The sequence below is a fragment of the Nannobrachium achirus genome, assembly GCF_963921795.1.
Source record: "Nannobrachium achirus genome assembly, chromosome: 7".
Taxonomy (NCBI): Eukaryota; Metazoa; Chordata; class Actinopteri; order Myctophiformes; family Myctophidae; genus Nannobrachium; species Nannobrachium achirus.
In genome coordinates this window covers 67,829,416-67,901,504 of record NC_137816.1, presented here as the reverse complement: position 1 = coordinate 67,901,504, position 72,089 = coordinate 67,829,416, and the positions used below count along the sequence as shown (strand labels likewise).

The 72,089-nt window shown below is 41.3% G+C and overlaps 2 protein-coding genes across 2 annotated transcripts; both read right to left on the bottom strand.

Annotated features, from left to right (window-relative positions):
- Positions 1-28,746: 28,746 nt before the first annotated feature.
- Positions 28,747-33,517, bottom strand: LOC308288939 (caspase-8-like; the record flags this gene model as incomplete). Its single annotated transcript, XM_080730413.1, has 4 exons — positions 28,747-28,900; positions 29,772-30,315; positions 30,425-30,530; positions 33,497-33,517. 4 exons carry the CDS (start codon positions 33,515-33,517, stop codon positions 28,747-28,749), a joined length of 825 nt encoding a protein of 274 aa, XP_080586539.1.
- Positions 33,518-41,087: 7,570 nt separating this feature from the next.
- On the bottom strand, positions 41,088-71,634 carry LOC308288434 (uncharacterized protein). Its single transcript, XM_080729868.1, has 6 exons — positions 71,497-71,634; positions 45,803-45,879; positions 43,709-43,749; positions 43,296-43,590; positions 42,058-42,129; positions 41,088-41,628 (listed from the first exon to the last, which is right to left on the bottom strand). The coding sequence occupies exons 3-6, from the start codon at positions 43,724-43,726 to the stop codon at positions 41,369-41,371; spliced, it is 645 nt and encodes a 214-aa protein (XP_080585994.1). The 5' UTR covers positions 43,727-43,749; positions 45,803-45,879; positions 71,497-71,634; the 3' UTR covers positions 41,088-41,368.
- Between the last annotated feature and the right edge of the window lie 455 nt (positions 71,635-72,089).

Genomic DNA, 72,089 nt, shown 5'->3' with positions numbered 1-72,089 from the left:
CATTTATGAGGTGTGTCAATCAGTGAATTCAGTGGTGTCAGCAATGTGACGGGGAAAACACAAACACAACACAGGCCCTGACAGGCCAGGCCAAGGTGCTGTGAAAACAAGTTGCCAAGACCGGTGGTGGTCATTGTGAGTCAAACGGGAGCCAAACAGGACAGCTTCAAACTTGCCTTCGTTCCATTATATAAAGTTTTGTACTATGAATCGTTTTATTGCGACCGTCAGGTCGCATTTACTATCAAAACCTCCACCGGCTGTCCGTCCGTCAGTCAGTCAGTCAGTCAGTCAGTCAGTCAGTCACACGTCACACTTTTGCCCTGCTCATATCTTCGCAACCGTTGCCCCGATCCATGCCAATTTTTTCAATTCTCACATGGTCCTCTTCTAGCGCCACCATGAGGCTGATTCTTGCAAAACACATTTTTGGACACTGCTCCTACAACTTTTGCCCTAAAATCACACAAATCGGTACACAGTATGTCTACACTCATCTCATCAACATGGATATGTCCCATTTAGCGCCACCTTCAGGCCCATTTTTTAAAACACATTTTTGGACACTACTCCTACAGATTTGGCCCTAAAATCACGCTAATTGCTACACAGTATGTCTACACTCATGTCATCAACATGGATCTGTCCCATTTAGCGCCACCTTCAGGACGATTTTTTAAAACACATTTTTGCACACTACTCCTACAGATTTTAGCCTAAAATCACGCAAATCGCTACACAGTATGTCTACACTCATGTCATCAACATATCTGTCCCATATAGCGCCACCATCAGGCCGATTTTTTCAAACACATTTTTGGACACTGCTCCTACAGATTTTGCCCTAAAATCACACAAATCGGTACACAGTATGTCTACACTCATCTCATCAACATGGATCTGTCCCATATAGCGCCACCAGGCCTAAAATCACGCTGCGACCTGACGGTCGCTTATCTCCCGATTAGGGAGTCTTACTGGTTTTTATTTTACCACTATATAAATGCACCATTTGCCACACACACAATGTGAAAAGGGCAATAAGGTCTCATATGGGATTGTATTTATATATCTTTAGTTTTGCATCATCAGTTTTGCATCATCAGTGATGCGTTTTGCATCATATGATGCAAAATGCATCACTAGTACATGCTGAAATACTAAAATATCTCAGAACACAGAATGAACACAAAGAATAACTCAGGATTGTGTTGATCGTGTCCCAAACAACAATAAAATAAGATCGGGTTGTCCCAGAGGTGAACTGGGCCTTTAATGAACTAATCAATCATCATGTACACTATCTGTTTCATCTGTCAGGCGTATTCCTGCATCGTTCCTTTAGCACGCACAGCTTACTTCACACATACTTATGTCACAACTTACTTAATCACAGCAACGTTTAAAGACTTTGTTTTTCAAGGAAACCACAACTATTAAAGATGCCTTGCCAGAAAACTAGACCTGTTAGAACTCGATCCCCTCCTGTCCTCAAGTAACTGGCAGTGTATACTTGTAATGACATTGCATCGGGCATTCCATTATTCAATTATCATATTTGAAAACATGAAATCACAACAATGTCCAAAGCTTTCTCATCAGCATAGGACACTTGTTCACCTTAGTTCACCTTGTGATAATTCATTTGTTCTGATGAGGAAGAGATGGTGTAGTTCATACCAACCTTTACTTTACTTTACTTTATTTATTTATTTGGACGGGACAGTGTATATTAATGGACGTTACATAAAGCAATGTAAATATACCGGACTTAGCAAGAATGCTAAATTCAATCCGTAGTCCCCACATGAAACACAAAACAGAACATATACCAACAACAATAAACTTACATCAAGAGAAGACACCTAAAACACATACATACAAGTTATACTACTCCAACAGTAAGAACCGTACGGTAGTTCATGAAAATGTCATATTCTTGGAATATTACTGATGTAACAGTCAGTCTCTAACACATCACATGTCACACTTTTGCTCTTCTCATATCTCTGGCGGACCCACCACTACATTCTGCTAAAAAGGCATGTGACCTGACGGTCGCTTATCTCCCGATTAGGGAGTCTTAAGGCAAAAGGCGAAGTATTCGCGATTCCTTTTTCCATTCACACCAAAAAGCGGCGTGAATATGCGTATAATATTAGCATAATTCGCCTAAAAAAGAGGGGGGATATCTGCGAATACCAGTAGAGTCGCCGAAATGAAGGTCGCCCGGAATGGTCGCCGACAAGTGTCGCCGACGTGTTTGGAATAGTCGGCTGGCGTTATAGAAAACTCATCCAGGCAGTGAGAAATCTCATCGAGAATGGTCGCCGACGAGTTTGGAATTGTCGCCTATATTTATGTGCACCAAACCATTATAGACAACAAAGGTATAAAGGGAGTGAGTGAGTGAGTGAGTGAGTGGGGTATTTATAAACCATTATAGCCTACTTAGCATTTAAAACTCTGATGCCCAAAATAGACAACAAAGGGAGCGAGTGAGTGGGGTATTCAAGTGAGTGTTCATATGTCATATGGGTAGGCTACCCTACCCATATGTCACCCATTCACACGTTACAGTAGTCGGCTATACTACTACATGTTTTGTACCTGTGCTATTTAGAGAAACTATAAGCTTATATAACTGTATAAGCTTATATAACTGTAGCTGTACCTGTCTTCTGTTAAACATCCAACTGCCCCTCAACGTGTTGCTTTAAACACATGAGCTAAATTGCAGTTACGACGCAGCAGCCAGCCAGCTTTGTACTATGACTTCTGTTAAACTACTCTGCGTTCTGCCCTCAGTTAATCATCCAGACAACGTTGCAAAAGTTGTCTTGGTCCCATCACAGAAGCGAAGCCTACTCTGATTTCAGCCTTCCGTTGATTCCACACAACGTCGCGGTAGTTCTCCTCACAGAAACGAACACAGACGAAGCATCAGTGGCTTTACCGTCTCAGCATCCCATCACAGCTGCGGAAAGCGAGCCAGCCAGTGGTGTTGCCAGATTGTCATTTGCGAGAGAAACAAGCAACCATGTCTATAACAATAAGCCAAAAATAAGCAACGAGGGCATGTCAGTCAAACTTTATTGTCTGTTATTGTTTTAGAACAATGGTTCTCAATCCTTTTCATGCCAAGAACAAGGACCCCCAATGTTTACAGTGTACTTTACAGAAAGAAGATGTACTTATAATAAACAGATTTGGCAACACAGTATAGCCACAAATCCTCACTCTCTTCTCCTTCTAAATGTATTAGATAGTAACTAGGTATAATGTTTGAAAAATAGCAGATCTTCAAGCTCGAGCTTGTAGATTGGCTATTTTCAAATAAACTAGGGCTTATTAAGTGGATTGATTGATTATGTATGTTTGTTAATGTCATCTATTAGTGATCTAAAAGCACAGTATTTTTTATTTGTGCCCACTCTCTCTCTAGTGACCCCACTGCACAGACCTGGGTGAAAGGTCCACCACTTTTAGTGGTGTCTTACTCTTACTTTGCTTGCGCAAATGGACAAAGCAGCAAAGTGGCATTTGACATATTGAAATGTCTATAGTCAAGTATCTGTTTCACCAAACAGAAAGATTAATAGCCCACTTTGAAATTCAAAGTAGGCCTAAATACAAAGTGCATTTTGTATGGACATTCAACAATCATAGGCCTATTAAGAAAACAATCTGAGGCCTGCAGTATGAACATTAAATGAGAATAGGCGCAGTTTTTTTTTTCTTGATTTTTTTTAAGATTCGATTAAATCAATGCATTCTGATAGAGTCTCAGAATGCATGTCACTGGTATCAAATAGAAATAATTTACTAAATGCCACAACTTAGACCTGACATTATAGAGTAGGCTATCACATGAATATTATAGCTTTGCGTCAAGTAGGGATTAGGGGAACGTTTAGAGTTCACATCACACTTGTAGACCTAATATTAGGCCTACATCCCAGCCAATTATTGTAGGCTATTACAATAGGCTTATAGACAATTTGTGTCGGAGATAAATCGCCGTCTGATATGACGGTAAAAAAAAACGATTCAAACTCAGCCTGCACAGGACCTGCCAAACTAAACGGACGTGGGTACCCTTTTAATTGATTGACTGATCATTTACAGCTGATGGCTTTGATTACTTCTACATGGCCCCGTATAGAGAAATCTCTCTGTCCATATGGCAATGGCAAAACGCAATTAAATGGGCTGGCATTACGCACGACGCGTAATGCGTGCCATGTCTCCATTAGTGTTCCATACATCATTGTTGCATCAATTGCTATAATATAACATTCCAATTCATAAGTAAAATGTATAAGCTAGTCATATCTGTCAAATATTGTTTTAGTTCACTAATAAAAAGCTAGTATGAAAGCAACTTTGTTATATAAGGTTATGCACACCCGTCTTAAAATCTTTTGCAAGAAATATAGCCTAACCCCGACTGCAATAACTGTTGTCTGTCAAATTATCTTTTATTTCAAGACAAAAGCTAGGCTATAGCTAGGCCTATATATAGTAGTCTACAACGGGTCCAGTGTGTAGGCTATATGATGCCTCCTCTGTGCATCAGTTCACCGATCGACCGCATGATTATGTAGGCCTATTATTATTTTCAATCAAGACACATCTAAGAAATTCCATAAATAAAAAAATTGAATTATGAAGTAGTGAAAATAGCCGATCTACAAGCTCACAGTCACAGCATCGTGAAGCGAAGCAATGTGTTTTGAGCATTCCATTTTAATTAAAAAGATCTTCTGTGAAATGTAATTTACTTATGTTGTATCAGCTATCATGAGTGTTTTATATGGATATGGGGGAATCACAAATAAAATAAACTCGTCCCTTGGTTGAAACATCAACAGAAATGTAGGCTAGGCCTAATTATATCAAACTATATCCACAAAGTTTTATTTTACTGTCTGACAGCATCATGTTGCGAGCCGCGACTCAGCACATATAGTGGCGCGTGCACACATTAGACATCAAAGGGGGCTTGAGCCCCTGCCCTTTTATCCACCTGTAAAAAGTGCCCTCTCCAGTCTAGACCATGAATGCATTTTTTTATGGTGAAAGAAATGCAAGCGCCCTTTTCCGTGCCATACATGAATGCAGCTCCTGAACTTGAATGCAACATCTTATGTTGAAAGAATTGACCTATTTGTACCCTGTATATATTATAAAATGTCACAATGCGACATAGCTCTGTTTACACAATGCTGTACCCCCTCCAACTGTATGTTCTCCATTTTCAACTGTTTTTATTTTATTTTATTGTATTTGTGATACTTGCTTTGGCAATGTAAATGTATGTTTTCTCATGCCAATAAAGCTCCTTTGAATTGAATTGAATTGACCTCCTTTAGAAGTGTCAGCCCCTGCCTCTCTAACATTCTCTGCACGTCCCTGGCACACACTGACAGCTGCACGCACAGTTTACCTTGTGTCGTCTTGGTCGGAGGCGCGAGCATAGGCTTGGTTAAAGTAGTTTGTGTCATGGAGGATGAAATGGATTGATTGAAGACTTTATTAGAAGTTTGCATAGAAAAAGGTAAAGTTTCATGACGTTTATTTCCAAAGCCACGTACCACCGCACCACTGTGGGAGTCGGACTACGAGCGGTTTTAATCCCAACGAAGCGATCTGTGCAGTCAGACATGCTGCTATTAAATCTACAGATCCAATACGTTGTAGTCGTTGCAGAGACAAAGTTGCCAGCAGCCAGCTTGTACAGTTATAAAGCTTATAGTTTCTCTAAATAGCACAGATACATGTTGTAGCATACTGTAACTATTATTTAGGGTAATTGATCTGCAAGTCGTGGACACTTGTGCAAACGTTATGTGTGAATGGGTGACATTGATATGGGTAGGGTAGCCTACACTCACTTGAATACCCCACTCACTCACTCACTCACTCACTCACTCCCTTTATAGTCTACCTTTGTTGTCTATATAATGGTATAAATATAGGCGACTATTCACTCACTCCCTTTATAGTCTACCTTTGTTGTCTATATAATGGTATAAATATAGGCGACTATTCCAAAAACGTCGGCGACACTGTCGGCGACATGTAAAAGCTGTCGGCGACAATTCCAAATCCGGCAGGCGAAAATTCCACCGAAATTGGTGAGCCTTCCTCGGCGACTCTTCCACGTTTTCCGGCGACCTTCATTTCGGCGAGTCTACCTGTTACCATATCTGCCTGTGGTGCCACAGGAGAAGGAGAAGAAAGGAGAGAGAGGGGAGAGGAGAACGGAGACGGGGAAACAAATTAAACAATGGAAACTACATCCTCAAGTGATGATGACCTGGCCGTGGTTGTTAGCCTATTAAATAAGAAAAAAAGAAGAAAAGAACAGAAGAGAATAGGTCTTCACCGGCGCACACAAACCATCACATCACAGCAGAGATGACAACACGTGTTCACCGTTCCCCCTCCGCTCAGCTCCGGGGGGAATAGCACACTCGTCCATTCCCCGCAGACAGGAAGCTCGCAGCAGCAGCAGTAGTGGTGTAAAGTAACTAAAAGTACATTTACTTGAGTAGCCTGTACTTGTAGGTATTTGTACTTGAGTCCAATTTCCAGTGCTTTCCTTCTACTCCAGTGCATTTCAGATCCTATTGTATTTAATACCCAGCGATTTATTTTAAAACATTAGTCTTTTTGCAGATATAAATTAGCCTACAATAAAACATACATAAACCATGCTTTTACCGGTAAAGTAGTACTTTTTCCAAGCAGCCACACAGACAAGAGACACAAAAAAAAAAGAAAAAAAAAAGAAAACACTCTTCCCTCGGCCTCAATGCAAAGGGAAGGTCCCTCGACCATGCGCTCTCTCTCTTTTTAAATAGGATGAGCTTGCTTTGATACAGAGAGAGAGGAGTTCACCAGCGAATGTTCGCTAAATTCGACACAAGGGTGAATAAAAAACAGAGGCCTTTTTACTTTTTATTTTTTTAAGCGAATCATACGGTAATCGCTATTTGCCAAAATGGCATTGAACTTTTATATATGACACCGAACTTGAATTGCTTCACCTCATAAATCAACTCAGCACCCCAGAAAACATTATACTTTGATAGCAGAATCATCCAAATCGACTCGTTAGTTGCTGAGTCATTCACTATATACCACTTCAGATATAAGTGCCGAAAACAAGTAATCAGCTACTATTTTTACATTGCTATCATACCATTTAATAAACTGCTGACATGTAGCAATACAAAATCATATGCAACCTTTGCCACCTCTAATAGTACCGATATCCAAAAATTAGGGGTAACTAAAATGTATGTGAGTAGTTATTATCACTTAAAAACCACAAATAAATCATAATGATACTGCATTAAAGAGGCTGCAGCAGATGGGTAGGATCTGCTATTTACTTAGTAATATGAATACTTTGGTGTCAACCTTTATGTTTTAATATAAAAGTTGGCTAAAATATATTTTATTCTGTTACATCAACAGGGACAGGGACAGCCCTAGTTTTTACACAGAAACGCATGCACGCACGCATGTGTGCGTGTGCGTGTTCCCTCTCCCCAATAAATAGTAGGATTAATATTTACAGTAACACTCGTCCCCATAAGTCACATCTGCCCATGAGAGATTGTTGGGAATGGGCTTATTGCGTCTATAAAATACATATTTATCCACTTTACGCAAGCCCCCAACCACTGAAATTAAAATGGTTAAAATCGCTAAAACGACAGAAAGCAGTAAATGAAAACATTTTAACACTCATCTTTTCTGTTCTCTAATTACAATCTAAAATATGAACCCTTGTTGTAAAAAAACAAAGTTGTCCTTAAGTTTACAAAGTTACAAAGTTAAGTAAGTACTATTGAAAAAACTAAGTAAGCAACAAGAGAAGAGAAGTGTGTTAAGTTATACTTAAGTCTTTCTTTTTTGTATCTATACATTTTGTATTAATTTCTTTGATATATTGTACCTTTGCCTCCACTACATTAATAGGAAGGGGACAAACACAAAGTATAATTTTTTTTTTACATTTATTCTTTTTCTTTTTCTTTTTTTTTTCATAATTTTTATCCCACGATTTTGTAATCCATTTTTTCTCCCAGTGCCAATTGCCTATGCTGTAATCCTGGGCTCTGCTCTCCCTCTGCCAACCTGGGGAGAGCCCTGCACTGAGCTCATGCTTCCTTCTATGCATGAGGAGTCCAAGTTGCTTCTTTTCACCTGACAGGGGGGATTTCCCCGGTTTGGACGTAGCGCGTGGAAGGAACACGTTATTCCAACCAGTTCCTTTCCCCTCCATCAGGCGCCCCGGCTGGCCAGGGGGAGGCAGTATAGAGACCAGGATTACTGCATGTTTTTGTGAGCGTATCAACCCTAGGAGAACATGCAAACTCCAGTTTTTTGTACATTTCTGTAACATACTTGTTTGTTGTTGTTGTTGTTATTACACAATACTTATTCTGACTCTTTTGAGTCCTGCACCTGACTAGGCCTATAATGAAATAGGAAAAAGAAAAAAACTAAAAACTAACAAAAAAAAAGAAGATAAATAATGAAAACTAACTGAATTAGAAAACAATTGTCAAAACGAACTAAAACTAATAATTGAACAAATCCCAAACTCTTAAGGTCTTTGCACTGCTGCGTTTTTCAGGGCAAGGAGAGAGAGAGAGAGATAGAGAGAGCAAGGGACCGAGTGGTGCGCGAAGCGGGCGGCAGTGTGCAAGTGTGGAGTTCACCAGCAAATGTTCGCTAAATTCGTCACAAGGGCGAATAAAAAACAGGCCTTTTTACTTTTTATTTTTTTAAGCGAATCATACGCTAATCGCTATTTGCCAAAATGGCATTGAACTTTAATATATGACACTGAACTTGAATTGATTCACCTCATAAATCAACTCAGCTTTGATAGCAGAATCATCCAAATCGACTCGTTAGTTGCTGAGTCATTCACTATATACCACTTCAGATATAAGGGCCGAAAACAAGTAATCAGCTACTATTTTTACATTGCTATCATACCATTTAATAAACTGCAGACTGACATAACGCGAGGTTGATTTTTTATTTGCACGCTCCGAAATTCACTCCAATATTGGCCCGAAAAACGCTCCCATGTGGTTTTAAACAACACATTGTCTTTATACTCACGTCTTGGTCTTCTCAGGAGTCTCCAACTGGTCTTTCTCTCTGCTTCTGTTCTTCTTCAGGGTGTGAGCTGTGTGTTGTGTCTTCTGTTCTCTGGGAGCCTGTTTATGTAGAAGAACACACACACACACACACACACACACACACACACACACACACACACACACACACACACACACACACACACACACACACACACACACACACACACACACACACACACCTGTGCAGACTTGTTGGATTATAGTAGCATATAGGCAGTGGTGTAAAGTAACCAAGTATATTTACTTAACCACTTTAGCCCTATTTTATACCTAGGCTGTTTGAAAATAGCAGATATACAGGCTCACAACGCATCGCTACGTGACATGTTGTGAGCTTGTAGATCTGCTATTTTTAAACATGTTGTACTTTTACTTCTGGTACTTTAAGTGCATTTTGATACTATACTTTTGTACCTATTTCAAATCTTCACACGTCCTGCCATTGGCAAGACAGTAGATTTTCAGTGGATTTGCAGAACACTGAGCTTGTAGATCTGCTAGTATTTATGCTATTTTTATGACTTTCTCTTACTTCTAAGTTTAAATCTAACTATGAAGGTGGATTCTGCTTTTCAATGGGAATGGAGTGGTTTCTTGCAATTTGTGAGTTTCTGCAAAAAATCGCTCTATTCGCCCAAAGAATTAGAAAGGCAAAAACAGGGAAAGAAACCTGTGGAAAAAAATGCATTTTCAGGAAAAAAAAAAACAGCAGTAATTACTGGAGAGTTGAAATGGCATATCTGTATGAGAGTGGAATCCCCATTCCTCCAGTGACTGGAGCGTTTTGTGCAGAAATCCTCTACTGGCATGGAACCGCTCCATTCTCATTGAAATGCATTGCTGGAATGGAGAATCCACTGTCATGGGCAGGGGCGTCACACCAAATTCTGGGCCCTGGGTACAAGGATTCACTGCGGGCCCCACATGAATGTTAACTATTGAAAAATAGCAGATATACAAGCTCACAGCGCGGCACCGAGTGCCGCGCTGCGAGCTTGTAGATCTGCTATTTTTGAAAAATCGTGAAAATGTGTGCAAGAAACCTATGTTTCCATGTCAGTGATGCTCAAACTTTTTCATGTGAAGGACCCCCCATCTCAAAATATTTAGTTCCAGGGACCCCCCAGAAGCAAATTTTGAGTTACAAATGTTCACTTAAAAAATACATATATTCAAAGATTTGCGTACATTTTCACGACTTTTCAAAAATAGTAGATCTACAAGCTCGCAGCGCGGCACTCGGTGCCGCGCTGTGAGCTTGTATATCTGCTATTTTTCAATAGCTAAAGTTATTAGGGCCCCTCCACCTTGGGCCCTGGTAACTCAGTCCCACTTTCCTACCCCTGGTGACGCCCCTGGTCATAGGTACTTTGCTGTGGGTGCAGCCTAACAGGGTATTTCTACATTGCAGTATTGATACTTTTACTTGAGTAAAACATTTGTGTACTTTTTCCATTATGTACTTTTCCACCTCGTAAACCGCCTCCTCCTGCAGCCACATTTATTCGCTCATCGAATCAGAATTGTTGGAAGAGGAAGGTTCACGATTACGAGGCTAGATATGCCTCCTGTCTAAGGTCTGTCAGAACATGCCCTCTTTAACGCTCGTATGCCCGAGTCTGATTTAGAGATTAAGAGGTGGAATGTGTTTGCTCAGGAAACTCTCAGAAATGTGCCCTTTCATAACTTTTCTAAAAACATTTTAGTAGTTTTTGTTTTACCATCTGAGACATTTTGTAAATATTAAATACATTTCTAATGTCAATCCCGCATGGCCCTGTACACGTAACCATACGTCCTCTTCACCCCGGACATGTCCTCTTTTTGGGGGAGGTCCGGCCTGTCTGGAGGGAGTTTATAAAATCCTTCAAATGTCCGGGGTTTTGAGTTTGTGTAGGGTCTACTTAATCAGCGCATCACTGACCATTGTATTTACCATACACGTTCAATGGTTCATTTTGAAACACACTCTGAGAGGCGGAGGTAAAGTGTCCTTTTTTGGGGGAATTCAGAATATGTGTTCAACAGAGTTAGAAGCGAGTAAAAGCACCCGACCCAACCCGAAAACCCAGAAAAAAACAACAAATTTTGCACAAGCGCACAGCTCCCCCTCGCCCCACGCGTGTCCTATTTTTGGGGATTCAGAATATGGTCACCCTAAACCAAAAAGAAGGTCGCCTTCCGCAGTGATTTCACCACGCTGCTCCGAAATCCTGCCCTTGGCTGTATTTCACTAGGGCCCTCCGTAGAGCATGGACATTCCAGCCGTCGTCTTTGTTACCATTCCTTGACAAAAACTCAGGAAGGGAGATTTCAGAGGTGCCACTTATACGCTGCGACCTGTGAACGTTTGCAGGCAAACTCCTCTCTCTCTCTGTATCAAAGCAAGCTCATCCTTTTTAAAGAGAGAAAGAGAGAGAGAGAGAGAGAGAGAGAGAGAGAGAGAGAGAGAGAGAGAGAGAGAGAGAGAGAGAGAGCATGGCCGAGGGACCTTCCCTTTGCATTGAGCCCTTCTCTGGGTCGTCTCGTCTGTGTGTGGCTGCTTGCCAGTACTGTCGTCAGTGGTGGAAAACGTACTCGAATTTCACTGGTAAAAGTATTGTATTATAGGCTAATTTATATCTGCAAAAAGAAAAAAAAACGTTTTAAAATAAATAGTTGGGTATTAAATACAACAGGATCCAAATTGTAATAACTGTTTACAACCAAGGCTGCTTTACATAACCAAGAGTGTACATTCAAAACCAAATCAAACATATAATTTTCCGAATGTCTGTCTGTCTGTCTGTCTGAGTGAGTGTCTGTCTGTCTGTCTGTCACAGCTTTTCTCCTCAGTGGCTGGAGCAATTGATCTGAAATCGCATCACCATTAGCATATGAACACACATGACATAACTGTGAAGCCCGTTTGTCACTTTCACAAATCATATGCTGTTTTTATGGCATTTTTATGGTGTATCTATATCTATTCTGCATCTAGCATGAGGCATATCTATTCTGCATCTAGCATGAGGCAACATGTTTAACCAGCTCTGTGTGTGTGTGTGTGTGTGTGTGTGTGTGTGTGTGTGTGTGTGTGTGTGTGTGTGTGTGTGTGTGCGGGGGGGGGGGGGGGGGGGGGGGGGGGGGGGGGGTTGTCTGGTACACAGTATCTCTATAGCCATTAAACGAAACGGGTATTTCTTACATTGATGCTCCTACATATTATCATGCAAGCACCAGTTAAAGTTACTTTCCATCCCTCATATACTGTGTGCACATCCCATAACCCACACACTGCACATCATTTCAGAGCTCATATCTTTGAACGGGTAAGGGCTAGTAAAGTAAAATCAACAAACTCCCTCCCATGAAGGGCTGCCCCCAGTTACACATTGTAGAACCTATCCACAAGTTTCCAACATCCCATCGTGCTTCCGGCGCCGCAGGCAGGCGCGTCACGCCCATTCATTGTGAGTACGACGGGACACCCCCACTTTCATAAAACCGTGATCTCATCCCCCCCACCTTTTTGGCCGGCCGGGGTGCTTTTTTTTTTTTTTTCCTCCCCTGCGCTGCAAACGCGTAGTAGGGGCTATGGCTACTTATATTTCCAGGACAATTTCAAAATAAACATGTTGAATGATCGATTGTATATGAAAAAAATAAAATAAAGACTCTTGTTTTGAAATACGCTTCTGTGCAGAGAGGAAATGGCTTTCATAGGAAGTCCCTTTACCTCTCTGTCTTCCGTGCGTATTATGGACTCATGGTGAAATGAACAACACACTACAGGCATAAAGGAATAACATCAAGACAAGACCATGTAGGCTATAAAGGCATTAAACATCGTCCTCTGCTCCTCTCATCCTAACAACACTTGGTGAGTCGTGACTCGTGGCTATATATTAGAGTTAGAGTAATGATGATGGAATGGATGCTAATGCTATGCTGCCTGCTGGCTAATGTACACTGTTGCAGTGTTGTGGGCTAGTGGCTACGTGAACCAGAACCACTGTTTCCTAACACTGGGGTCTGGATCGATGCGTGCAAGTTGCTGTAGTAGTAGACAGTGGTGTAAAATTATGTAGATTAACTGAAAAGCTTTTGGAACTGAATGATTATATGATACTGGTGTTGTCTGTCTGTTGGAGTGTTGGTACCAAGAAGTCCATCTACTATAACTATATAGACTATCTTGCTGGCTGGTGCTTGTGGAGAGAGGCAAAGGGAAAGTGTAGTGTGCCGTTCCCGATTGTTTAGCAAAAAAATAAACCGCGGAAACCTTTATTGTTTATGTCGGACTTCTGCGTTGTTTGCGGCGTGAGTTTCGGTGCTATAATCAAATGGTTTGCGGATTCGGAATCACAAGAATCTTAGCTTTGAAATGGTATACAGCTTGCAAAGAAATAAACCGCGGAAACCCGAATAAAACGCGATCAAATCCGCGAAAAACCGCCAAAACAGCGAGACGTGCACGCGCACATGACCCCCCCCCCCCATGTCAACCCCCCCACTCTCTAAGAGGCTCTGACGCCTCTGGCCGCAGGCGAGTGTGATCTACAAGCTCACAACGGCTGCATCTGCGACGCGACGTGAGCTTGTATGTCTGCTGTTAACCGGAAGTGTGGTGCAAAACATTCTCCAGTAAATTCCCGCGGAAAGAGGTGGATAGCACAAAAGAAATAAAATGGAGATATCCTGTTGAGAAACGTACTTTATAGAAAAGACTAGAGGATCACCACACATCCCCTTTCCCCAGGACAACCCGCTCTGGCTAGATAAGGAACACAATGTAAAGCCAGGTTTGAAAAGGAATGTCAATAAATGTCGTGTGTGTGTGTGTGTGTGTGTGTGTGTGTGTGTGTGTGTGTGTGCGTGTGTGCGTGTGCGTGTGCGTGTGCGTGTGCGCGTGTGCGTGTGCGTGTGCGTGTGTGTGTGTGTGTGTGTGTGCGTGTGCACGTGCACGTCTCCATCTAGTTGCAGGCAGTCATGCTCCTCACTGTATTCATCACGGTCATGAGCAAATAGCTGAAACTAAATAATGTCCCACATCATCCATGCCCGAGCGGCCCAGGCTCCAGAAACAGTCAAGATGTCTTTCAGGGTTTTTATTTCGCCAAAACTCACTGTGTAGGTTTACAGGGATTTTAAGGAGCAGAGCTAATACTGGTCAACATAACAAAAATGAAGCAATGAGGAACAAATAAATAAATACTTGGGCGAACACTAACAGAACAACCCCACAGGCTAGCTCTCTTCAGGTAATACCTGGATCACTGCCAGGTCCTGAAGCTCTCCCTCTGTGTGTTCACAGTGCATTTGCCCACATCACCCTCCCCTCACTGACTCTGCAGCATCTAAAATAGGGAGTGGACCATACCACAGGACAGTGCCAATAGACCTTTTGTCAGCCTTCTGATTGGTCCCTGAGACTCCCTGACTGGCCAACCAGAAAAAACATTCACTTTTTGCTATCGGGGGTGGAGTTTGTGCAGTGGAGAATGTTGCTTCAGCCTTTCAAAAACTGTCCGCAGTGCGGAGCACGGCAATCGCCTGGTACGGCCGCGGCAGTAGGGGGCGATCTCGCTCATCATAATGAATAAGCTTCAACAAACTAGTTCACATGGACCTTATCAATGGTCTAACTAGTTACGATTGGGTACATATATTTTAAATGGGCAGAATTACGTGTATGTGAGGAGAACAGATTATAGTTCTCCTCTTCCTACCCAAGATTCAATGCGCTTTCTATTGCTATTTCTATTCTCTCTCTGATCCAGAGGATTAAACTAATTAAAACATATATTTTCGGGGGGAAACTACTGTTTTGCTATGTAATTACTGTACCCTTTTCTTCCCTTTTTATTAATATCACGTAGATGTGTTTTTTTGGTACTTTATATAGCTGTAATGAGGCTATGAACAAAAAAGAAATCCCATCCACTTCCACTATAAAAGAATCTGCAATAGTGATTCTGTCCCACTGGGATTAAACACATTAAAACATATATTTTCGGGGAAACCCCCTGTTTTGCAATGTAACTACTGTACCTTTGTCTTCCCTTTTTATTAATATCACCTAGATGTTTTTCCTTTGGTACTTTATATAGCTGTAATGAGGCTATGAAAACATAAAAAAATCCCATTCACTGCCACTATAAAAACAATCTGCCCAGGGAAAATGTCCCATCATAGTAACAGGGCAGAATGGGGCGGGATTTGCAAACTAGTCTATTAGTAAACATACTTCCATCAAAATACTTCCATATATACGTTCCTAAATAACCCCCAGCTAGTAAGAGTAATCTAAACATTCTACATGATGCGTTACACTTAAACTTTATCTCTCTCTCTCAACTAAGGGGTCCCTGGCCTGAAAGAGGTGGTGCCATAGTTTTGTACTTTTTCTGTTTTGTATGTGTCTATGGAGTTGACATTACTCTAATAGACCCACAGGCGTGGTTATAATGTGAAGATTTGTCTTCCCTGTGTATTTTTGGTTTCTTCCTGAAATCTGAAAGACTGGGCCTCAAAAGGCCCAGTCGGAAAACACAGATTAAATGACATCATATAATCAACCCCTCCCCTTTTACCATTCACCCAACACTGTGGGGTGTGGCTAACTCAGCTGGGTCACCACCCACCATGACATACATACTTAATGAACTGGGGGTGTGGCCACATAAAATCCAAATTTTAACTCTTTCTGTATACTTTTTTGGAAAAAATCTTCCTCTTAGTATAATCATAATACCTGATAATCATGTTTTAGAGGGGGGAAAAATCATGGCACCACCTACGTTGAAGAACCCCTGGCCAAGGGCGTTGTGAGGGAGAGGGGGGCGCCTGCCAATGCTACAAATACAAAAAAAAGAAAGAAAACAAAAAAAAAAACATTAAAAGAAAAAAACGCTTTTGGGCTCCCAGGCACCAAGGCGCCTCTCCCAATTGAACAAATAAACAAGAATAAATATGCTTTGCACTCTGTTCTGTTCCTCATCTGCTGAACTTAAATGCACCTAAATGGGAGATACAAGTGCAGTAGAGGCAACTCCGAAAGCCGTCAAACATGCTGCATGCTCTCTCACTCACACAGAGGCAGCCTGCTGCCTGTGGAGCAGGGGAGGGGAGTTTCGGTCATCGCGCTGCATTGTGAGCTTACTAGATCTGCTAGGCTATGTCTATCATACACACACATACTCATACATTGGTCATGTTTTCAAACTCTCCATACACACACACACGTGGGTGAAAGGACTGGACCGTCTGGGTGAAAGGGCGGGCGAACGGACCCTGTGAAAAAGCAAAAATCTGCAGCAGCACTGGGTGAACGGATTTGGTGAAACATCCGGGGCGAACGGCCAAGCAGGCGAAACGATTAGTATTCATGGGAGGCGGCTTTTGCGTTTCTTTTCTTCACCATATTAAAAGGGCACTTTTTCTCTGACGGCCAAAAGGGCAGGTGCTCAAGCACCCTTTGATGTCTATGTCTGGAAGGAACTGCCCACAGCCATGCAGGAGAGACACCGGAGAAGTGACCACACCCTTTAATACCACAACTCATCATTCAATAAACTGGCAAACATTGAAATGCATTGGACTGTAGTTAGGTGTGTGTCCATTGTCCACACTCATTGTGTGTATAGGGCACGGGCCCTGTGACAGTCCCACATCATCCATGGGCAACTGGCGGCTCGGGGGCCAAATGCAGCCCCCGTCTTCACTTAATGAGGCCAGCAGGCTGTATGTATTAAATCGGAATACTGATATCGTGACTACTAATTGAAGCCGAGGCCGAATTGCACGAAAGAGCCCTGACAGCACAAATTTCGCACGCAGATAGCTCAGACCTTTGCCTACGTTCTTAGTTATGCCTCGACCCGACCCAATATGCGGTTTTCCGGAACCAACGCGAAAGGTTCGGAATCTCCATATGCGGAGTCCTGACTACTAATTGAAGTCAATGGACACGAATCCGAATTGGCCCGAATCGCATGAAAGAGCCCTGACAGCACATGGTTGGTGCTACAGACTCCAAATTTCGCATGCAGATAGCTCAGACCTTTGCCTACGTTCTTAGCTAGGCCTCGACCCGACCCGATACACAGTTTTTCGGATCCGGCACGAAAGGTTTGGAATCTCCGTATGCGGAGATGACTGACATCAGGCCGTTCCGAAGCAAGCACTGACTCATTGTGACATCACTTCATAAAAGGCTCTGACATCACATACGCCACATGAGTCAACAAAAAATCTCTGTGAGTGTGTATGTATGTATGTATATATATGTATGTATGTATGTAATCCGCGTATCTTGAGAACCGTTCGTCCCACCAGCTTCAAATTCAGCGCGCGTGTTCCCTGCCGCAGCAGGTAGTGCAGTGCCCGGCCTCGACCCGACCCGAGACGCGACTTTTCGTAACCCAGCGCAAAAAGTTTGGATTCTCCGTATGCAGAGCTGTTGTCTGACATCAGGGTCTTCCGGAATCGGCACTGTGTCTGCAGAGATCTCCATATATGGCCATAAAATGGACGCAGACAGACAGAAACAGATATATCCATATATGGGCATAAATGGACTCAGGCAAACAGATGGTCAAAATGGATCCTATGACAACAGGTATAATGGGGTTTGCATTACACAGAATTCGGCACACGCGTTCCCCGCCGCAGCAGGGAGTGCAGTGCCCGGCCTCGACCTGACCTGATATGCGGTTATCCGGAACCAGCGCGAAAGGTCCGGAATCTTCATATGCGGAGCTAATGTCTGACATTAGTGTTTTCCAGAACCGGCACTGTGTCTGCAGAGATCGCCATATGGGCATAAATGGACGCAGGCAGACAGATACAGATATCTACATATATGGGCATAATTGGACACAGGCAAACAGATGGTCAAAATGGAGTTTGCATTAAAGGGTGGGGCATTCATTCCGTATTTACATCGTTCCCGAGTAGGCCGGTCCTCGACTAGACGCTCGGCCGACTGTCAGGCAGATACAGAGATCTCCATATATGGGCATAACTTGGACGCAGTCAGACAGATATCTACATATATGGGCATAAATGGACACAGTCAAACAGATGGTCAACACAGGTCCTATGACAACAGGTATAATGGGGATTGCATTAAAGGGCGGGGCATTCAATCTCTATTTACATCGTTCCCGAGTTGGCCAGGTCGCCGACTAGACGCTCGGCCGCGGCCGAGCTTCTAGTGTAGTTAATTTCAGCATTTACAATTCCAAACATGTAAACATGACCCGCTTTAATTACTTCAGTCTATATTAGTATTTGAATGACTATAGTATTAACATGCATATTTTTTTTATGTCCAATTTAAACAAAAAAAAATCTAAATGTTACATTTCAGGATTCCCATTAAAAAATAACAAAAGATAATTCAGGATTCCAATTCAACTGAGCAGCAAAACTGGCAGATCTACAAGCTACAATGGCAGATCTTGAGCTTGTAGATCTGCCATTTTTGCTGCTCTTACTGGAGTTCTGCTGGACAGTAACAACATGCGGTTACATGTCTCCATTCCGACACTAACCCTATACCTAACCCTTACCCTAACCTCTATGGAAGTGCTGCCACTCAGACAATAAGAAGTCAATGTCTGAATGGAGAGCAGTCACCACAACATGCAAGGTGGAGTGACCTGGAGTGAGCGCTCGCTATAGGGTAGGATTTTACATCAGTTTGATCCTTATTTTCCAGGTTTTCCGGAGCTGTGGGCGCTGGATTCCCCGAGCACACGGCTCATAGTAGCTGTTAGTCTGGCCTGATGACAGCTCCAAAAACCTGTCTGGACAGGATGGTGCCAACCTCTGCCAAGGATCACAACAAGATCAGATCGCAACAGATAACACGTGCTCTGACACAACTCCACAACGGTACAGGACAGTCTTCGGAGCGCACGCGCGCACACGCACACGCACACGACACGCACACACACACACACACACACACACACACACACACACACACACACACACACACACACACACACACACACACAATGTGCCCCACAAGCGCACACACATACATACACGCATGGGAGCGAGCAGACCCCGAGGTCCTAGCGCCCTTCATATACAGAACACAAACAAACAGGCAGGCAGATGCATGCATGTACAGAAAAAATATATATATTTTATGTGCATCGTCCCTGTACCGGGACAAGTGACGTGCTGTACGGGATGTGCCTCTTATGGTTGGGAAAAAAGGTGTCCTCGACCGTGCACACAAGCCCAATGAAGGTCCTTCCAGACCAACTCCGTGGACATGCAGTCTAAGGCATACATGGGCAACTGGCGGCCCGGGGGCCATATGCGGCCCCCACCGTCACTTAAAGGACAACTTTGTTTTTTTACAACAAGGGTTCATATTTTAGATTGTAATTAGAGAAAAGAAAAAGTGAGTGTGAAAATGTTTTCATTTGCTTCGTTCTATTGTTTTATCGTGTTTGCCGTGCTAAAATGTGGGGCATGTGTACGCATGGGGGCATGCATACAAGTGGCTAAATATGTCTTTTTAGACACAATAAGCCAGAAGTTTCTTTATTGCTATTTACAGTAACACTTCTAGCCCCCATAAGTCACATCCAACCATGAAAGGTTGCATTGTATCTTCGGAATGGGCTTATTCTGTGTAAAATGACATATTTATCCACTTGTGCGCATGCCCCCAACCACTGAAATAAGAATCTCTAAAACAATAGAAATAAGTAAATGAAATCAATTTAACACTCATCTTTTATATTCTTTAATTACAATCTAAAATAATGAACCCTTGTTGTAAAAAAATAAAGTTGTCCTTTAATGCGGCCCGCAGGTTGATATTGGAGTACTGATATATTATTGATTTCAGCTGCTATAATTCCAAACATGACCTGCTTTACTACCGTCAGTCTATATTAGTAGCTTAATGACTACATTACATTTTTTTTTATGTCCAATGTATTCGTATTTAGGTTCATAAAGTTAACATGAGTATATCACTAAATGCGTTTGAAATTAAATCAAAATGTTACATTTCAGGATTCCAATTAAGAAATAACAAAGAATTATTCAGGATTCCAATTCAAAAGAAGCAAAAATAGACGATCTACAAGCTCAAAACGCATCGCAGCGCGATGCGTTTTGAGCTTGTAGATCTGCTATTCTTGCTTCTATTGTATGCAATACTAGAATGACAAATGTGGCCCACTGGAGGGAAGGTGGAAATATAGTGGCCCTCACGATCATCAAAGTTGCCCAGCCCTGGTCTAAGCTCATAGAACACAATTCTGTCCGCCTCCAGTCTGCTGTTGTTGATTGACGGTCACTCTGTTGGATCATTTCCCTGTCATTTCCCACATGCAGCCACACCTACAGGGCATCGCAGCGGAAGTGGTTTACTGGTCCCACTAAAACAGCTCCCATTCATTTTCCCCATAGACTTTTACAAACATATTCATAAAGCCTAGAACCAAGCCATCCAGGATTGCAGTGAATCATGACCATACAACCTTTGTTTCTATGAAAAGAACATTTTGAAAGGGTAGTTATTAAAGGAGCTATAGTCAACTTTTTCTTGAAAAACGGATGCTAAAATAAAAATAATGTTTCGAAAATGTTTTATAAAAAAATAAGCTTCATACATGTGTTTCTACTCAAAAATTACCACAAAAAGCGTAAAATAATGATAAAATAATTTTGTCCATGTCAGACTGACTTTGTTTACATTCCTCTTCTATGGATTGATAAGGGATGTAAACAAAGTCGGCCCTACAATGAAAAAGTTGACTATAGCTCCTTTAAATGTAGTATATCAAATAATTTAATATTAAAATATGTTTTCACATATATGATCAAAGGTTGTATGGTTATGATTCACTGTAATCCTGGAATACCCATGTATCTTTTATTTTATCCTTGATTACTGTAATATATATCAACTTGTGTTGCATATATCGGACCAGTTACCCATATATGGAGATCCCTGATACCCATATATGCATATTGGTTAGACTGACATGTACTGTATATATTTGGCATTCACAGATATGAGAGTCATCCTGGTGATGTCAGAATGAGTCAGCCTAAAGGCCCTTTTCCACCGGCAGCGATAACGATGACGATAGCCATAAAATATCACAGCGATAATTATGCCTTCACATTGATGTCCGATAAAGTTATCGGACATCAATGTGAAGAGGCGCCAATTAACAGCCGCTCGTGCAGAGCGCACCTCGAGCTGTTTGTCAGAGACCCAGTTCCATATCACTGTGATCTTAACCACATCGTTGTTGATCCTAACGATGTAGTTGTCGACCGGATATCGTTGTCTGTATCGGTGTTGAGTGGATGCTGCCGATCCACTTCAATTGAAAACCCACTTTTTTAAATCGTTATCGTCATCGTTATCGCTGCCAGTGGAAAAGGGCCTATAGCCATGGAGATCCGGGTGATGTAGGGTTGATGAAGTCAGTGTTGGTCAGCTCCATATATGGAGGTCCATGACACAGGGATCTCCATATTGGCAGGTCAGCCTCCAAATATGGGCAGGATGACATCAGGGATCTCTATATATGGGCAGGTCAGCCATAGGCATTGAGATGGCCATTAATGTCCTTCTCAATAGAAACATCATTCTGTTAAAGTTAAAGTTAACATTCATACCATGTCCCTGAACCGCTGTGCTACACCAACACAACAGCACCACCAACTGGAGCAGCAGAGTAACAGCATGCATGCATCCTGTAATCTCACACAAATAGGCTTGAGTAAGCATGTTTAAACCTCAGCAAGCATGTTTAAACCTCCATAGGCTTCAGTAAGCATGTTTAAACCTCCAATAGACTTCAGTAAACATGTTTAATCGTCCAATAGATTTCAGTAAGCATGTTTAAACCTCCAATAGACTTCAGTAAGCATGTTTAATCCTCTAATAGACTTCAGTAAACATGTTTAATCCTCCAATAGACTTCAGTAAGCATGTTTAATCCTCCAATAGGCTCAAGTAAACATGTTTAAACCTCCAATAGGCTTCATAGTCCGGGCGTTTCGGGCAGTATTTTGATGGAATCGTACACTTTATGAAAGAAGCATGAAATTTGGCACACAGTTAGAACATGCCATATGGAACATTTTTGGCTATAGGGGCATCGCAGATTTGTCTTGGGAAACTTGTGGGAGCCAATCAAAGTTGGGCTCTCATAGACTTTACTATAGAGTAAAATAATACAACAAATACATATGCTATAAGTAGCATAATTATGAAGGGTCAAACTAGGTGTTTTTCGGGATTCTGAATCCAATGCAAGCATTTGTTTTGCAGGAAAAACATTCCTTGGGCTAAAAACTGACCCCATAATTTGGCAATAAAACTATGGTTTAGTGATGAGTCATCACTTTTCACAGTTTTGTGGTGGCCGTTTCTTGGAAAGGAATGTTTTTCCTGCAAAACAAATGCTTGCATTGGATTCAGAATCCCGAAAAACACCTAGTTTGACCCCTCATATGCTACTTAAAGCATATTTCTTTTTTGTATTATTTGACTCTATAGTAAAGTCTATGAGAGCCCAACTTTGATTGGCTCCCACAAGTTTCCCAAGACAAATCTGCGATGCCCCTATAGCCAAAGATGTCCCATATGGCATGTTCTAACTGTGTGCCAAATTTCATGCTTCTTTCATAAAGTGTACGATTTTTGCCTGAAACGCTCAGACTATCAGTAAGCATGTTTAAAATGTGAATATGTGGCACTGAAAAGGTGCCACACATTCCATGGAGCTTTACAACGGTTCACACAATTCCATCACACTTGTTTCTTGTGATAGAATTGAACTTTTCTCTCAAATAGTGTAAATGTTTGCAAGTAAATCGACAGACAACAAGCACAACAAGATAAGTAAGATAAACCCAAAATAGAACAAAATGTGTTTTCAGGAGTGATTTAAAAGATGAAACCATGACCAGGACCGTGAGTGTGATGTTTCATATCACCATGGTTACACAGTGATATGCCTCTGGTGTTCTAATTGTGAACATCTTTGACATTTTGGAAGTATTTTGTCAGGTACATGGACAGTGGTGTAGCCTTTTATATACCACCTGTATTAGCCGCAAATTGCAACTCTAGATTTTATTTTACTCGGATGAATCTAGGGTTGCAATACCTCCCATAGGGATCCAATGCATCAAAACGTTTTTTTTTTTTTTGTTTTTTTTTGCTATCTGAATGTATTAAACGACTTCAAACTCAGCAATATTGTGGCTCTATGGAAAGCTTGGAATTTACTCTTGCTATCTGCAAAGTGTTTGTTTCTGAAAAATCCACTGTAGAATTGATATGATTTATTTTCTGTCAAGAAATCCGAGAAGACATGGTTTATTTTCTAAGTGTTGAACTTCGGAAGCGCTCGTCTTCCATTACGCAGCGTCCCGCTGCCTCCTGCATTATCTGACATTCAGAACCAGGTGGTACACAGGACCGCTGAGTGACTTCCCACAAGCGCTTCCAAACTCCAGCACTTAGAAAAAAATAATCACCTGAAGCCAATTTCTTGATAGAAAGTAGCTCCTAACATGTCTACGGTGGATTTTTCAGAAACAAACACTTTGCAGATAGCAAGAGTAAATTCCAAGCTTTCCATAGAGCCACAATATTGGTGAGTTTGACGTAGTTTAATACAATCAGATAGCAAAAAAAAACCCAAAAAAAAAACGTTTTGATGCATTGGCTGCCTATGGGAGGTATTGCAACCCTAGATTCATCCGATTAAAATAAAATCTAGTGTTGCAATTTGCGGCTACACCTGTATTACATATTAACTCATTGTTAGAACTATACTTTTAAGATTTCTTCAGAGAAAGCTTACAACTCTTCCACACAGCTCAACATGTGTCTGTTCATAATGCAGGCAGCTGCAGAAACACGTGCCCTGCTTTTTTAACCAAGCCTTTAGTGCCCTCTACAGGGCATCACATGTTATAACATGCATTTGCTCCACTCCACATACATTAGAATAGTTTTAGTTTAGTTTAGTTTATTAGCACATTGTTATAAAAATAGAACAATACATCAAGGGAACACAATACTGTTCAAGGAGAGGAAGAACCAACCAGGGTTATTTGGAATCCTTTCCTTAGTGGAAGAGGACATCAATTAAACAGATTAAAAGTTCAATATGAACAATAGAAAATAATACAAGTTATCTAGGAGAGCAGCTGTGCAAATAAAGACATACAAACACAAACTGCACAAAATAGAGAACAAACTAAAAAGACATCAACAAAACAACACATTAGTTAAGTAGTGGATGAAATCATGTGGACTACAGCAAGGAAGAAATAAGATATTGTTTTAGATGTTTCTTAAATATTGGCAAGGATAGTGATGACTTAAGTGATGCATCTAGAGAGCTCCACAAATGAAATGAGGGCATCTACATTTAACAGATGATTGATGTTTTGAAGTACGACAAGAAGGTAAATCAAGACCATCTCTTTACCTTGTGGGGTAGGAGTGAATATCAGAAGTATTCTTTATTTTAGGATTTAGAAGACATTTTGCAGAATGGACCTCAGGTCTTAATAATGGGTTAAACAAGCCCAAGACATGCCAAGCAGTGTTATTCTTTTACAGCATTACATCTTTTTTAGTTTTAGTCATAGTTTGAGTCCAATTTCATTTGGGTTTTAGTCATATTTCAGTCATCTGAAATGTTTTAGTTTAAGTCTCGTTTTAGTAGACTAATATATAAGATTAGTCGACTAACTCTAGATTTTATTTAGTAGACAAAAATGTATTTCGGCATTGCCTTGATGCTGTAATAATGGCTGATTTTACACTTGGATGCATTCTGAAAATAGCCGATCTACAAGCATCTACTTCCTTCACTGGTCAGTTCTAGCATATTTTGCACCCGAGTTTAAACCTTATATTGCTGCTGACGTTATGATTCAGGCGGGGAGAACATGGACAAGGAATACACAAACGGTTTGAACGTTAATTTGTATAATTGGAAACAAGCCTAATTGAGACACAAAATAATGTGTTACATTTATCAACAATGTATCAGTTACTGTACATCACATTTACATCATGGGTGTATTGTTGTATTGTACCGTATTTGTGTTATTCATCAAATGGGTGAGAGGAAATGCTATGTGAAATAATTATGATTAGATGGAAATCTATGTCTGCTGACAACAAATAAAGGGGTAAAATAAACATTTTATGTTGACTAAAATGGTGTTGTCTTGGACTAAGATAAAGACTGACAAAATGTGATAAAAACGAACAAGGGGCGATTGAAACTGGACTGAAGACTGAGACTAAATAAAATAATGGAATATACAATTAACACTAATTCATGAATGCTTGGGTTTAAATCCTATTAGTATTGTATCTGTACTTTTCCTATGCAAATTGCTAATAAAGTATTCAATTAATCAATCAATGATGTGCAGACTTAACCTTTTAAGCTAAATTAATTATGACCATGGACTTAAAATCCTTGTTTTAATTGATGGCCTTCAAGCCCTGGCACTTGGCCTTTGTGCCCTAAAACATTTGACAACACAAGCCCAAGTGGCCTTGACCCTAAAATGTATTATTATTATTATTGTTATTATTTGCTTAGTCTGGTGAAACTGAGTGAAATAAATTGAAAAAATAATGAAAAAATATAGCTGCAAGCAACGATAAAGTGGCCAAGCCAGAAAAAGTAGGAAAGGAAAAGAGCTGCCGAAAAAGCAGTAAAAGCAAGAAAAGTGGGAAAAAAATATCAAAGAAAAACTAGAAGCAGTGTTCTTCAAAGAACAGGTTTCCGGCAGGTCAGGTAGGTTACTTTGGCCTCCTGGTGGCTCTTTAATAGGCCAAAGTGAAAAGGGTGCCACATGTTCTTGGGCCTTTCACGGCAATCGACGCTGCATGCAGGATTTGAGGCATTTTGTTCCAAAAATTTGTTTTGCAAAAGTTGATCCGCTGCTGGCGCTATAACAGGCCAATGTGAGAAGGGTGGCATATGTTCCTTGGCCTAGTGGGAATGTGTGTGCAAGAAATCACACACACAGCAGGCTGCGTTCATGATTTGCACCTAAACTAGGATTGCCCACATGTTCTTAGTCCCACCATTTCCTGCATTTAAGTTGGGAACATATACCTTTTTTTTTTTTTTTTTTGGTGGGGAGCATACAGTAGATCCTTTTGTTTTCGGTTGAGAGGGGAACATAGAACCTTTTTGTGGGGAGGGTGGGTGGGGAACATAGAACCTGGGGAACATAGAACCTTTTTGTGGGGAGGGTGGGTGGGGAACATAGAACCTGGGGAACATAGAACCTTTTTGTGGGGAGGGTGGGTGGGAAACATAGAACCTGGGGAACATAGAACCTTTTTGGGGGAGAAGTGGGGAACATAGAACCTGAGGAACATAGGGTGGACCCAATTTTTTGACACACAAAATGTAATGCAAAAGCTCTTGAAACAAAAAGCATTGAATGCCGACCTGCACAGCATAACAGTTCATGATATCAACACGGAACCGTTTGCTTCCCAACTCCTTGCACCCACCTGGCCGCAATCAAGGCCAGGTACTGTATATCAGTTACCATGGCAACAAAGAGTGATTGACAGCTGGCAGCAGCGCCATGGCAACCACCTGAAGTTTACATTGACAGATGGCAAGGCCAGACCATTCATTTCAATAACCAAATAAAAATAAACAATAATGTAATTTTGGCTCCAACAACCAACATCATAATGTAACAGACAGGCTGAGTTATAACCCAGGAAAACATGTAATAATATGGAAATGAATAACTATATATTATTTGGGTAAATGAATAACTATATTAGTTGGGTAAATGAATAACTATATATTATTTGGGTAAATTAATAACTATATTAGTTGGGTAAATTAATAACTATTAGTTGGGTAAACTTCATATTAGTTGGGTAAAGGGCCATTCACACTGAGCTCTATAACTATTAAGGTAAAAAAAAAAGGCATATAGTTTTAAAATTGTTCTAAGTCAAGTGAATGGCAGTGTTCACACCAACTATGAAAACACAACAGTGAATATATGTAGTATCTTTATAGTTACTGATATAATTATAGTTACACTCACAGCTACTGCCTTTAATGTGTTTGAAATGTAAGCACACATCTTGGGATATTTCATTATAGGGTAAATGTTTACCAATTATCATGTATTGCATAGAAACAACAGCTATGATTAATTGTGTAAATTATGAAAACATCTGAATTGTACAAGTTAAGACCATCACCAGGAGAGATAATAAACAATGGAGAAATGAGTGACCAACATCAAAATGTTTGTTTTAAACATGAAGAAAAGAGAAAATGCCCCTGTGCGTCGTTCAGTTTATGAGACGGTAGACAGTGATCCAAGTCAGCTTAAACTCAGCATATTTATTTCTTACATCTTATCAGAATACAAAGGGAAAATTCCACACATCATGAATATATGAACAGCACATGAATGATAGTAATACAAAATACAAGCCTGATATTTCACAATGTTTAAGTCGTTCCACAACAGACAGGAGACCATGTCCAGCCAACTGGGTTGTTGTTACACATTGGAGAATCCTAACCATCCTGTTATCTAGGAAGTCTAAATATCAAACTGTCTTGGACTGCGGCTCTCATTTCTGATTGGCCAGCAGTACTCAGTGAACACTCTTTAAACTAATGGTTGAGGCTTAAAGGAATAGTTCACACATTTTCCCATCAGCCCCATTCTTATTTTTCAGGTATAACCATTTGTTTGGCATACAATGTTAAGTCGATCTGAAGACACTCATGACTTTAGAGAAATGGCAACAAATCAACATTGTCATTTAGACCAAGTGGCTTTCAAATTAATGTTCACTCAATCAAAAAAATAACATTGTATTGTTTTAGATCGCCCTGATTCTTCCAGTTTGTGTTGACATTGAAGCAGTTTCAGTCCAGTGAATAACCTGAGATCATATAAAGGTAGGCCATACATTGCCAGAGTAAAAACAATTATAGAAAGAAAGGTTTAGGTTATCAAAAACTGAAAATTATATAATTTCAGAGTTACGTAAAAATGCCCTTTACAGTACAGTGTACACATTGCGTGTGTGTGTGTGTGTGTGTGTGTGCGTGTGTGCGTGCGTGCGTGCGTGCGTGTGTCTGTGTGTGTCTGTATGTGCGTGTGCGTGCGTGTGTGTGTTGCTCTCAGGGTACTGATTTTGCAGGTCCAGACATTGGGAAGTAAAGATAGAAATAAAAACATGAACATAAAAACCAGGAAAACTAATCAGCCATTTGGAAAAAAAACAAACTAATATCAAGTTACAAAATCTTTAAAATGACAATGAAAATGGAACTGGTTGGAATAACGTGTTCCTTCCACGCGCTACGTCCAAGAGAGAGGGTAGCGCCCAGGATTACATTAGATAACAGAGTGAAAAATGGGTTACAAAATCATGGGATGAAAAAAATGACAATGAAAACGAACAACGAACGCCAACATTACAAACGCGGTTGGTCATGTGTCAGACATCACTGCCGTTACGTTGTGTCTACTTGCGGTGGAAGATGAGCTTCTTTGTCAGATAGCTCTCGAACCCTGGAGACTGTTTGACATCTTTTCGGACTTCTTTCACTTTCACCTGGAAATCCGCTTTGCACACGGCTGCATTGACACGGACGAGGATAGTATGGATGTCATCTCCTCTGGAAGCAAAACACACAAACAGTGAATGAATGTCAGTGAGATCTGTGACATGTGTGTGTGTGTGTGTGTGTGTGTGTGTGTGTGTGTGTGTGTGTGTGTGTGTGTGTGTGTGTGTGTGTGTGTGTGTGTGCATGCGAGTGTGCGTGTGTGTGTGTGCGTGAGTGTGAGTGGCAGGGGGGCTTTTTCTCTTCCACAGAATCAGAAAAAGGTTTTATGCTGATGAATCACCATTGATTTAAAATAAATATTTTTTGTAAATCTCTATGGGAAAACAATGTATGGCAGATTGTTTTATTGGCACCAGAGAACCATGCCCACTGCGATGCCCTATAATAGTACTGCAGTAAAATGATATTGAATAGTGAAACCATCTCTATGTACAGTATGTCTATGTCACATTATCTTTGCCCCATGCATGTGTGACGGAGAGAGTCGCAGCCCCAGCCTTGAAGCCTCAAAAGTCTAGTATCTCCCCCAGACCAAGGAGATGTCTCTTTGGTCTAGTGGTTAAGATATTGGACTTTCGCGTGGGAGACCCGGGTACGAACCCGGGTGGGGAGGTTCGGATCACCTCCGTTACATTGGTGCCGTGACCCGGATTCGGGCTTCCCCGTAGGAGGAGGTCAAAGGGGGGTGAGTGTGACGGAGAGAGTCGCAGCCCCAGCCTTGAAGCCTCAAAAGTCTAGTATCTCCCCCAGACCAAAGAGATGTCTCTTTGGTCTAGCGGTTAAGATATTGGACTTTCGCGTGGGAGACCCGGGTACGAACCCGGGTGGGGAGGTTCGGATCACCTCCGTTACACATGCATCATGTATTTAAATGAGATGGTTAAGAGAACATTTAGGAAGAAAGCATTGTATCATGTCTTACCTTTTGGACCCTTTTTCCAGTTGTTTGCAGAGTTCCTGGATGTACAACGAGCCGTTGTTTCGATCCCTATATGCGCTATGGTCATCGATGTTGGCAAAGCCACGCAGGAAATCTGCGTATTCTGGAAGGTATTCAGGTTTGACTGAGGTTCCTGTAGCTCCATCTTTCACCAGCACTGGTTTCTGGTCCTCCACTCCGCGACAGGCTTGCATGAAGAACAGTTTGGGATTCCCGACGAGAGCACTGCATTTTATGCCACTGAATGGAGAACTGATCTCCATGACGGTTATCTGCTTTCCATCTCTTCCATTAATCCCTTTTTTATCTCCATGAGACAGAATGCAGCACACAAAGCAATCACCATGCTTAGGTCGGTCTACCTGCTGTTTAGTGAAAGACTTATCAGACCATTGCTCAGCTTTAATGCATTCCTTATCTCCTTTCAAAGCAAAGAACTCCAGCACTTCTTCCATTTGGGCCTTGGTCTGATCCCTGCGCCTGATCACTGTGAAACCCAGCAGGCTGAACACTCGCCCCAACGCCACTGCAAGGAGGAGAGAACATTCACATTTCATTACATTGCAATGTGCAGTAACATTACTAAATATCACACTAGGGGAATGTGTTCATGTATTGTTTGTGTAAATACTCACTGGAATCTTTGTCTGAACCCTGCCGGCACTTTTCTGGATCATCAAATATCTCATTGTCGATGATGAGACAGTAGCCTGGATCTTTTGTCATTGCATAAGATGCATCCTGTAATGGTAGAAACATCAGTTAATTTGCATTACTTGTCATACAATGCTGTCTGTCTGCATTGTATGACTATGGTTAAGGCTGACAAAGGGCCAGGGTGATTTTACTGTTGACAACGCTGATGAAGAGGTGAGGTTAAAACACGTCCAAAGTTACGTCCGTGGAGAGATAAATAGATTATGTGAAAACTACTCTTATAGTGTGCTGGCTGTTTTCTCAGTTTCATGATATTGTTGAGTCGTAGCATCTAGAGATACGGGACGGCGTCTACCCGCGTGGCCGGACAATACAACAGTGAAAGTCACCCTCTTCAGTAATGTGCAGTGGAGAAATCTACAGGTGGAGACAGTGGTCTTATTAGGGGTCCGCTCACTATCCCGACTATCCGCTGTTCCGACATGGTCGGCAGGTTAGTTACTTAGCGTCGGCAGGTTAGTTACTTAGCGTCGGCAGGTTAGTTACTTAGCGTAAGGCAGGTTAGTTACTTAGCGTCGGCAGGTTAGTTACTTAGCGTAAGGCAGGTTAGTTACTTAGCGTCGGCAGGTTAGTTACTTAGCATCGGCAGGTTAGTTACTTAGCGTCGGCAGGTTAGTTACTTAGCGTAAGGCAGGTTAGTTACTTAGCGTCGGCAGGTTAGTTACTTAGCGTCGGCAGGTTAGTTACTTAGCGTAAGGCAGGTTAGTTACTTAGCGTCGGCAGGTTAGTTACTGAGGTAAGGTTTACAGTACTGAGGTTAGGTTTAGGGTTGGGGGTAGAGTTAGGGTTATAGTTTTAGTGTCGGAATAACGGCCCGTCGGCACACTGCTGCGGACCCGTCTTATTAACCATGGAGGAGTCAGCCTGTGTGTGAGGTAAGTAATCATTTGATTGATTGGCCTATAATATGGTTCCATTGTTTAGTTCTATTGTATGTGACGTATTTTGTAGATAGTCTGGTACATTATGATGTATGTTCTGTTATGTGTTAATGGGTGGGCTGTTATTCTTTAATGTTCATACAGTTGGTGAACCATGGGCTTTGTTTTGTAGGTCCATTGGGAACACGCGTTCAATCATTCTCCAAAATTCTACTTGCATCTTAAGTACAATTGTATATGCATTTCTTTTCTTTATTTCTTTTTTTTTTAAATAAAATAATGCATATTTTGCACCCTTTTCTTTGGTCCTGTGTCATTCATTATTGATGTGGTGTAAAAAATACAATTGTATGTAGGCTATATACTGTTTACTTGTGTGTAAACAAACAATGTCTTGTTACCTCTTCATCTTCCGATTCTTGAGTTGTATCAGAGCCTTGAGAGAGAGAGAGAGAGAGAGAGAGAGAGAGAGAGAGAGAGAGAGAGAGATGAGTTAGTTAGCACTACTTTCAGCAAAATGAATGGTGATCCACATTTGACAAGCACAAAGACTTGTGAGAGCATATTACACGTTTACAACTAAGCGATGGATTGCTTGGTCTTACAAGTCTTCACTAAATGTGTTCTCCAACTAGCTTGACCCCAGGGTGGCAAACAACTCACTCCTTCAGTAAGCTGCTACTGCTCGCCCAGCTGCAGTCCATGAAGCCTAATTGCGACCGTAGGTCGCATTTACTACCAAAACCTCCACCGGCTGTCCGTCTGTCCGTCTGTCCGTCAGTCACACGTCACACGTCACACTTTTGCCCTGCTCATATCTCCACAACCGTTGCCATCCATCCATGCCAAATTTTGCACACACACTCCTTACCTGCCAAACTACAACCTCCAAGGAGCCCCAGGGACCCCCAGGTCCCTGGGGGACCCCCAGGTGTAAAAAATGACCAAATGTGCAAAAATGACCAAATGACCACCCCAACGGGGCTGCTCACGGGGAATTCCCGGGGACCACCCACTCCTGGTGCTCCAGAACGGATGCAAAAGTGGTGACGCCCCCAGTGGAGGACCCCTCCACTGCAGCTCACATAAAATGCCGTAACTCGGGCTTGGAGCGTCCGGGAGAGCCGGGGCCGGTACCTATTTGTCCGCCAAGGCAACGTGGAGACCCCACCCCTCATTTCTCACATGGCCCTCTTCTAGCGCCACCATGAGGCCGATTCTTGCAAAACACATTTTTGGACACTGCTCCTACAATGTTTGCCCTAAAATCACGCAAATCGGTACACAGTATGTCTACACTCATTTCATCAACTTGGATCTGTCCCATATTGCGCCACCTTCAGGCCAATTTTTAACACACATTTTTGGCCACTGCTCCTACAGTTTTTGCCCTAAAATCACGCAAATCGCTACACAGTATGTCTACACTCATCCCATCAACATGAATCTGTCCCATATAGCGCCACCTTCAGGCCGATTTTTAAAAACACATTTTTGGACACTGCTCCTACAGATTTTGCCCTAAAATCACGAAAATCACTACACAGTATGTCTACACTCATGTCATCAACATGGATCAGGAAGATTTTAGAAAAACTAATTTTTGCCCTATTTGTGGAGATAAGCGACCCGATTAGGGAGTCTTACTGGTTTAGGCTCTGTACCAGCGACGGTGTCGCATGCACAGAACGGCCGTGAATAGCAGACCTCCAAGCTCACAACAGCCACATTGGCAACGCGATGTGAGCTTGTATATCAGCTACTCTCAACGCGCAATACCGTTGCGCAATGAAGTATATACAGTATATGTCTGTCTCACTAGGGCGCACCTCACTAGCCAACACACAAGAGGAGGTTGAATGAACTGAAAGCAGCGCTCCCCAAAACAACAGGTTTGGGGATCTGTTGGAAATTGATTACATGAAACAGTCACCTGTGCATTCAGTCTCAATGTTTGTAAACAAATAATTGGTCTACACAGCAATCAAACAAGTTGCTAAGTGTTGACTTTGAGTCCAGGATGGATTGATTGATTGATTGATTGATTGATTATCTCTCAGTAACTCTCAACCCTACACATTAGAATAGATCACCAGTATGGATACATACCTGTATCTTCCTCAGGTACATCCGGGGTACGGGTCACGTGTGGTTCCTCCTCCTGTATGGTAGAATGTAGGGTTCATTATGTCATTCAATGTGTCTTCATATCATGTTCTTTTCATTTATGTTTCTTTATTTGTTCTGCAATATAGAGCTTTTCCTGAGCACTCCCCTGTAGAGGGCGCTGTCAGTCAACCATGGCTGTGGTGTTACTCTAGTCTGTTGATACAAAGATGTTTACCAGAAGTGGATAAAAAATATCAACCTAAAGGACTTTGTTCCCTCAAAGAACAGCACAGCAGGTTATAGAAACTTTTAGTTAGCTTCTCCTCCTAATGTTAGCATGCAGTCCGCCTGGGGGCCAGGTGTGTTTTGTATTGATTTCCCTGGTTCTAAGTAAGGTTGAACCCACAGTAATGGCGACACGCTCCACAGGGGAAGTGCTCAGGAAATCAGTCTGAGGGGTTCATTATGTCAATAATAATGATAATATTGTTGGTAACACACACATGCACACGCACACAGCACATACAGGTCCATAAGCATGCTGCTCCAATATGTTTCCAAACAGTGTAACGAGTCAGCACAGACAGGGCCGGTTCTACGAGGGTGCTGAGGCCTGCTTTGCACCCTCATTTTGACCAGGGAGCACCCCCACCTCTCAGTAATTCCCGAAATTTACATTATAATACAGTAGATCAGCATTGGCTGGCCACAACCGGTTTGGCACACACTCCCATTGGTATGCAAATGTAGCCTTTTGTTTTCACCTGGCCGATTTGAGTTGGGTATCCTTCACTTAAAGCATAGCACCCTCAGCCATTGTGGGCTGCCGCCGGCCCTGAGCACAGACACTACATACTGTACACTCTAGATAAATTAAAGCTGCAGGCAGCGATGACCGGGCCCTCGCAGCGCTACCCACGTCACAAGGGGCAGCAGCCAATCAGAAGAGGGGCGGGTCAAACCAATTACGCTGAAGGACTCTTAATCAAGTCATATGACACCACCCACACGTCTTTACGACAAACGGTTCATGAGATATAGAGGCACTTCCTGTTTGGCGAAAGGCATTTTCTATTTGGCGAAGGAAGCACCAATTAAGGTTAAGGACTCTTAATCAAGTCATATGACACCACCCACGCGTCTGTATGACAAACGGTTCATGAGATATAGAGGCACTTCCTGTTTGGCGAAGGGCACTTCCTGTTTTGCAAAGGAAGCACCAATTAAGGTTAAGGACTCTTAATCAGGTCATATGACAAAACCCACGCGTCTGTACGACAAACGGTTCGTGAGATATAGAGGCACTTCCTGTTTGGCAAAGGGCACTTCCTGTTTGGCGAAGGAAGCACTGATTAAGGCTAAGGACTCTTAATCAAGTCATATGACACCACCCACGCGTCTTTATGACAAACGGTTCATGAGATATAGAGGCACTTCCTGTTTGGCGAAAGGCACTTCCTGTTTGGCGAATGAAGTTTGACGCTTCGCCACGGTCACGCCATTTTACGAAAACTCACGATTTTGATAACTTTTCATCGTTAAGGTGTACGCTGAGCGAATTCGAAGTTGATCCGATTAACCCCCTCGGAGTAGTTCGTTAAAGTGTGACACGTGAAAACGGCCAAAAATACGCCAAAACGCCACTAATTAGTTAAAATGGCTGACTTCCTGTTTGGTGTCGGACATGGCGCCAAGAGACTTTTTTGTGAGTCCGGACATGATACAGGTGTGTACCGATTTTCGTACTTGTGGGTGAAACCGTATAGTGGGGCTGTTGCATTGAAATTCTATAGGGGGCGCCGTTTCGCCATTAGGCCACGCCTATTATACGTAATTTTTCGCCACTTGTGATGTGCGTGCAAAGTTGCACAACTTTTGGAGTACGTTTGGCGCCTCAAAAACGCGATTCTTTACGGGGAAGAAGAAGTAGAAGAAGAAGAATCTTTGCAATTACAATAGGGACCTCACACGACCGAGTATTTCCCAGTGAACCTAAGCGCAACGGTGGGGGCTTAGGAGTGTGGGGAACACACCACTGACTATTGCCGATGATGGAGAGGTTCTATAGCTTAGCCTTTATGTATTGAGAATGAGAGGCACTCTTGCCGATTTAATAAGAGACTCGTCGCCAATTGCAAGATATTTAAAAGTTATTTGGGGCCATGATGATATCCTTTTCTTCCCAGAAGAAAGGATTGATATTGTCAAGATCGCGGTTCCACTAGTTTTTAGTAGGCTAATAGACTAGTGTAGGCTTAGAAGCCTTGCCCATCGGCCCCCACCTTTGTGCACAGATTCTCCGGGAAATACACGGTCGTGGACCTCACATAATGCATAACTGAGTAAGCATGTTTGGGGTCTCACAGCATATCTCCATAATATACAGTACATGGATCTCCATATTTTAGTACCAGGGGTAACTGGTCTGATGTACATCACTGGCCAGATGGCCAAGAATTGGTGCGACCTCAAGGTCGCATGTCACCCTGCGGCGTCTTACTAGTATTATGGTTACAGTGTTTAGTTCTATTGCCTGTGACTTATTTTGTAGATAGTATGGTGCATTTTGTATTCTTCTTCTTTTTTTTCGAAATACAATTATTTCTATTTTTTACCCTACTCTTTGGTCCTGTCTCACACATTTATGCAGGGTAACATAAAATACACTTGTGTGTATAATGTTTACTTGTGTTTAAACAAACAATGTCTTATTACCTCTTCATCTTCTGATTCTTGAGTCTTATCACAGCCTTGAGAGAGAGAGAGAGAGAGAGAGAGAGAGAGAGAGAGAGAGACAGACACATACAGACAGACAGACAGACAGACAGACAGACAGACAGACAGACAGACAGACAGACAGACAGACAGACAGACAGACAGACAGACAGACAGACAGTGCATAGATGTTTAAATGTTTTGGACCACAGTAGAAACAAGGCTGCTATACTTTTAAACTGTCTAAAGACAGTTCAATCAAAACACTTATTGGCAAAGTTACAAGTTGTTCAGAAGGTCAGATTGCAGTAAATGTTGTAAATTGCTACAGATGTATTAAGGACCACATAGGAGCTATGTTCAAATCTAGTGGCTTCAAGATAACCAGTTGAGTGAATGACTCTTTTGAAGGTGCAGCGGTACCATGACTCCTCAGCTCAGTATGTGTACAGCTTACATGTACAGCTTGTAGCAGATGCAGGGATGCTACATGTTGTTGTCAGAATGGTATCGTGTGAAGTGGCTGCAGTTAAAACAAATTAAACAAACGCTGGTCTAAACCTAATAATGAATAATGTCTCCATTTAGAGTCAATCAACTTTAAACAGCACTCACTTTTTTTTATTTTTTTATTTTTTAGTTTAATCTGATGTGACACATTTTTATAACTTAGATAAGCCTTTTATTGTGTTCAACCATTCATTTATTAACCACGTTCGACTTGGAATACACATAGGCGAACATTTCCCAACATTTTTCTTTTCGCCCACAAACAAATTGTAAAGGTATTGGATCTACAGTAGCTTGTAGATCCACTATTTTCACTATTTAGAAATGGGGCCTTAAGTGGTTAATTATTTTTTTGGCATGAAATCACATCTCTGAGTTGTAGGAAGTCAGATTATTTATTTATAATATACAGCAATCAACAACATTGCAAAGTGTTGACTTTGAGTCCAGGATTGATTGATTGATTGATTGAATTGATTGATTGATTGATTGATTGATTATCTCTCAGTAACTCTCAACCCTACGAACTAGAATAGATCACCAAAGTATGGATACATACTCATATCTTCCACAGGCCCTACATCCGGGGTAAGGGTCACGTCCTCCTGTATGGTAGAATGTAGGGTTCATTATGTCATTCAGTGTGTCTTCATATCAGGTTCTTTTCATTTCTGTTTCTTTATTTGTAAATTAGTTCATTATGTCAATAAGAGTAAGGGTAATAATAATAAGTGTAATAATAATAATAATAACTAGAAGCTGTGCTCTTCCGAGCACAGGTCTCCACCAGGCCAGGCGGCCTGTTATAGCGCCACCATGAGGCTGATTTGAAAAGTTTGAAGTGGCATTTCTTCCTCTGCCTAGTGGGAATGTGCGTGCACAATTTCACAAAAATTGCACGCTGTGTTCGTGATTTGAGGCATTTTGTTCAAAACTGACCAATCTTACAAACTTTGAAAGCCAATCTCAGCCAATCAGGATGGAATATGGACAATCAGACAGATCCATGTCGATCACATGACTGTAGAGATACTGTCTACCGATTTGTGTGATTTCTGGACAAAATCTGTAAGAGTACTGGCCAAAAGGTAGTTTTGCACAAATTGGCCTCCTGGTGGCGCTAGAACAGGCCCATGTGAAAAATGTGGGGCAGAGGTTCTGAATTGGCATCCAGGGAGTGTGTGTGCTCAGTTTGTCAGCAACCGGGACAACGGCGCCGGAGATTAGCTGGTAACACGCGGACGCACGCACGGACGGACGGACGGACTGGGGCGAAAAGATACTCTCCCCCAAGCCTTCGGCTGGTGGAGACAATAATAAGGGTAATAATAATAATAATATCATCATCATCATCAAAATATGGCATGATGTTTGTTTGACATAAAGTTTAATTCTAAAAAGAGTGTGGTTATGATCTCTAAAACTAAGGATGATCAGAAGCTCACCTTCCCCTCTTTCTCTTTAGCTAGTGAAGTACTGGAGGTGGTTAAAAAGTTTAAATACCTGGGCCATGTTATCAGAGATGATCTATGTGATGATGATGATGATGTTGTGCAGCGACAGTGTTGTAAGTTGTATGGACAAGCCAACATGCTGGCTCGAATGTTTCACATGTGTACACCAGATGTAAAAATAGCACTATTTAAAACATATTGTACTCCATTATATACAGCCCACTTGTGGTGCCGCTACAGCAGTGCTAAAATGAAGAAACTTCAGGTGGCATATAATGATGCTTTTAGAATATTTCTGAAACTCCTCCCAAGATGGACTAGTGCAAGTGAAATGTTTGTGACTAGTAATGTACAAGCCTTTCATGCGGTGCTGAGGAATGTTATGTTTAAATGTATACGTTTAGACTTATGGATTCAAAGAATGAATGAATTGTGGCCTTGACAGAGTTCACACAGAGTGATATAAGATATACATCTTGCTTCTGGAAACACTGGAGGCAATGTTTATATGTTTTTTAAAATGAATGAAAACAGTCTGGAAGTGTATACCTCTGTTGTTTTTCTGTTTTTATGGACCTTGTGTCTGAAATAAAGTTCATCATCATCATCATCATCATATACTGTAAGTATTATCAAGTATCAATATTATATCTTTGCTGATATATCAATAACTGTGTCCTGATCAATATTGTTGGTAACCTCTCATAGAGCTAGGCCTACATTGTAATATGATCTCTTCCAATGTCCAGCTCCAAGTGAGTCATGTACCGTAAATGGTAAATGGTGCATTTATACAGTGCCTTTACATTTCAGAGTGATTACTGTATGTTGGCGCTGGTGTTATACTCACCATGTTCATGTTTGGATGATCAGAGGAAGAGGGTCTAGAAACACACCTACACACATGCACGCACGCACATCCGCACTCACGCAAGCACGCACACACACACACACACACACACACACACACACACACACACACACACACACACACACACACACGCACACGCACGCACAATCAAATTATAATTTTACTTTTCCAGAGATCGACAGAGATAGAGATTGGTAAGAGACAAAAATGCAAAAAATACAAACAGTGTTTGTATTTAATTCCATTATATAGTATTTAAACATGGCATTATAAAACAGACATTTGTCTGTCTGTCTGTCTGTCTGTGTTCCATAGGGGCTTGAGTTACACTTAAAACCTCTCTATGTAACTTTACAATATAACTTATACAATCTTTATGGTGGAGTATTGAGAGGGTGTGCCTTATCGCCAACGGCCGGGTTTCCCAAAGCGATTTTAGCCCATCGTAAGCCCATCGTAGCTCACGCATGGTCGTAGAGACCAAGCCCCGATCGTCATGTTCCCGTGTTTTCATGGGTTCGGGCAGAGCGACTTATTTAGCCCCCTAAAACTACACCAACATTCAAATTTCACAAACAAAGTGCTTAATAAAGTCTCACACCTATCTAAATACGGTACGACTTTCTATTACCCGTATCCTCCGTTTTCTTTAATAAGAAGCCTTTTTTATCCGATCGCTGTCTGTTGAGGTTCATCTCAATGAGGTTGGTGCGCATGGGGAACGCCAGGAAATACAGGGGAAAACAGAAAGCGATCGTATAAAAAGGCTTTTTATTAAAGAACACGGAGGATACAGGTAATTATAGAATGCCGTACCGTACCGTAGACAGGAGTGAGACTTTATTAAGCACTTTGTTTGTGAAATCTGAATGTTGGTGTACTGTAGTTGTAGGAGGCAAAAAAAGTCCCTCTGCCCGAACCCATGTAAACACAGGAACATGACGGTCGGGGCTTGGTCTCTACGACCATGCGTGAGCTACCATGGGCTAAAATCACTTTGGGAAACTCTGCCATTATCATCACGCCTGCGTTGCCTCAGGAACGAGCCCGAAGGGCGAGTGCTGTTGGCAGCACAGAATTGATGATATTGCCGATAATGCACACCCTCCCGTTATTGCGATAATAGAACCATTGGCCTTAAAACAAATACCTAAACTTCATTTCATTGTAATTAAGATATTCGATAGAAATGTGTATTATTTCAATGCCACATTTAGCTACTATGTCCCTGAACTCTACATGAAAACTGCTAGCCTAGCCGATGGCATAGTGCTGGGACAGGCAGCCGGCAGCTTTTTTTTGGCGACCAGCACAGCTGATTTGTTTGATGAGACTGTGTAGTAATACTCAATATCATCACAGGTAGATAGCTATTTAAACCAATCAGATTGCTTCCTCGGAACTACCTGTTGTATAATACAATATAACTTACACAATCTGTATGGAAGAGTCCTATAGTATAGATCTGACATTATTTTTGACCTGAAGGTAAAAGATTAAATGTATCCCAAGCAGGCAGGCTCTATTAGCTCAATGGTAAAAATGTCAGCACAATGTGCAGGAAACCGTGTTCAAATCCACGGTAGAAGAGGAAAGTCCAGACTGATACTGTGGAGGAACATGTGAACGAATCCACATTATCAGTCAGTGTTCATTTTGTTGACTAAGACTAAAAGACTAAAACAATAATTGTTGACTAAAATTAGAATAAGACTAAACCATTTCAGATGACTAAAATAGGACTAAAACTAAATGGTGTGTTTATTCAATAGACTAAGACTAAATCAGAACACAATAATCAAAATAACAAGGACACTGGTCACATGACAGTAAATTAACAATTCTGATTGGCTGCTTTGGAACGCTGACACCTTTTGTCTTTGTTTTGCTCAAATCAACAATGTGATTGGCTTTCACCCCGGTTGAGCGGTGAAAGAAGGTGTAATAGTAATCCTATTAAGCATGTACAGTATCAATCCTATATACATCTGAGAATCCAATATAAATTTATTGTTCTATAGAACAAAATATTGTTCTTAATTAGCTTAATCAAATATTTTGAACCAAGTGTAAATATAGTGTTTTTATTAAAGGAGACAACGGTGATGTAATGCAATAAAGCAGGTTTAATGGAGATCACATCAGCTGCATCTTATGGCAAATATTTAAAAAAACAATAAAGACATATTTGCTCGAATTAGGAATGCATTGGAATTAAAATGTGAAGTACGCGGAAATAGAAAAAGGATATTAATTACGAAACATAATAACTCTAAAGTTATCATGGCCTGCTTGGTCTAAAAAGTTTACTGTAAATGACAGTTACATGTTTAACTCTAACTCTTCCAGAAGATCCGGCTGAAGATCCTTGAGAGCTTGGTAGAGGCCCTCTTTTTCTTTGTCGGTTCCCAGGAGTTCAAAGAGTTCCCTCGCCTTATCCTCTTTGGTGGGTTTTGAATTCACAGTATGGAGGCCCTCTTTATTGATGACACGATCGTCAAGGAGCTGATCCAGGATGTTTTTGAGGCCGATCTCGGTCACTTTCTTAATCAGGCCTTTCCGGAGTTGGTCAACAGGGTGATCTGAAAGCAAGAGGTAATGAGCATTGTGTTGTGAGATTCTGTGGGTAAAACATATTTAAACATGTTTCTGCATATCTATCTATCTATCTATCTATCTATCTATCTATGCACATAATCATTCTCTCTCTCTCTCTCTCTCTCTCTCTCTCTCCCTCTCTCTCTCTCTCTCTCTCTCTCTCTCTCAATTAACTGATATTATGCTACACCAAATTATACACATGAAAATCCAAAGGAGACTATTAGTCCATGGGCCAGACGAGATGTCGGTGTCACTCAAGGTGGCAAAGGTTACTTATAATTGTTTTGAAAAGCTCAAATATAATATTTTGGTATTATTGACTTCCTGAGTCACAGCTATGCGAGTATGTAGCTAATCATATGTGTAAGGACAGGACAGACCCCTGTGGATAATGTTCATAGTCAGCTCACCTCCAGGTTTAAGGACTCTCTTTGCCGGTGGCTGTCCAGCACCTGTGGCTCCCTGTGTTGATGGACCAGCACCTGGGGGTTCATATAAGCATAAATAACCAGTCACTCACCAGTCACCAGTGGTGTCTACTCTTTTTTTGCTGAGGAAACACTGTGATTGTTCCACCCGCGCACGCGCGCGCGCACACACACACACACACACACACACACACACACACACACACACACACACACACACACACACACACACACACACACACACACACACACACACACACAGTTATCTTCATAGTTTTAGTCGACAAAATGTTAATCTGGTTAACGATGCATATCAGTCACTCTGTGTGAAAAGACCTCCATGACAACTGTATTTATGCCCATATATGGAGATCCCTGATCAATATTAAGACCTTATCTAACATGACTTCATATGAGTGAGATGACCTGTGATGTCATGCCGTACTTTTTATTTGTGTTTTATCTATTAGTTTGGTCATTAAGGTCCACAGAATGAGAGGCCTGCTCTGCCGGAAACATTGTGAAAAAAAAGGTTATGTTAATTGTATATTCACTGTCCCATCGAATTCACCAATGCAAAATATTTAAAAAATAAGTATTGTGATAAAACAAATAAAGAGGCGGGGTTTCTCGCTCCTTTAAAGGGCCAGTTGCATTGATGCATTTTGCATCATATGATGCAGCATGATGACTCATATGATGCAAAATGCATCATCATTCATGCTGAAATATTAAAATATCTCAAAACACATATTGAACACAAATAATAACTCAGGATTGTGTTGATCGTGTCCCAAACAACAATAAAATAAGATCTGGTTGTCCCAGAGGTGAACTGGCCCTTTAAATATCAGAGAAGAATACCTCAATTTGCCATATATTAACTTGTACGTTAATATATTTTGTTGAGAAGTATTTTCTATGGAATATATTATATCAGTTAAAATATACCCGGCATTAGTGATGGTGTGACAAAATTAAGCGTTAGTGTTCTAGGATTAAGAGACACAGGCCGAGTAGGAAAAAGAAGTGCTATTATTTTATCATGAACAATTAGTGAGGACCTATTATATGAAGATAGGTTGAAAAGTGGTGAAGTGGTACTTTAAGGTCTGTGTGTAATGTTTCCATACTTTCAATGAATTATGCAGTAAAACAAAGTTGACATGATTATGCCCTCGGCACAAATAATCAGCCTTCTTTCTTTTATTTATTTTTACCTGGCAGTGCAAAAGCAGCATTCCATCCCTTGAGTTGTGGATATGTGTTGAGGATCTCTGGTTTTCTTAGAAGTTCAAGGAATTGAGCTGAAGTTCCCTCTCCTCTATCAATCATGGTGTCAATAAGTTGAGTACAAGCCTCCTCTGTAGTCAATTTTGCTGTATTATTCAGGCTTTTATATACTCTGTGATCAATAATTCCATCAGCCTGAGCGTGCTGGATAATGTGGAGATCTGAGCTGAGCCACTCAACAAGTTTTATCTTGTTGGCGACCAATATATTCACAGACGAGACCTATAGAAATGAGTAGCAGGAATATTTACTTGTATATGCAACAACATAATATAGTTTATAATGCAACAATTGTAACAATGACACCTTATTTTGATTTGCCATTTGCCAGTAAACCTACCTGTGGAGTGGAAGACATGGTCTTCTCTGGACGAGGCACAGCTGACAAGAAAAGAAGAAATGCAATCTTATTATAATGTATTTTATCTATCTTATCTACTAAATGGAAACAAGCCAATCAGAATCAAGGATTGGGACTATCCGTTTAAAAAAGGTTCTGTTGCTATGGAAGAGAAAGGCAGCACAACCTTTTATGATTTTCATGATTTATGATCAAGTTGCACTTGTTTTAAAACATTGTTAATACGTACATACACAGATTTAAAAGCATTTACTATATGATTTGCCTCAGGAAATGAAAGACCTCCACTGTTTTGGCAACACAACACTTAATCATAAAGAAGTGTGAATCATTACTCTCTCAAAACTACACTTAAGGTTGCTGCAGTTGTAAACTGGTCCCTGTAAAAGGTCAAAGCCTACACCCCCCTGTCTGTGTATGACTTGTTGACTCTGTTGGGACTTGAGTTTGATACATTTAGACTTATTTGTGACTTTCAAAACAAGTAAATAACTCTGCCTTTACCATGCAAATCAAATCAAATCAAATCACGTTTATTTATAGAGCACATTTAAAAAACAACTTCCATTGTACCAAAGTGCATTCATGTAAAATCTATTTGGACAAACAGGTGCTGTGAGCAGCAGCCATATTGGAGAGAAATGGGCCTCTTCCCAGGTGTTACCAATAATGATACTAATGAAGGCTCTGTTCCATTCTTTATGGTGCATCTTTCTAGTGACTGGGTGCCATGATTTGTTCCCCCTCTAAAACATGATTATCAGCTATTATGATTATATCATGATCAATTGCTCATAACAACCACACCAGGGGGTCTAATGAAATACTGTCAACCTCCTAGACACATGAAAACCAGAAAAAGTACAAAACTATGGCACCGCCTCTTTAATACATTTAGTTTGGTTCCAATTTTACACTCAAGTTAAGGGTGTCCTTGAAATAAAATGTAAAACTAGTTTGAGAACCACTTTGCTACACTAAACAAACAGAGCCTTAATCAGTATCATTGGTAACACCTGCAGAATGAACTAAGTAAGGGGCCCAATAGTGTTGATATGCATAGAGCCTATTCAGTCTACTTACATATAGACTGTATATACAGTAGCTCAGTGAAATGTAACTGTGTTACTGTATCTAATGTTACATTAGACAGGACATTATCCCCAATAACTGACAAAGGCTTTTTCATCTCTAAACGTGCTGTAGCATCAGATAACCATGCAATAGGCCTTTGTCAGGGGTGGGCGACTTTGACGATGGAGGGGGCCACTATATTTCCACACTCACTCCAGAGGATCACATAGCATATCGGGCAGAAATCTCTTATCTCTGCATTTTAACTTCTTTCGTAAATGAATGCCTTACTTCATCATCCTATGTCACACAAAAGTAGCAAAAATAGCCCATCTACAAGCTTATATCTATATTTATATTCTATGTGTGTGTGTTTATATATATATATATATATATATATATATATATATATATATATATATATATATATATTTACAATTATTTTTTGCAATTTTTTAATTGGACAAACAAAAGCTACTAATATAGACTGAAGTAATTATTGGGGGTAATGGATTGTTTGGAAGTGGAACAGCTAAAATAAATAATTTATCAGTATTCCGATATACCTTCAGGCCGCATTAAGTGAAGGTGGTGGCCACATGTATGGCCATTGAATCCATACAAACATTATTGCATGCCTAATAGTCTCTCTCTACTGTACATAGAACATCTACAGTGTATTTCAACATGAGCAACACTGGCCTTAAGTGAGCATAGTTTGATAATTATGCAGAAAAAGAAGATAGCAGGGCGCTACTGGTATCCCTCAAACCAGCGGTGCTCATGAAAGGGAACACAATGAGCAAAAGAAGACAACATGTGCCCCAGAGTCACACAAATCCAGGTCCAGGCACTCAGGTGGATTTAGAAATAAAAGGCCTTTATTTGGACAACGGGCTGGAACATTAAAAAAACACCAACGCGTTTCGGCAAACGCCTTCTTTTGCATATTTTGTCCTCTTTTGCCCATAGTTTGTTCATTGTTGTCAATAAACCTACTGAGTGAAGTGTCCTTTACAGCAGTGTTGAAGTTGAGAGATGAGTGAAGTGTCCACTAGATGGCGGTAATCAACCACCTGAGAGAAAGAGAGAACCAAAGAGGGAGAGAGAAATATAATCATGAACACAATTATTATATGAATCATATGAATGAATATACAGTATAATATACAATAGGCCTATACAATGTGTTTTCTCCTTGAACTCTGTTATGCTGGAGGGAGACAGTGTAGGAGAGACAGACAGTAGGACAGCTGAGAGACAGACAGTGTAGGAAAGACAGACAGTAGGACAGCTGAAAGACAGTGTAGGAGAGACAGACAGAGTAGGAGAGACAGACAGTAGGACAGCTGAGAGACAGACAGTGTAGGAAAGACAGACAGTAGGACAGCTGAAAGACAGTGTAGGAGAGACAGACAGAGTAGGAAAGACAGACAGTAGGACAGCTGAAAGACAGTGTAGGAGAGACAGACAGTAGGACAGCTGAGAGACAGACAAGCACAAGCATTTGGAACTGTAGGAGTTGAGGCATGTGACTCGGTTCCACAGATATATATTGTGAAAAACTGAAATGCCTCGAGGTGTTGTGAGCTTGTAGATCTGCAATTGTATTTATTGTAGAGCTATTTAAAAGCCTATTCTTAGTTCGTTTTCTTTTTTTTACAAAAGGGTTCATATTTTAGATTGTAAAGAGACAATAATAGATTATGTTATAATGCTTTCATTTACTTCTTTCTATTGTTGTTTTGGTTTCAGTGAGTGCATGGGGCATGTGTACAAGTGGCTATTATGTATTTTTTAGACACAATAAGCCCATTCCTAAGATGCACCACAATCTTTCATGTACAGAACTGCCTTATGGGGGCTAGTAGTGTTACTTTAAATAGTAATACAAAAATTGACGGCTTATTGTGTCTAAAAAGACATATTTAGCCACTTGTACGCATGTCCCAATGCAGCCAATAGCATTTCTTGGGTACTATTAATACAATGATGGCAGACACCCAAACAAGGGCAAAAAAAGTTAAATTTTCGCTCTGATAGAAACCAATGGTGACGTCATCACTTCCCACCGTCCATATTTTCTACAGTCTATGGTGCTATTGAGCCCTTTAGGCCACACATCTTTTTTGTGAATTTTAAAATACGTACTTTTTCACCACTTTTGATGTGTGTGCAAAGTTGCTCAACTTTTCCAGTACATTTAGGCCCTCATTTTCCCGTTTCATTTTGGATAAAATACCTGTTTCATTTTGGATAAAATAATCTTTGCAAATATAATAGGGCTTCGCAATGCTTGGGCCCTAATAATAACTGGTAAATAAAGTTTTAAATTATAGTAGTGGAGTAGAAATTAGTAGAGTAGAAGTAAAAGTAGTGACAGTTGGAAACACTTCAGTAAAGTAAAAAAGAAAAGAAAGAATGTGTTTAATACAGTACTCTAGTACTTGTACTTAGTTACTTTCCACCATGCTGTTGATTATCAGAGAACAGGGTTACTCGAGGACAAGAGTCATGTCAACAGGTTCACGTTAGGCTAGCTATAGCTTCAGGCTATTTCATACCAATGGTTTCATAGCTTTAATAAAACCGGCATATCATGTCTGTCCGTCAGTCCGTCCGTCCATCCGTAATGCCTCAATGTCTATAGCTGTTCTGACATCACATTGTTGACTGTCAAAACTGCTGACTATCATCACCTGGATATCCATGCCCATATATGGAGATCCTTGATGTCATCAATAATAAGCCAATCTGGGAAACCCATATATTAAGCCATATTTGGCAAGGCCCATATGTGGATGCGCCATATATGACCAAGACAGAATTAATTTCCAAATCAAGACTCCTGACTACTAGTAAGACACCTCAGGGTGACTTGCGATCTCAGGGTGACATGCGACCTCGCCCTAAAGGGCGAGGTCGCGCCAATTCTTGGCCATCTGGCCAGTGATTGCGACCGTCAGGGAGCAGTTTACTATGAAAACCTCCACCGGCCGTCCGTCCGTCCGTCCGTCCGTCCGTCGGTCACACGTCACACGTCACACCTTTGCCCTGCTCATATCTCCGCATCAGTATGACATCACACCACATGTGTACACAAACCTTTGTGTACGTTGCTGTGGCAACAGTCTGTTGTTGCTGGTCTGTTAGTGTACGTTAGCAACCACCTTAGCAACCATGGTTTTACCCTAGCAACCAACTGTTTACCCTAGCAACCAACTGTTTACCATAGCAACCATGTTTTTTTTACCCTAGCAACCAACTGTTTACCATAGCAACCAGATACGCAGAGCAGGGATCTCCATATATGGGCATAAACAGGTGACATCACACTGATGTCAGATACTCAGAGCAGGGATTTCTCCATAATATATGGGCATAAAATGGATTCTGTTAGGGATCTCCATATATGGGCATAAAAGGGATTCTCTGTTAGGGATCTCCATATATGGGCATAAAAGGGATTCTGTTAGGGATCTCCATATATGGGCATAAAGGGGATTCTGTTAGGGATCTCCATATATGGGCATAAAAGGGATTCTGTTAGGGATCTCCATATATGGGCATAAAGGGATTCTGTTAGGGATCTCCATATATGGGCATAAAAGGGATTCTGTTAGGGATCTCCATATATGGGCATAAAAGGGATTCTGTTATCTCCATATATGGGCATAAAAGGGATTCTGTTAGGGATCTCCATATATGGGCATAAAAGGGATTCTGTTATCTCCATATATGGGCATAAAAGGGATTCTGTTAGGGATCTCCATATATGGGCATAAAAGGGATTCTGTTAGGGATCTCCATATATGGGCATAAAAGGGATTCTGTTAGCTGTTAGTGATCTCCATATATGGGCATAAAATGGATGCTGTTAGGGATCTCCATATATGGGCATAAAAGGGATTCTGTTAGGGATCTCCATATATGGGCATGAAAGGGATTCTGTTAGGGATCTCCATATATGGGCATAAAAGGGATTGTATCCCAGATGATGCCCTGTTAGGAGATCCACACTAACAGAATCCATATATGGTCCTACCGACAGCTGCTATAACCTCCAACGGCCGTCCGTCCGTCCGTCCGTCCGTCCGTCCGTCCGTCCGTCGGTCACACGTCACACGTCACACCTTTGTTTGTGTACGGTGTGATGTCATACTGATGTCAGCAGTGTGATGTCATACTGATGTCAGCAGCTATGTCTCTATATATGGAGTTATATGTTGTTCGTGTCCAAATATGGGGCTTGTGAGGTCAGACTTAGTGAGATTCGTCGGTTATCTCCATATATGGAGGGAGAACCAGCTTATGAGCCGATGAGTTGTGTCAGAGTCGAGATCCTGCTTGCATCTAATCTGTCGGTAGATAATGCCGGTCTTATATAAGGGTCATTTGTGTACGGTGTGATGTCATACTGATGTCAGCAGTGTGATGTCATACTGATGTCAGCAGCTATGTCTCTATATATGGAGTTATATGTTGTTCGTGTCCAAATATGGGGCTTGTGAGGTCAGACTTAGTGAGATTCGTCGGTTATATGGTCGCTTATCTCCCAATTAGGGAGTCTTACTGGTGATTGCGACCGTCAGGGAGCAGTTTACTATGAAAACCTCCACCGGCCGTCCGTCGGTCGGTCACACGTCACACGTCACACCTTTGCCCTGCTCATATCTCCGCATCAGTATATAGGGCTTGTTTGTTTATTGTATGACATCACGCCACATCATCAGCTGTGGACTCTGTGATGTCATCGTATCGCATCAGTATATAGGGCTTGTTTGTTTATTGTATGACATCACGCCACATCATCAGCTGTGGACTCTGTGATGTCATCGTATCTCCATATATGGCCATCTCCGTATATGGAGATATAAGTCGTCCATGCCCAAGTATGGGCTGGTGAGGTCAGACTTTGTGTGATGCGTAGGTTATCTCCATATATGGAAATTCAACATTCCAGGCAATGCTCTCTTCCCTGGTGAGAATTGCCCCTTTATATAGGGCTTGTTTGTGTATTGTATGACATCACGCCACATCATCAGCTGTGGACTCTGTGATGTCATCGTATCTCCATATATGGCCATCTCCGTATATGGAGATATAAGTCGTCCATGCCCAAGTATGGGCTGGTGAGGTCAGACTTTGTGTGATGCGTAGGTTATCTCCATATATGGAGATTCAACATTCCAGGTGTAACTATGGCTACCCGTATGACGTGAGAGGTGGAGGTTGTGATATTTGTGGAGATAAGCGACCAACGGTCGCTTATCTCCCGATTAGGGAGTCTTACTGGTAGTTATGTTATGTCAAAACATGCCCATATATGGACATTACCAAATATGGGCATTCCCATATATGTCCTTAATTTGCGACCGTCAGGGAGCAGTTTACTATGAAAACCTCCACCGGCCGTCCGTACGTCGGTCACACGTCACACGTCACACCTTTGCCCTGCTCATATCTCCGCATCAGTATGACATCACACCACATGTGTACACAAACCTTTGTGTACGTTGCTGTGGCAACAGTCTGTTGTTGCTGGTTTGTTAGTGTACGTTAGCAACCACCTTAGCAACCATGGTTTTACCCTAGCAACCAACTGTTTACCCTAGCAACCAACTGTTTACCATAGCAACCATGTTTTTTTACCCTAGCAACCAACTGTTTACCATAGCAACCAGATACGCAGAGCAGGGATCTCCATATATGGGCATAAACAGGTGACATCACACTGATGTCAGATACTCAGAGCAGGGATTTCTCCATAATATATGGGCATAAAAGGGATTCTGTTAGGGATCTCCATATATGGGCATAAAAGGGATTCTGTTAGGGATCTCCATATATGGGCATACAAGGGATTCTGTTAGGGATCTCCATATATGGGCATAAAAGGGATTCTCTGTTAGGGATCTCCATATATGGGCATAAAAGGGATTCTGTTAGGGATCTCCATATATGGGCATAAAAGGGATTCTGTTAGGGATCTCCATATATGGGCATAAAAGGGATTCTGTTAGGGATCTCCATATATGGGCATAAAGGGATTCTGTTAGGGATCTCCATATATGGGCATAAAAGGGATTCTGTTAGCTGTTAGTGATCTCCATATATGGGCATAAAAGGGATGCTGTTAGGGATCTCCATATATGGGCATAAAAGGGATTCTGTTAGGGATCTCCATATATGGGCATGAAAGGGATTCTGTTAGGGATCTCCATATATGGGCATAAAAGGGATGGTATCCCAGATGATGCCCTGTTGGAGATCCACACTAACAGAATCCATATATGGTCCTACCGACAGCTGCTATAAGCCAACCCTGGCGATAAGGTCTGAGTCGAAGAAATGCTTCTTTCCTGGTATTGATAACATAATATCCTTAATAATGTCCTTAATATTGACAATATAGGAATCTCCATATATATATATATATATATATATATATATATATATATATATATATATATATAATCTCCACGTGCCCATGTGCGCGAGCTCGCATTAATGCATCTCTCTCCTCTGCCTGTGTTGTTGACATGAAATAACAGTTTCGAGTTGGCTCTGCTAGCGTGGAAAGTGCCTAACCACAACTTCCCATCTGCTGAGAACTGGCTTCCTGTTTATCTCGACCAAGTTCCCCTTTCTGCCAACTGTCGTCTTGCTTCACTTGAGTTCCAGTACAGTCAATATTACACCACTACAGTCACTAACATACAACAAACTGATGTCATGTAATGAGTATGGCGACAATGATTATACATTTAGAACTTAATACAAAATGTATGAAAAATAATCAAACAACAGTTAGCACAGCAACACATTCATTATTCAATAAAGCCCCATCAATTGACAAACAGACAGATGTGAAAAGGGTGCCATGTCTTCTTTGGTCTTTAATGGCAATGCAACGCTCATGCATGATTTGAGGCATTTTGTTCCAAAAATGTGTTTGGCAAAAGTCGACCTGCTGGTGGCGCTATAACAGGCCAATGTGAAAAGTTTGGCATTTGTTCCTAGTGGGAATGTGAGTCCAGAATGTCTCTGTAATCACAGGCTGCGTTCATGATTTAAAGGGATATTTGACTTTCAAAAAAACTTGTGGTAATTGCATCATCTAATCAGGCTTTTATGAACACCCTGAACAGTTTTTAATTTGCTTCATTCAATATTTAGATATTTGATGTAAATGTTACCAGGCCCTCCAGGCCCAGAGCCTCTCCCCACACACACCCATTGTAACTTCAAACTTCATTTTAACCATGATAGATTCATTAAAAACACCCATTATTTTTTTCTGGTGACTCATACTACCCTCCTAATACGTGAGCAGGCCGTGTTTTTTCAATAACTTTTTTCATTCATTTTTAATAATTATTTTTTTGTATTTCATTTTTTCCATTTTCCCAAATTATTATTAAATCTATCATGGTTAAAATGGAGTTTGAAGTTACAATGGGTGTGTGTGGGGAGACAGGCCCTTCCACTGCTCCCTGTTGAAAGTGGAATATCCCTTTAAGTCATTGTGTTCAAAATGGACCTATCTTGCAAACTTTGGAAGCCAATGTTAGCCAATTAGGATGGAATATGAAATATCGGACAGATCCGTCTTGATCACATGACTATAGAGATACTGTGTACTGATTTGCATGTTTTTTTTGATAAAATCTCAAGGAATAATAGGAACACATTTGTTTTACATAAGTCGGCCTCCTGGTGGCGCTATGAAAGGCAGATATGAAAAATGCAGGGAGTGCACATACAAAATGGTACACTGATCAGTGGAGTTATAGTTAAAAAACACAAATCGGCCTGTTATAGCGCCACCATGAGGCTGATTTGATTTTTTAAGTGGCATTTTTTCCTTGGCCTATCGGGAATGTGCATGCACAATTTCACCAAAATCGCACACTGCGTTCATGATCTCATTTTTAGCCAATCAGGATGGAATATGGAAAATCGGACAGATCCATGTCGATCACATGACTGAACAGATACTGTCTACTGATTTGCGTGATTTTTGGACAAAATCTGTGGGAGTACTGGCAAAAGTTAGTTTTGCAAAAAATCGGCCTCCTGGTGGCGCTAGAACAGGCCCATGTGAAAAGGCAGAGGTTCTGAATTGGTATCAAAGGAGTGTGTGTGCACAGTTTGGAAGGGACCGGGCCAACGGCGCCGGAGATTAGCTGGTAACAGTCAGACGGACGCACGCATGAACACACCCACGGACGGACAGGGGCGAAAACATACTCTCCCCCATGCCTTCGACTGGTGGAGACAAAAAGGCACACAAGGACAACAATAATTCAGATAGATTGTGTGTGTGTGTGTGTGTGTGTGTGTGTGTGTGTGAGTGTGTGTGAGTGAGTGTGTGTGTGTGTGTGTGTGTGTGTGTGTGTGTGTGTGTGTGTGTGTGTGTGTGCGTGCGTGCGTGCGCCCAACTACAGCATGCATGCAACATTGCAACTCCAAATGTACCGGGCACAGACATTTACGAGGAACGTGCATGTTTGGATCAAGGTTATTTACTGAAATAAAAATAAAAACTACAATAAAAAAAAAAAACTATAACTAAACTGAAACGGTATTGTGTGTTTGCAAAACTAACTAAAACTAACTAAAATGATAGAGAAAATCTCCTTAGTTTTCGTCTTTGTCAATTTAATTTGGATGGATGTCCAATCTATTTTCATTAGAGATGGGCCGGTCAATCGGCCGCCGCATCAGTAACCAGCGGCCACTGACATAAATTCTCAGCACTGCTCAGCATGCATGATGCTCTGGGACCACCAGAGCAGGATTTTGACTTGTACTAAACATTAGCAAGTAGCAGCCAGCCTACTTAGTGGCAGCCTACAGTATACAGATGGTGCTAATTACCTTTGCAATGTAAGGATATATTTCATAATCCTGTGTCAATGTCGTCTCTAAGAAGAAGAAGAAGAAGAAAAGCATCGTGTCACCATGCTTTCCTGCCTCCAGTCCAGACGGTCCATGCAGAATTGCAAAAGCTTTTGCAAGCTACAGAAAAAGCCATTAGTCCCTTTATTTTAGCCAGTTTAAAAGGAAAATCAGCTCCAGTTTCTCTGTTGCTGAAAAGAAAAAGTCTGTTCACTTTGTGCTATGTCCACACGCTGGATTAATGAATGTCCACAGGTGAAGCCTGTTAAAGGTCATTAATAGTCTCCTCTGATAGTTTCACAAAGTACCCTAAGCAACAGAAATGTATATGTAATATTTGAAGTCCCTGACAGAGGTTTTACAAGCCAATTCAACAGCAGCAGCATTGTCATGAGGTAAATATTTGAAAGGAACAGACTAGAGTCAGATTATTGTGACATAAGGTAAATTTCCCAATAATAAAATCTAATAATTCGCTCCAACGTGATACATCAACTGTGTCAATGGCCCATGTCCTTTTTTATATGCAAATCGCTATTTCATTGTTGTATTTGTTGAAAGGTGTGAATAGAGGTCTCATTAATCCCCCCCCCCCCCCCCCAATGAGAGACCGAGTGGGAATGTTTCTGTCTGCAGATACACTCCATGTATTGAAGTGATTATAGATAATCATGTTTAAGTAATTAGTGCTTATTATTAAACATAACTATTATTGCTGCAGTCATCAAATCAATTTCAGTAGACTTACTTTTATAAGTATATTATAAGCCAATAATACTAATAATACTAATAATACTACTAATAATAATAAATACTGTTAATTAATGACACACACACACTCAAAGTACATGAAGAAACAACGCTTTTTGTGTGCAACATGGCTTGGAGCAGTTGTCCGTGTGTGAATGTTCGCACGCGAAACACTAGGATGAGCCTGCCGAAGGCGGGCGAAATTCTAGTATACCCGAGTAGCCCGGTCCCCGACCAGACGATTGGCCACCCAAAGGGCAGAGATCTCCATATATGGGCATAAAAGGGACACAGACAGTCAGATACAGAGATCTCGATATATGGGCATAAAATGGAAGCAGACAGACAGATATCTCCATATATATGGGCATGATATCTCCATATATGGGCATAAGTGGACACAGGCAAACAGATGGTCAAAACAGGTCGTATGACAACAGGTATAATGGGGTTTGCATTAAAGGGTTAGCATTTACATCGTTCCCGAGTAGGCCAGTCCTCGACTAGACGCTCGGCCGCCCGTCAGGCATACAGGGATCTCCATATATGAGCATAAATTGGACGCAGAAAGACAGATATCTCCATATATGGACACAGGCAAACAGCCGACTAGACGCTCGGCTTCTAGTTTATTATAATATTAATTCCATTAATTGTGTTAAAGTATGGCTGTTATGTATAGGTCCGACTTTGGTTTGTGATTGAATTTGAGATTGATTATATGTTATGCAGTCTGACGGACAAAATGAAATCTAAAAAAAATAAATCTGTGTATTATACAGTTTGTTAAAATGATAGCCTACTAGTCATTTTATACTAAGTTTTATACCATTGCATATTCTATTGAGCATACTGTTGTTCATTCAGATTTTCCAGTGTATCGTGCGTTATTGTGTTATTTCCAATTAAATAAACAATCTAACTACCACTGAGTTCCCGTGGCAAAACCCATGAACTTCGAGCATCAGGTTTGGTATTTGAGCGTCGTTTAGGACCACCTACTTCATAGCCTATTATAACATGTCCACTAATAAGGAACCAATTCAGAATATAATCAAACATCTGAATGAACTGAAAATAGAAATGGATAGAGAGTAGGCCTAGGCTATGGCAACATCAAATCGGGAATATTAGTATTTCCCTTAATTACAGATCTTATGAATAGGCTACGTGAAACAGTAAATAGCCTATTGACAATTTGTGATTTAGTCCTAAATTTGCATTATAAACGTTAACAATGGGGGAACCATTATTTTTGCTTTATTCTCCACTGCTCTGTAATATACAAAACAGAGGCTCCGAAATAGCTAAATGACATTTAGTGGAAATGTGTTATCCTCTCACCAAGCACCACAAACGTAGGCCTATATGTGAAATGCTGCGGCAGCTGAAAGCAATGGATTTAGATTGATCATCCGCGATGTTGCGGGTGATCAACCTGTTCTAAAATAACAGCATATTTATTTCATGTGCTAAAGGGCTTGGCTAGAATGTCAATAGAATCTATAAATGTCAGGAAACAGAACAGACGCAGTTTCTGCTTGGTTACACTTCAGAATGAGAAAATACTGTATTGGGGTCCATTTGATTATAGGCCTACATGTAGCCTACTGTAATATCTGTGGGTTAGAACTCTGCATTCAGTCTTTATCTATAATAACTAAATAAAGCTTCAGCTCTTTGTAATTTTTTCGTAAAAAGAATTACATTATGTGTTGAAGCCATTTGAGTATTTGCTTTATGATTTGCTATGAATTATGCCTGACCATGATATGAAATATAGCATTTTTATTTTGGGCCTTGTATTGCTTAATTATTGCTGCTATTAATTATGATGATGATGATGATGATGATGATGATGATGTTGATGATGATGATGATCAGATTAGAGTGATGCAATTCCCTGTAGAGGGTGATGTTTACTAATATGGGTGTTCTCCCATTGTGATCAGGGACAGGTGACCGGCTGTTTACAGAGTAGCAGGGTAAATACATTTTCAACCACAAACATATCACGAATAATTTTATTTTATTTAAAACAAATGTCGGGCTTTTCATATTTCTCCCTGTCAATAAAGTACCTGAAATGATGTTAATTCCAAAGCCGCTTTTACATTATAATATTATAATTATATAATATGAATATCATGATACATGTTAGTTTAGTTTAGTTTATTTGATCATCATATTTTCATAAAGGTCATACATTCATATAATCATTGTTACAGGTGATCAAAAGGAATAGGCTGAAGCTGAAAGCTTGTGAATGCCTATCCTACATGTTCATGAATTAAGACATTGATTAGTGATTAGTGTTCAGATTATTATTATTTTTTTCCAAAAAAAAGAGAAAGAAAAGAAAAAAGAAAAAGAAAAGAAAGAAGAAAAAAGAGAAAAAAAATAATTAAAAACTAAAAACAAAATGTATAAGGAAATAGACTTGATACATTCCATAATAATAACAATTCAAGAAACAGAGATATGTTACAAAGTAATAGTAAGAGAAATAATAATAGAATTAATACTACTAACAAGTACGAATAAATGATAATGAGACTATGAAATGCTGTATTTGGCCAGGATATTTAATTTGAGTATTTTTTTAAATTGTGAAATGTTCTTACTGTGTTTGATCTCTTCTGTCAAACTATTCCAAATATTTACTCCACAAATAGAAATGCACATACTTTTTTGGGTGGTCTGAACAGTTGCTTGTTTAAAATTGAGTTCCCACCTTCGTAGGTCGTAGCCACCCTCCCTATCACTAAACATGTTAAGAATGTTAGCTGGAAGCAGTTTATTTCTTGCTTTGAACATCATTTGAGCAGTTTTGAACTCTACTAGGTCAGGAAGTTTCAATGTACAAGACCTCAAAAATAGATTATTAGTGTGTTCATAAAACCCCACTTTATGTACTATTCTTATTGCCCTTTTTTGTAATATAAATAAAGGATGAATATTACTACTGTATGTGTTTCCCCACACTTCCAGGCAGTAGGACAGATAAGGCAGTATGAGCGCGTTGTACAGGGTTAACAGAGACGTATAATTAAGTATATCCCTTGTTTTCCCTAAGACACCAACATTCCTTGCCACTTTTGCCCGCACATACTGTATATGGGATTTCCAGTTTAATTGATGATCTATTACTACTCCCAAGAACATATTTTCGTAAACTCTTTCCAATTGAATACCGTCAATTTTTAGTTCAACTGGAGTGTTTGGCGGAATAATTTTATTTCCAAAAATCATAATTTGTTTTTTTTAGATTTAGAGATAACTTATTTAAGGCAAACCACTGCTTTAGTTTGTAGAGTTCAGCTGAGACCACATCCAGTAGTTGTTTAATGTTTTCCCCCGCACAAAGGATGTTTGTGTCGTCGGCAAAAACAATTCAAAATGCTTGATACCTTGCAAATATCATTTATGTATAATATGAATAGTTTAGGACCTAATATTGATCCTTGCGGTACCCCACAGGTGATGTTGGAGCATGACTTATATTCATCAATTTGAACATATTGCTGTCTGTTTTCAATGTAACTTTTTATCCAATTTAGCCCAATGCCTCTAATTCCATATCTTTCCATTTTTTCCAGGAGAATATCAAAGTCTATTGTGTCAAAAGCTTTTTTCAGGTCAAGAAAAATACCTATTGCATAGTCTTTATTTTCAATTGATGATGTCAGTTTTTCAGCAAGCTCCATCAATGCCATGTTAGTTCTAAAACCATATTGACTGTTAGTTAGTATGTTATGTTTTTCAATAAAGCTGTCTAATCTTGTAGAAACAATTTTTTCCAGAATTTTTGAAAACTGTGATAGCAGTGAGATAGGCCGGTAATTTGTAAAAATATGTTTGTCTCCCGATTTGTAAACTGGGATTACCTTTGCCATTTTCATCTGTTTGGGAAAGATGCCCGTTTTTAGTGACAGATTGCAGATATATGTTATTGGGTCGGCCACTTCAGTAATAACCTTTTTTAGGAGTGTCATGTTTATACCATTTCCATCAGTTGATGTTTTATTTTGGAACTTTTGGACAATGTCAGTAATTTCCTTTTTGTTTGTGCTGTAGAAAAAGATAGTGGATGGATTTCTTTCAACAACGGTTGGAGGACCGCTGCAAGCTGTAACCGGGTGAAACTGTTTAGCCAAGTTTGGCCCGACATTTACAAAGAAATTGTTGAACCCCTCCACAATTTCATTCATTTTTGTTATTGATTTGCCCTTTTCAATAAAACTATTAGTGTTGTTCGAGTTGGTTCTTTTTCTAATTATTTTATTCAATATGTTCCAAGTTCCCTTTATGTTATTTTTATTTTTTTCCTCACTCATGGTGGCAGGAAGAGCCACTTGAACACCCAGAGGACTAGACTGAGATACTACCAAAGCAAGCAGGACTTTGATCTTTTTTATCTTGTTGCACTTAACTCTCATCTCTGTTATTTGTCTGTCTCTCCAGATTGGAGCCTTGTTTTTGTTTAATTGTATTTTTGGCCTAGTGTGTGTTGTCAGAACACACTCTGGGACACTCTCTTGGCTAATACCCCTCCCCACTGTCTGATTGGTTCCTGTGATCCTGCCCCTCCTTTGTTGCTGTTCAGCATATAAGAGGACTCAGGTCACAGACACTTCTCACTCATGGTGGCAGGAAGAGCCACTTGAACACCCAGAGGACTAGACTGAGATACTACCAAAGCAAGCAGGACTTTGATCTTTTTTATCTTGTTGCACTTAACTCTCATCTCTGTTATTTGTCTGTCTCTCCAGATTGGAGCCTTGTTTTTGTTTAATTGTATTTTTGGCCTAGTGTGTGTTGTCAGAACACACTCTGGGACACTCTCTTGGCTAATACCCCTCCCCACTGTCTGATTGGTTCCTGTGATCCTGCCCCTCCTTTGTTGCTGTTCAGCATATAAGAGGACTCAGGTCACAGACACTTCTCACTCATGGTGGCAGGAAGAGCCACTTGAACACCCAGAGGACTAGACTGAGATTCTACCAAAGCAAGCAGGACTTTGATCTTTTTTATCTTGTTGCACTTAACTCTCATCTCTGTTATTTGTCTGTCTCTCCAGATTGGAGCCTTGTTTTTGTTTAATTGTATTTTTGGCCTAGTGTGTGTTGTCAGAACACACTCTGGGACACTCTCTTGGCTAATACCCCTCCCCACTGTCTGATTGGTTCCTGTGATCCTGCCCCTCCTTTGTTGCTGTTCAGCATATAAGAGGACTCAGGTCACAGACACTTCTCACTCATGGTGGCAGGAAGAGCCACTTGAACACCCAGAGGACTAGACTGAGATACTACCAAAGCAAGCAGGACTTTGATCTTTTTTATCTTGTTGCACTTAACTCTCATCTCTGTTATTTGTCTGTCTCTCCAGATTGGAGCCTTGTTTTTGTTTAATTGTATTTTTGGCCTAGTGTGTGTTGTCAGAACACACTCTGGGACACTCTCTTGGCTAATACCCCTCCCCACTGTCTGATTGGTTCCTGTGATCCTGCCCCTCCTTTGTTGCTGTTCAGCATATAAGAGGACTCAGGTCACAGACACTTCTCACTCATGGTGGCAGGAAGAGCCACTTGAACACCCAGAGGACTAGACTGAGATACTACCAAAGCAAGCAGGACTTTGATCTTTTTTATCTTGTTGCACTTAACTCTCATCTCTGTTATTTGTCTGTCTCTCCAGATTGGAGCCTTGTTTTTGTTTAATTGTATTTTTGGCCTAGTGTGTGTTGTCAGAACACACTCTGGGACACTCTCTTGGCTAATACCCCTCCCCACTGTCTGATTGGTTCCTGTGATCCCTGTGATTCCTGTGAGCCCGACATTTACAAAGAAATTGTTGAACCCCTCCACAATTTCATTCATTTTTGTTATTGATTTGCCCTTTTCAATAAAACTATTAGTGTTGTTCGAGTTGGTTCTTTTTCTAATTATTTTATTCAATATGTTCCAAGTTCCCTTTATGTTATTTTTATTTTTTTCCTCACTCATGGTGGCAGGAAGAGCCACTTGAACACCCAGAGGACTAGACTGAGATACTACCAAAGCAAGCAGGACTTTGATCTTTTTTATCTTGTTGCACTTAACTCTCATCTCTGTTATTTGTCTGTCTCTCCAGATTGGAGCCTTGTTTTTGTTTAATTGTATTTTTGGCCTAGTGTGTGTTGTCAGAACACACTCTGGGACACTCTCTTGGCTAATACCCCTCCCCACTGTCTGATTGGTTCCTGTGATCCTGCCCCTCCTTTGTTGCTGTTCAGCATATAAGAGGACTCAGGTCACAGACACTTCTCACTCATGGTGGCAGGAAGAGCCACTTGAACACCCAGAGGACTAGACTGAGATACTACCAAAGCAAGCAGGACTTTGATCTTTTTTATCTTGTTGCACTTAACTCTCATCTCTGTTATTTGTCTGTCTCTCCAGATTGGAGCCTTGTTTTTGTTTAATTGTATTTTTGGCCTAGTGTGTGTTGTCAGAACACACTCTGGGACACTCTCTTGGCTAATACCCCTCCCCACTGTCTGATTGGTTCCTGTGATCCTGCCCCTCCTTTGTTGCTGTTCAGCATATAAGAGGACTCAGGTCACAGACACTTCTCACTCATGGTGGCAGGAAGAGCCACTTGAACACCCAGAGGACTAGACTGAGATACTACCAAAGCAAGCAGGACTTTGATCTTTTTTATCTTGTTGCACTTAACTCTCATCTCTGTTATTTGTCTGTCTCTCCAGATTGGAGCCTTGTTTTTGTTTAATTGTATTTTTGGCCTAGTGTGTGTTGTCAGAACACACTCTGGGACACTCTCTTGGCTAATACCCCTCCCCACTGTCTGATTGGTTCCTGTGATCCCTGTGATTCCTGTGAGCCCGACATTTACAAAGAAATTGTTGAACCCCTCCACAATTTCATTCATTTTTGTTATTGATTTGCCCTTTTCAATAAAACTATTAGTGTTGTTCGAGTTGGTTCTTTTTCTAATTATTTTATTCAATATGTTCCAAGTTCCCTTTATGTTATTTTTATTTTTTTCCTCACTCATGGTGGCAGGAAGAGCCACTTGAACACCCAGAGGACTAGACTGAGATTCTACCAAAGCAAGCAGGACTTTGATCTTTTTTATCTTGTTGCACTTAACTCTCATCTCTGTTATTTGTCTGTCTCTCCAGATTGGAGCCTTGTTTTTGTTTAATTGTATTTTTGGCCTAGTGTGTGTTGTCAGAACACACTCTGGGACACTCTCTTGGCTAATACCCCTCCCCACTGTCTGATTGGTTCCTGTGATCCTGCCCCTCCTTTGTTGCTGTTCAGCATATAAGAGGACTCAGGTCACAGACACTTCTCACTCATGGTGGCAGGAAGAGCCACTTGAACACCCAGAGGACTAGACTGAGATACTACCAAAGCAAGCAGGACTTTGATCTTTTTTATCTTGTTGCACTTAACTCTCATCTCTGTTATTTGTCTGTCTCTCCAGATTGGAGCCTTGTTTTTGTTTAATTGTATTTTTGGCCTAGTGTGTGTTGTCAGAACACACTCTGGGACACTCTCTTGGCTAATACCCCTCCCCACTGTCTGATTGGTTCCTGTGATCCTGCCCCTCCTTTGTTGCTGTTCAGCATATAAGAGGACTCAGGTCACAGACACTTCTCACTCATGGTGGCAGGAAGAGCCACTTGAACACCCAGAGGACTAGACTGAGATACTACCAAAGCAAGCAGGACTTTGATCTTTTTTATCTTGTTGCACTTAACTCTCATCTCTGTTATTTGTCTGTCTCTCCAGATTGGAGCCTTGTTTTTGTTTAATTGTATTTTTGGCCTAGTGTGTGTTGTCAGAACACACTCTGGGACACTCTCTTGGCTAATACCCCTCCCCACTGTCTGATTGGTTCCTGTGATCCTGCCCCTCCTTTGTTGCTGTTCAGCATATAAGAGGACTCAGGTCACAGACACTTCTCACTCATGGTGGCAGGAAGAGCCACTTGAACACCCAGAGGACTAGACTGAGATACTACCAAAGCAAGCAGGACTTTGATCTTTTTTATCTTGTTGCACTTAACTCTCATCTCTGTTATTTGTCTGTCTCTCCAGATTGGAGCCTTGTTTTTGTTTAATTGTATTTTTGGCCTAGTGTGTGTTGTCAGAACACACTCTGGGACACTCTCTTGGCTAATACCCCTCCCCACTGTCTGATTGGTTCCTGTGATCCTGCCCCTCCTTTGTTGCTGTTCAGCATATAAGAGGACTCAGGTCACAGACACTTCTCACTCATGGTGGCAGGAAGAGCCACTTGAACACCCAGAGGACTAGACTGAGATACTACCAAAGCAAGCAGGACTTTGATCTTTTTTATCTTGTTGCACTTAACTCTCATCTCTGTTATTTGTCTGTCTCTCCAGATTGGAGCCTTGTTTTTGTTTAATTGTATTTTTGGCCTAGTGTGTGTTGTCAGAACACACTCTGGGACACTCTCTTGGCTAATACCCCTCCCCACTGTCTGATTGGTTCCTGTGATCCTGCCCCTCCTTTGTTGCTGTTCAGCATATAAGAGGACTCAGGTCACAGACACTTCTCACTCATGGTGGCAGGAAGAGCCACTTGAACACCCAGAGGACTAGACTGAGATACTACCAAAGCAAGCAGGACTTCGATCTTTTTTATCTTGTTGCACTTAAACCTCCTTTTTTCTCCTAATCCAAGAATCGGACCTGAACTTCTCCAGACACGTCCAGTAAAGGAGCTGCCCCACATGGATTAGTATAACTTTTTACTTGCTCTTAGGACACAAATTATTATATTATTGTCATAATTGTTATATTGTTATTAATTGTTATATTGTTATATTATATTGTTATATTGGCATATTTAAAAAAAAAATGTGCTTCCCGACCATTCCTACTCTGCTCTCCTCTCATCGCACTAGACACTATTACACCCAGCACTGTAACACCAATAACCTAATTTACCCACCTCGCTCACCTAGTCAACGCATTACAGTCCAAGGCGGCCTCTGGAACTGCCACTCAGCTGCAAAGAAGAACATGCCTGAATTCATTGTAGGCCAGGCTACTTTGAATTCCCTCCAATTCCTTGCACTGACAGAAACCTGGATAAATGCCAATAACACGGCTACTCCTGCTGCACTCTCTACAGCACATACATTTACACACACTCCGCGTCCCACAGATCGTACTGGGGGCGGCACAGGCATTCTAACATCTCCCAAATGGAAGATCCGTGCGTTAAACCTCTCTCACCTATCTCTGTCCACATTTGAATGTCATGCCATTTCAATAACACAACCTGTCTTTCTCACCATCATTGTGCTCTACCGCCCCCCAGGGACCCTCGGGGATTTTCTGGAAGAACTGGACTCTCTGATCAGCTCATTTCCGGAGGATGGTACACCCCTGATTCTACTGGGTGACTTCAACCTACCAACTGAAGAGAAGTATCTCCCCGTTACATCCCTATTGTCCTCATTTGATCTGTCCCTCACCCCTTCCCCTCCCACCCATAAGGCAGGGAATGTACTGGACCTTGTGTTCACCAGAGCCTGCTCCCCCTCAAACCTCATTGTTACCCCTGTAAAATACTCTGATCACTGCTTCATAACCTTCTCCCTCTCCCTCTCTATCCACAGATCTAAACAGACCCTCCCTCGGACTGTCACCACACGACGCAACCTGAGGACCCTGGATCCCTCCATTCTCTCCTCCTCCATTCTCTCCTCCCTCCCAACCCAAGATATCCTTTCCTCTCTCCCTCCTGACACTCTAACATCTTCCTTTCTCTCCTCTGTCTCCTCAGCCTTCGATCGGCACTGCCCTCTCTCGACCAGGCCAGCACGCCCAAATCCACCGGCTCCGTGGCTATCTGAAACCCTCAGAACTGAGCGAACACCTCTCAGGGCGGCAGAGAGGAAGTGGCACAAGACGAAGCAACCAGAGGACCTATCTCACTTTCACGCACTCCTGTCAGGTTTCTCACTCGCACTCTCCACTGCAAAATCATCATTCTACCACACAAAGATCCAATCATGTACCTCAAACCCTAGGAAACTGTTTAGCACATTCTCAACCCTCCTCAAACCCCCCCCTCCCCCCCCTCCTTCATCCCTCTCAGCGGACGATTTTGTCACCTACTTTGAAAAGAAGGTTGATGATATCAGTAGTTCATTCTCCCATCTCCCCCAGAATACAGTGTCGAAAACACGCAATTGTATCCCTAACATAACATGTCTATCCTCCTTCTCCCCTCTCTCTGCAGATGACGTCATAAAACTAGTGACTTCCTCTAGACCTACCACCTGTGCCCTGGATCCAATCCCTTCTCCACTCTTCCAGACGATCGCACCTGACCTACTCCCCTTCATAACCGCCATCATCAACAGTTCTGTAACTTCAGGCTGTGTCCCAGCTGCCTTCAAGACAGCCAGAGTATCACCACTCCTCAAGAAACCAACTCTTGACGCCTCGGACGTCAAGAACTACAGACCGGTATCCCTCCTCTCATTTCTTTCAAAAACCCTTGAACGTGTGGTCTCTAACCAGCTTTCTCTCCATCTCTCACAGAACAACCTGCTGGACCCCAATCAGTCAGGTTTTAAACCGGCCCATTCCACAGAAACGGCACTCCTAGCAGTCACAGAAGCACTCCATGCTGCCCAGGCTGCATCCCACTCTGCAGTCCTGATTCTTCTGGATCTATCAGCGGCATTCGACACAGTGAATCACCAGCTGCTCCTGGACACCCTTGCTGACCTAGGCATCACCGGGACGGCACTAAAGTGGTTCTCCTCCTACCTGTCGGACCGGACCTACCAGGTCTCATGGAAAGGTTTGCTTTCATCCCCCCGAACCCTCCAAACGGGAGTCCCCCAGGGATCCGTACTTGGCCCTCTGCTGTTCTCCCTGTACACCAAATCCCTTGGTGCTGTAATCTCTGCTCACAATCTATCATATCACTGCTACGCTGATGACACTCAACTGTTTTTGTCCTTCCCCCCTTCTGCCACCCAGGTGGAAGAGCGCATTGCTGCATGTCTGGCCGACATCTCACAGTGGATGTCAGCCCACCACCTCAAGCTGAACCCGGACAAGACGGAGCTACTCTTCTTCCCAGCTAAGTCTTGCCCCATGCAAGATCTCACTATTTCCATAGATAATGCATTGGTGACTTCAGTTCCGACTGCTAGAAACCTTGGTGTGGTCCTGGACACCCAGCTATCATTTAAGGCACATATTGCATCAGTCACCCGGTCCTGTAGGTTCACACTCTATAACATCCGTAAAATCAGACCGTTCCTCACCCAGGAGGCAGCGCAGCTCCTCATTCAGACATCTGTCATATCAAAACTCGACTATTGTAACTCTCTCCTCACTGGTCTCCCGGCATGTGCACTTAAACCTCTCCAACTGATCCAAAATGCCGCGGCACGACTGGTCTTCAACCAGCCTAAGTTCTCACATGTCTCTCCCCTTCTCCGCAGCCTCCACTGGCTCCCGGTTGCGGCCCGCATGGAATACAAAACACTGATGCTGACCTTCAAAGCAGCCAAAGGTATGGCTCCTCCATACCTCCAAAAGCTGATCAACCCCTACACCCCCACTCGTTCACTTAGATCAGCCAACACAGGGATGCTGACCGAACCCTCGCTAAAAACTCCAGGGCAAAAATCCACTCGTCCGAGACAGTTTGCCCTCTTGGCTCCCAAGTTGTGGAATAGACTCCCTGTCGCACTTAGAACAACGGACTCACTCGCTACCTTTCGCCGTGGACTGAAAACTCACCTTTTCAGACTCCACCTAAACCCTTAGCACTACAGTAAAATCAATGACCATACATGAAGCATTTGTTTGTTAGGTTTCTTTAGAACTTGATTATATTGTGTTTTTCTCTAGATAGATATCCATTTACATTGTTATATTGCTGTTAATGTACTGACCTATTATCTTGTTTATTATTGCGATGTTGTATCTGCTTATTGTAAGTCGCTTTGGATTAAAAGCGTCTGCTAAATGCCTAAACTGTAAACTGTTTCCTAATAATTTGTTATAGTAATCTTTTTTACATCTTCTAATTATAACCATTAATTTGTTTTTATAGGCTTTATATTTAGTTTCTTTATCTATTGTTCTACATTTGATAAAATCTCTGTATAATTTGTTCTTTTTTCTGCACGCATTCAACAATCCGTTTGTCATCCATGGTTTGAGTGCTTTAGAGTTTTTTTTATATTCTAGGATTGGACAATTTTTCTCATATAATAACAAGAATATATTTAGGAAATTGTCATATGCTGTATCCACATTTTCTTTGTCGTACACCTCGTTCCATTTTTCAGCTGCAAGGTCCATTTGATGTGCCTTTATTGCTGTCACAGATGTAACTCTTCTGTATGTTTTCGGCTTTACCACCTTTTCTAAACTTGAATTACAGTCATAGATTGTGAACACCGGTAGATGGTCAGAGATATCATTAATGAGTATTCCACTGACTGTGTTTTCCATCAAGTTATTCGTAAATATGTTATCTATAATTGTGGCAGAGTGCGGTGTAATCCTAGTTGGCTTACTTATCATAGGGTAGAAGCTCATACTGTACATAGCGTTTGTAAATTCGTCAATTTGTATATTATGTCTGGGGTTCAAAAGATCTATATTATAGTCCCCACAAATATAGCAGGCTTTATCTGTCTTTGCAAACATCTCTTCCATAAAGCTCTTAAAGGACAGAATGTTGTTTTCCGGAGCTCTATACACACAGCTTACTATGAAATTTTTCTTTTTTTCCATAATTATTTCTATTGATATACATTCACACACATCTTCCACAGCAATAGACATATTTTCCATAACCTTGTAATGTAATCAGTTGGAGTGGGAATTGTAATAGAGCGTGTCAGACCTCAGACCTTTAATTATGACAAAAACAAAACAGAAGTTTCTTTCATATCTAATCAACAGACAACTATTTGAAACAGGTTGTCTGAAAGTTGTAGCCACGATAAATCATATCACAATCATGTATAGGTCTATAGCCAGTGTTTCCCAAACTTTTTAGCCTGTACGTGACCCAAAAAATAAATTAGTTTTCCCTGGATCCAAACTAGTAAAAACAGCAGATCTACAGCTTGTAGAGCAGGTGGAGCAACAGGACATGCAATGCTCCATCCCAGACCGAACATCGAACGCCTTGGACGGATGACATGACTCTCACTGCCCGCCTCGGTTCCAGTCATGCTGGTTCTCAATTCTCCTCTAACATCGCAACGATATTTTTAAAATGTCCTGGCGAATTAATATGACGTTTAAACAACAAAATACTATCCTAAAATGTCTTAGAAGATAATGCCGCGTCACAAAAAATAAGATTGGGGTCGTTTAACTCTCTTACTGCCACAGAATTTAACAAAAAGCTCCATCCACTGCCAGCTAAATTTGAGAATTGTCGCTCATCTTTGAAGGCCTACTGGAGAAAATTGGCTTTGACTATAAAGACAACAATTATATGGCAACGAAGAATAGAATGTCTACTTTGCAACAGAAAAAGATTTTGTGTTTTTATCATGTTCTATTCATTAGCTAGAGGCTGCAGAATATGGCCTAAAAAACAGCTCTTTGAGAACATAAAGCTGAGAAAAATGCATATTTGTGAAGGAGACATTTTCAGGCAGAAATCTCTCTTTAGCCTTTTATTGCTGGCTTCAGTAACATCACACGTATGATCAGTGGTTGTTTACAAACAAATTCAAAAAAATAAAAACAAGAAAGTGTTTTTTTTTTTACACACTTTTAGTGTGTAAGAGCAGTAAGCGCAGTGCAGAACATTGACAGTGACATGAGCTTTTCAGCCTGAATTCTGCTTCAGCTTTCAGGGTTTTCTTTATCTCACACTTTTTAGGTTGAAGTACAGTACAAATGATTGATGAAAATAAAAAAATAAAATATAACACAACATTTTAGACACTAGAACTCAATTGTAATACTGCTAATGGAAAAAGGTTGGGGCCTACCTGTCCTTACACAGGCCTCAACCACTACATGTCTACAGAGTGTGTGTGTGTGTGTGTGTGCACGTGCGCGCGTGTGTGCGTGTGTGGGTGTGTGTGTGTGTGTGTGTGTGTGTGTGTGTGTGGGGCTCCATTCTGTTTCACTCCAGCCAGGCTCCTCCGGAAGGGCTCCGCCGGGTCTGCTGAACTCTGCACCCCTACCACGTACACGAGCCCATGGTCGATCTGTAAATTATACAAATACATAATTACTATAAAATACATGAAAAGTAGTACACCTCCAAGCTCACAACGCGTCACAGCAGAATGCGTGGAGGAGCCTACTATTTTCATCAGAAGGCCGTTTTAGAAATTTCAACCCCTGCCTCTCATTCTATGCACTTCCCTGCTTACCACACAAATATATATAAAAATATATATAGTAATTATGTAAAAACAGCATTCATGGTCTGGAGAGGGCACTTTTTACAGATGGATAAAAGTCAGGGGCTCAAGCCCCCTTTGATGTCTATGTGAGCATGTGCCTGGTGCTAAGTCTGATTTACAGAAAAAAGTGTTTTGTTCTTTGTGTTTTTGTCCTTGTCCTTGGACGACTAGCTGGCAATGAAGAAGTAGGCTCATCATCGTTGACTCATCATCTAAAATTATAGCCAGGAAAATATCAAAAAGTTTATATGTAAACAAATCAATTTACAATTTTGACATTTAGCAAATGACTTACAATAAGTTCATATGTAATACATAAAATGCAGATATAGTAAATAGTTACCATGCATTTACTGTCACAGTGAAATGCCCTTTATACCCTGTATATATAATGTCACAATGCAACATAGCTCTGTTTACACAAAGCTGTACTCCAACTGTATATAGGCTATCTTCCCCATTTTCAACTGTTTTTATTTATAACTGTTTTCTCATGCCAATAAAGCTTCTTTGAATAGAATTGAAAGGCTACATCATTCATCATCATCAGCGGTGTTACTGATGTTACATCATGATGTTGTTACATCAGCTACTGATGATGATGATGATGATGATGACGACGACGACATTGCGGGGCGTCCACCGTACGTGCATGGTACGTGCACGTGCCCCACGTGCACCACACGTAAAAAGAAACCTCTCCCTCTCTCACACACACACGCATCGTAGGCACGCACACACAAACTAAGCCAATAAATCCTAAATTCCCATCAAATAAAAAATCCTAGTAGCTGTGCAATGCACCGTACACTACACGCAGTACGTGCACGCGCGTGATAGGAACTCCACGTGTCCTGTATAGCGACAAAAACAAACGCATACACTTGGATCCTAACTCTATGCTTGGATCAAATTGCTGATCCGGTCCGGATACGGAAACATTTCTTGCATGTATGTGTACGTGTAAATAGCCGGATGCAGTAGGCGGGCTCTAGCCGGATCCCACTGGTTTATTCGCAATAGAGACCACTCAGACCATGGTTTGATTGACACGCCTCGGCTTGAGGCTTGAGCCTGCAGGCTTCTAGCCTAGTAAACTAGCAGGCTTCATCACGGATGCGGTGGAAAGAACGCCTGAAGCGATGCTATCACATACAGTATACATACATGCAGATGCACTGGATTCTTACCACTTTAGTTTGGACAGTAGAATCATGGCCATCGTCCAGTGAGTCTCTGCCTCTGTACGTCTGGTTGTTGAATGGGCGGCGGTCACGGCGGGCGGTGGTCTCTTGCTGCGCCGAAGATGTGGTGTTATAGGGATCCATCCAGCACGGGGGTCTCACTCTCAGGAGTGTCAAGTATGGCGGGGGTCTCCGAGTCCATATCGGGATATCAGGAGGCTATTGATCCACTTTTTGACCCGGTTCTTCGCGACCAACGGCGCCAAGAAATGGAATATGTTTCTCTTCAAAGCCAACGCCTACACTACAGGAATCTTTTTCTCTTCTTCTTCATCATCATCATCATCATCATCACGACCACCACCACCATTCGTGGGCGCTGCTGGGTCACCAACGCGGGTAGGTTCAGGTTGTAATCCTAAAGTTTGTTGTCGAAACTTTCCTTCCGTGGGTCTGCTGCTGACCCCGGCCATTTGGCACCTCCCCGGCCCCGGGGTGGTGGGGGATGGTCGCTTTGCTTCGGCGGAATGATACAAACAAGCAGAGGCTGAGCAGGTCCTAGTACTTGGCCTAATACATCTCAATATTCTAGTACTGCTAAATACTACTACCTACTACAATTACTATACTACTAATACTATAAAACAACTGATTTCCGACAAAATGATCGCTTGTACCAACGTTTCTCTCTCTCTTTCTCTACTAACGGCGATGCATAAAACAATATAGTCCCTCAGCTCAAGGCTGCTAGCAGCTAGCAGTGGCGTCAGTTCAGAACAAGCTAAGGTATGGCAACATGACTGGTGTCTGGTGAAGACACCAGTCATGTTGCCATACCTTAGCAACAGGCACGATGAAAAGTACATTTTTATTATTTCCCCCTGTCAAGGTATGGCAGCTGCATACCCCTGCCATACCCAATTGACGCCCCTGGCAGCTAGGCGCTCTGGTCGCTCTGGGCAGGCGGAGCCAGGACAGTCTGTTTACTTTTTTTTTTATGAACGGTTTCCGGCTGTCCTCAAAAGACCCCGACGACCGATTATAGATTCACAAGTTGCGCAAGGACCGCTTTTATCATAATCCATAAAAAACATCAAACGAACGAACGGCCGTATCGGCATGGGAGCTTCTTGCGGATTGGGGCGAACAGGAACGTTCAAAGCAGTATAAGAGTTAAGAAGGTTTAAAAGTACAGCGGAGGGAACAAAATGGCGGACGATTTTTTTTTTGCGTCCGAAAGTTCTCGGCTATGCACTTGGCAACTGCCGTCTGATTTCACAGGCAAAATGTGCACTTCACAGGACAAGCCCTACACTACACTAGCACTAACCTAGCTAGGGCTACACTACGAAGGGTGCACACTCTGAATTGGGAAGTGGCTATATTGTCTTTATACTCACGTCTTGGTCTTCTCAGGAGTCTGCAACTCGTCTGTCTCTCTGCTTCTGTTCTTCTTCAGTCAGTGTGTGACGTGTCTCTTCTCTGAGAGTTTCTTTATGTAGAAGAACACTTGTTTGCTGTGGCCCGCCCGCCCACACACACACACACACACACACACACACACACACACACACACACACACACACACACACACACACACACACACACACACACACACACACACACACACACACTTGTTGGCTTATAGTAGCAGGCAGTGGTGTAAAGTAACTAAGTACATTTACTTAAGTACAGTACTTACCGTAAGTACACTTTTGAGATATTCATACTGTACTTGAGTATTTCCAATTTCCAACACTTTTACTTCTACTCAACTACATCTTGCAACCAAATATTGTACTTTTACTACAGTAGGCCTACAATTATTTAAACCTTTAGTTACTAGTTACTATGCAGATATAAATTATAATATTATTAACCACTTTAGCCCTATTTTATACCTAGGCTGTTTGAAAATAGCAGATCTACAAGCTCACTGCAACGTGTTGCAATGTGATGCGCTGTGAGCTTGTAGATCTGCTATTTTCAAACA

Coding starts and splice junctions, on each gene's coding strand:
- LOC308288434 (XM_080729868.1), bottom strand. Junction 42,130..43,295: donor TGCTGCTTTTGCACTGCCAG/GTAAAAATAAAT, acceptor ATGAACCCCCAG/GTGCTGGTCCATCAACACAG. Junction 41,629..42,057: donor GAGAGTCCTTAAACCTGGAG/GTGAGCTGACTA, acceptor TCTTGCTTTCAG/ATCACCCTGTTGACCAACTC.